The sequence below is a fragment of the Crinia signifera genome, chromosome 2, assembly GCF_055691185.1.
Source record: "Crinia signifera chromosome 2, ASM5569118v1, whole genome shotgun sequence".
Classification (NCBI taxonomy): Eukaryota; Metazoa; Chordata; class Amphibia; order Anura; family Myobatrachidae; genus Crinia; species Crinia signifera.
This window is the reverse complement of record NC_139218.1, coordinates 6,755,028-6,815,975: the sequence shown is the minus strand read 5'-3', so window position 1 is coordinate 6,815,975 and position 60,948 is coordinate 6,755,028. Positions and strand designations below refer to the sequence as shown.

The following is a 60,948-nucleotide window of genomic DNA, read 5'->3' as shown; positions in this document are numbered from 1 at the left end:
CTGTGTACGGAGGGGACGAGTGACCCGGGACCACGGCCGCCTCCTGTCCTGTGTACGGAGGGGACGAGTGACCCGGGACCACGGCCGCCTCCTGTCCTGCGTACGGAGGGGACGAGTGACCCGGGACCACGGCCGCCTCCTGTCCTGTGTACAGAGGGGACGAGTGACCCGGGACCACGGCCGCCTCCTGTCCTGTGTACAGAGGGGACGAGTGACCCGGGACCACGGCCGCCTCCTGTCCTGCGTACGGAGGGGACGAGTGACCCGGGACCACGGCCGCCTCCTGTCCTGTGTACAGAGGGGACGAGTGACCCGGAAACCACGGCCGCCTCCTGTCCTGTGTACAGAGGGGACGAGTGACCCGGGACCACGGCCGCCTCCTGTCCTGTGTACAGAGGGGACGAGTGACCCGGGACTACGGCTGCCTCCTGTCCTGTGTACGGAGGGGACGAGTGACCCAGGACCACAGCCGCCTCCTGTCCTGTGTACAGAGGGGACGAGTGACCCGGGACCACGGCCGCCTCCTGTCCTGCGTACGGAGGGGACGAGTGACCCGGGACCATGGCCGCCTCCTGTCCTGTATACGGAGGGGACGAGTGACCCTGGACCACGGCCACCTCCTGTCCTGCGTACAGAGGGGACGAGTGACCCGGGACCATGGCCGCCTCCTGTCCTGTATACAGAGGGGATGAGTGACCCGGGACCACGGCCGCCTCCTGTCCTGCGTACAGAGGGGACGAGTGACCCGGGACCACGGCCACCTTCTGTCCTGTATACAGAGGGGATGAGTGACCCGGGACCATGGCCGCCTCCTGTCCTGCATACAGAGGGGACAAGTGACCCAGGACCACGGCACCCCTCCTGTCCTGCATACAGAGGGGACGAGTGACCAGGGCCGCCTCCTGTCCTGTGTACGGAGGGGACGAGTGACCCGGGACCACGGCTACCTCCTGTCCTGCATAAAGAGGGGACAAGTGACCCGGGACCACGGCAGCCTCCTCTCCTGCACACAGAGGGGACGAGTGACCCGGACCCACAGCCGCCTCCAGTCCTGCATAAAGAGGGGACGAGTGACCCGGGACCACGGCCGCCTCCTGTCCTGCACACAGAGGGGACGAGTGACCCGGACCCACAGCCGTCTCCTGTCCTGCATAAAGAGGGGACAAGTGACCCGGGAACACAGCCACCTCATGTCCTTCGTACAGAAGGGACAAGTGACCCGGGACCACGGCCGCCTCCTGTCATGTCCCCCCCCCCCCCCCTTCCCAGTGTTGAGTAACAGGCCCGTCCCTCTGTGTTTGATTAAATCCACATTGAGTAACTGGTTACATCTCTGCAATGTGCTGGCGGATCACATAGAAGCAGCTGCAGCTCGTCCTGGACACTCGGCGGAGATGGCAGAACTGAAGGTGAGTGAGGCTGAGCTGCACTATAGAGGGGTATGGAGTATAACCTAGTACATAAGATTTACATGGATTGGATCATGGTGACGGAATATAACAGATCCTCCCATGTACAGAGTTATGTGCGGACCGTTTGTCTATAATTGGGGTATATACTAGTTATCTTGTGCTTGTACTGCTACCTGTATCCCCTGTACTGCTACCTGTATCCCCTGTACTGCTACCTGTATCCCCTGTACTGCTACCTGTGTCCCCTGTACTGCTACCTGTGTCCGCTGTACTGCTACCTGTGTCCGCTGTACTGCTACCTGTATCCCCTGTACTGCTACCTGTATCCCCTGTACTGCTACCTGTATCCCCTGTACTGCTACCTGTATCCCCTGTACTGCTACCTGTATCCCCTGTACTGCTACCTGTATCCCCTGTACTGCTACCTGTATCCTCTGTACTGCTACCTGTATCCCCTGTACTGCTACCTGTATCCCCTGTACTGCTACCTGTATCCCCTGCACTGCTACCCTTTAGCAGCCTAATAGTCAGATGTGTGACCCCAAGTCACAGGTTATTATGTCTGTCTTCAGTGACGCAATGACACACACACTAGATACAGCCGCCAACCTTCTGCGCAGTACTGCTAACGCGCCAATCCGATCTCGCACCCATTCCTGGCCTGGTTATGTCACAGAGGCTACAAGTACAGATGTGACCATGTTGTGTAGGTGTGTCTTCAGTGACGCAATGACACACACTAGATACAGCCGCAAACCTTCTGCGCAGTTCTGCTAACGCTCCAATCCGATCTCTCACCCATTCCTGGCCTGGTTATGTCACAGAGGCTACAAGTACAGATGTGACCATGTTGTGTAGGTCTGTCTCCAGAGTGACGCAATGACACACACTAGATACAGCCGCCAACCTTCTGCGCAGTACTGCTAACGCGCCAGTCCGATCTCGCACCCATTCCTGGCCTGGTTATGTCACAGGGGCTACAAGTACAGATGTGACCATGTTGTGTAGGTCTGTCTCCAGAGTGACGCAATGACACACACTAGATACAGCCGCCAACCTTCTGCGCAGTACTGCTAACGCGCCAGTCCGATCTCGCACCCATTCCTGGCCTGGTTATGTCACAGGGGCTACAAGTACAGATGTGACCATGTTGTGTATGTCTGTCTTCAGTGACGCAATGACACACACTAGATACAGCCGCCAACCTTCTGCGCAGTTCAGCTAACGCGCCAATCCGATCTTGCACCCATTCCTGGCCTGGTTATGTCACAGGGGCTACAAGTACAGATGTGACCATGTTGTGTATGTCTGTCTCCAGTGACGCAATGACACACACTAGATACAGCCGCAAACCTTCTGCGCAGTTCAGCATACGCCCCAGGAGAGCGAATGTTTGGTCAGGAAGTCGCTATGCTGACAGAGAAGCGCGTCCTGTCAGTGATGACTGCGAGGGACACAAGCAGACAGAGACACCCACTGAAGCCATCACTACATCAACATGTGTGTCCTAGCCAGGGAAGTAACAAGATAGTTGTGATGTTGCCCATAGCAACCACCCAGATTCTGTCTAGTAATCTGTTTGCTATGGGCAATGTCTCCATTTTTCTTAGAAATGTGAGTGTGTGCATATACATATATATATATATATATATATATATATATATATATATATATGTATATATATGTATATTCTAATCAGATAAATATGGCAGTGTGCAGTGAGCAACCAATGAGTGATTTTCTGGAACTTTCTGCCATATCGGGGGTATATTCCGATGCAGGGAACCCTGACTCCTGTTCCCTCCATCGGTTACCGGCATCGGTATTCTGACCTCTTGCGTCCCTTCCGCCGGTTATCCCCACGTATCCCATATAATGTATAGTACAGATGTACTAAGCTTGAAAAGTGATAAAATGGAGAGTGATAAACCACCAACCAATCAGCTCATGCCTGACAGTTTTCAAACGCAGCCTGTATCATGGCAGGTAGGAGCTGATTGGCTGGTGGTTTATCACTCTCCATTTTATCACTTTTCAAGCTTAGTGCATCTGGCCCAATAAGTGTTGTGGTATTGCCATGGCGGCCCCTCCCCACCACACTATGGATAACATGGGTGTCTCCGGCTCCGTACATAACCTTTGCCGTTTGCTGCCTCTGCTGCACTTTGGATGAGCGGCTCACAGAGGGCGGTGGGAAGGGGGTGTTCTCGGGCCAGCCAATCACAGCTCTCCGTTCCACATCTGCCCAGCTGTGTGGCCACATGGAGGCTGACACATCCAAACTGCAGATTCCTGCGGATTAACCCCCTCAGGGCCAGATCTCCCCTTCTGCAGGGACCACTGCGGTCTCTCAGCTTACTGTAAGCATTGTGGGGCAGATGTAATGAGCCTGAGGGTGATCAATGTCCAGCCGCTGGCCCCTAACTGTCATGTTACAGACTGTGATTGAAAAAAATGACTGTTATGGGCTGATTGACTGGCCTGTTGTCACTCTATATGTGCGTTAGTTACATGGTGTTGGGCAGCCCCATCATGGGGTACTGTTCCCAGCACACCCTGGCACCTCATCCACCCTGATGATACATAGATCTCTGCCATAGCGCCCCTCTCAGGGCATAAAGGGCTAGTTATTTCCCTATACCCAGGGGCATTACAGCCAGGACAGAGAACCATTGCTGTCAGATAATGGGGCACAAATATACGCCGGGCCCCAATGGCCGACACCAGACTCATCCAGATCACTGGAGCGGATGCAGGATCCGCTGTCCCCGCTGTATGGACCTGTGTCTGGGGTTAATTCTCCAGTCGCTCCCCTGTGCGCACACAAAGTGGATCAGCTGCCATATTAATTAGTGAATTGTCAGCCCCCACCAGAGCGGCCACCGGGGGGCGCCCTGACATTTATAAATAAATGATTGTTTCCCGCTGTCTCCCAGGATTACCAGGGCCGGCTGCAGATCAATGGGGTACGGCCTGGAAATGTCACTTACACCAGATTGCGGGGTGTTGGGGAGGGGCAGCACATCAAATGTCACCGAAGGCTGGGATTATACTGATGTGAGAGGGCAGAGGACATGGCTGCCCCCATTGGTCTGGCTAGTGTCTTCTGGGGATCAGTTTGGGGGTTACAACATTCGCCACATACCCTGCACTCCCACAGACTTATCTCTCTCCACTTTATCTCTCTCCAAGGCTTAGGGTGCCCATACACTTGTCTGATTTGGGCCGATCTGATGTGCTTGACATCCCCATCGACCCTATGTGCGGTCCCGCGCTCATCAGGTTGGACCATAGAGATTGAACCTGCTGCAGGTTCAATCTGTCGGATCAGACCCATCAGCAGCACATTGCAGGTGCTGGTCCGATCCCTAGGTGTGTGACAGCGGGGAAGCACCGCTGTCACACAGCTATGTGCAGCGGCGGCTGGGAAGCCGCGTCCATGCGGCACGGGGACCCTGCTGCCCGCCCCCCGCCGCTTACATGCAATAAATCAGGGTTGCCGACTTTTTCTGTCTCCTCTCCGGGATAAGCCCGGAGAGGAGACTTCCAGCTGCAGTTCGGGGGCAGGGCCTGAGCGTTACATCGTTAAGCCCCGCCCCCAGGATGTAATAAACCCCAATTCCCAGATCTCCGTGGAGGGGGCGGGGCTAAAATGCCGCGATTCTGGTCATTTTAGCTCCGCCCCCTCCTCTGAGAACACCCAAACCGCGGATTGCCGCATTTAAAGCCAAACTGTTATGGGGGAAGACGCCACAATCGGGGGTGGCGTGGGGGTCCCCCGGAATCTGGGAGGGTTGCCCATCTTTCCGGGGGGGGGGGGCGGGAGGAGGACCCGATTTTCGGGATCCTCCCGGCCATTCCGGGAGGGTCGGCAACCCTGCAATAAATCGCATGCAATTTATTGCATGTATCATTTGGCAAATCAAGTGCCAAATCGTAAGCAGCCTCCGGGGGGGCTGCCGGGGGTCTTTCAAGGGCAAACTGGTCCGACAAGTCAGACTAGTGGTGTATGGGGACCTTTAGTACATAAACCCCTGAGGTCAGGGGCCCTTCTAGTGATGAGGGGCCCCCATGCGCAGACTCAGCTTGGGCCCCCTCCTCTCTAGCTGGCTGCGCTGTACAATCTGGGCCTACTGCACCTGCGTGAGACGCTGAGAACATGGCCATTGCACCATTTTCCTGGGGTAAGTAATGAAATAAATGGGTGCAGGGACCCCGGGAGCACTGCACACACACAGCAAGCTCCGCCCTCCTCTGCAATGATTCCCAGATGCAGCGAGGTCCTGACACATTCTGACTCAGCATCTTTGTCTGGGACCTCGGAGTTTACAGCACCCCCCTGTTATCCCTGACCTGCGGAGTGTGACCTGTTAGGACTGATTATCCTGCCGGGACCTTGGTGTATACAGCGCTGTACAGCACCCCCCTATTATCCCCGACCTGCGGAATGTGACCTGTGGGGGCTGATTATCCTGCTGGGACCTCAGTGTATACAGCACTGTACAGCACCCCCTTATTATCCCTGACCTGCGGAGTGTGACCTGTGGGGGCTGATTATCCTGCCGGGACCTCTGTGAATACAGCGCTGTACAGCACCCCCTTATTATCCCTGACCTGCGGAGTGTGACCTGTGGTGGGGGCTGATAATCCTGCCGGGACCTCTGTGAATACAGCACTGTACAGCACCCCCCTATTATCCCTGACCTGCGGAGTGTGACCTGTGGTGGGGGCTGATAATCCTGCCGGGACCTCAGTGTATACAGCACTGTACAGCACCCCCTTATTATCCCTGACCTGCGGAATGTGACCTGTGGGGGCTGATTATCCTGCTGGGACCTCGGTGAATACAGCGCTGTACAGCATCCCCTTATTATCCCTGACCTGCGGAGTGTGACCTGTGGGGGCTGATAATCCTGCTGGGACCTCTGTGAATACAGCGCTGTACAGCACCCCCTTATTATCCCTGACCTGCGGAGTGTGACCTGTGGGGGCTGATAATCCTGCTGGGACCTCGGTGAATACAGCGCTGTACAGCACCCCCTTATTATCCCTGACCTGCGGAGTGTGACCTGTGGGGGCTGATTATCCTGCTGGGACCTCGGTGTATACAGCGCTGTACAGCAGCACCGCCTATTATCCCCGACCCTGGACGTAATGCGACTCTCTTATTATTTATTACAAATTTAAATATTGTGGCCAACAATGTAGACAGACAAGACTAGTGGTGTGTACACACGGTGCGATATGGCTTCCGATGTTGCCGATATAGAGAACATCGGAAGCCATATCGCATGCAGATCGCATACTTTTTTAGGGCTTACGAGCCTAATGCACTGCCGATGCGCGCTCCCGTGTGAGTGCATATCGGCAGCCACATAGAGAGGGCAGGCAACACTATATAGTGCAGATTGTGCCCCTCTGGCATGCCGTGAGATGCGATGTGATGGTGTCAGGACTGGCATAACCCGGCATATCGCCCCCGTGGGTACACACCGTTAGTCTGGTCTGTGTATACTGTTGGCCACAATATTTACATTAATAACACTACTTAGCGCAGCGCTGGTCCTCTCTGTGTTATGTGTTAAAGGGGTTTTGGTAACAGCAGCAGCGTATGATAGTATCCAATCAGCGCTCAGTATCGTATTGTTATTCTCGACACACAATAGGTCGACATGGAAACGGTCGACATCCATTTTTTTACAAAATATTCAGCCGACATGTGCCGACAGGCGGTATTTCAAGCCCTACCACCCACTAGGACTGAGCATAGCGAGCGATGAAAGAGGACGCGGTACACTTAGACATGTCCATGTCGACATAGATACCCTAAAAACATGTCGACTTTTTGGATGTCAACCTTTTACCTGTCGACCTTTACACCCTGTCGACCATATGACTTTCTATCATGAGTCAGTCTATGATTTATACCATACCCGGGTAGGTGCACCTGTAAGTGATTATACAGCATTGGGCTATTAGCTTACAGTCTCCCTCCCCCCCCTCCCCAGTCATTGTACTGCACCCCTAACTCTCTGTCTCCCCCTCAGTACATATCCGGATTCGGCAATGAGTTTTCCTCGGAGGACCCTCGCTGTCCAGGTGCCTTACCTGAAGGCCAGGTACGAGTAATCCCGACATCATACAGCCACATAGGGGCCGCGCAGAGGATGCAGGGCCATATAGATATACGGCAGTATGTCCGCGGCCAGTGACACCTTGTCTCCCCCTTATACAGAACAGCCCCCAGGTCTGCCCCTACGGACTGTACGCCGAGCAGCTGTCTGGCTCCGCCTTCACCTGTCCCAGGAGCTCCAATAAGAGAAGGTATGGCATCTGTCCGCCATGTTCCCCAGCCATTATTCTCCTACTAATGAGACCGCCATGTCCCCACCCATTATACTCCTACTAATGAGACCACCATGTCCCCACCCATTATACTCCTACTAATGAGACCGCCATGTCCCCACCCAGTATTCCCCTACTAATGAGACCGCCATGTCCCCACCCATTATACTCCTACTAATGAGACCACCATGTCCCCACCCATTATTCCCCTACTAATGAGCCCGCCATGTCCCCACCCATTATACTCCTACTAATGAGACCACCATGTCCCCACCCATTATACTCCTACTAATGAGACCACCATGTCCCCACCCATTATTCCCCTACTAATGAGCCCGCCATGTCCCACCCATTATTCCCCTACTAATGAGACCGCCATGTCCCACCCATTATTCCCCTATTAATGAGACCACCATGTCCCCACCCATTATTCCCCTACTAATGAGACTGCCATGTCCCACCCATTATTCCCCTACTAATGAGCCCGCCATGTCCCCCTCCCATTATTCCCTTACTAATGAGACTGCCATGTCCCACCCATTATTCCCCTACTAATGAGCCCGCCATGTCCCCCTCCCATTATTCCCTTACTAATGAGACTGCCATGTCCCACCCATTATTTCCCTACTAATGAGCCCGCCATGTCCCCCTCCCATTATTCCCTTACTAATGAGACTGCCATGTCCGACCCATTATTCCCCTACTAATGAGTCCGCCATGTCCCCCACCCATTATACTCCTACTAATGAGACCACCATGTCCCACCCATTATTCCCCTACTAATGAGACCGCCATGTCCCCAACCCATTATTCCCTTACTAATGAGACCGCCATGGCCCCCACCCATTATTCCCCTACTAATGAGTCCGCCATGTCCCCCACCCATTATTCTCCTACTAATGTGGCTGCCATGTCCCACCCATTATTCCCCTACTAATGAGACCGCCATTTCCCACCCATTATTCCCCTACTAATGAGTCTACCATGTCCCACCCATTATACTCCTACTCATGAGACCGCCATGTCCCACCCATTATTCCCCTACTAATGAGACCGCCATGTCCCCCACCCATTATTCTCCTTCTAATGAGACCATCATGTCCCCAACCCATTATGCTCCTAATAATGAGTCCGCCGCTCTCTGCCCGGTCTGTTTGGGCCAGTATCACCAGTACTGACCAGTACCAGAAGCCCAGCCCCCACCTTTCCTTATCTGACCTTCAGTGACATTCTCACCTTTATGTCCCCAGCTGGCTGTACCGCATCTTACCGTCTGTCCGCCATAAACCGTTCAAGGCGTACGGGCAAAGCGGCCTATCGCACAGCTGGGATGAAGTGGAACCGGATCCCAACCAGGTAACATGTTATTGGGGAGGTGTAGGTGGGCATTGCCAGCGGTGGGTAGAAGTATGGCTGCTGGGGCATGCTGTGGGGCATTTTCAGCCCAACGATTTTTGGTATCATCTGCTCCTACATAAATACATAGATACATACATCGATGATCCCAAACATCGCTGGGCTGATAAACGCTCAGTGCATACACATTGAGCGATTTTCGCTCGTCCAAGTGATTTTGCTGGGGGGGTGTAAACTTTCCATAGCAGGATGCTATGATACGCCATCCACCCTGGCGCTCATCAGCAGATAAGCGCAGCCCACAATGATGCGGGAGTGTGCATCTGCGCTCACTGCGCACGCGGTGCTGCTTGTACACTGTGTATGGGCCTTAAACTGTCATTTGACTTATCCCTATAGATTGTAAGCTTGCAGCAGGGACCTCCTACCTCCAAGTCTGTCTGTTGTTACCCAGTTTGTCTTATCACTGTCTACTATTGTAAAGCGCAACGGAATCTGCTGCGCTATATAAGACACTGCAACGGAATCTGCTGCGCTATATAAGACACTGCAACGGAATCTGCTGCGCTATATAAGACGCTGTAACGGAATCTGCTGCGCTATATAAGACACTGTAACGGAATCTGCTGCGCTATATAAGACACTGCAACGGAATCTGCTGCGCTATATAAGACACTGCAACGGAATCTGCTGCGCTATATAAGACACTGTAACGGAATCTGCTGCGCTATATAAGACACTGTAACGGAATCTGCTGCACTATATAAGACACTGTAACGGAATCTGGTGCGCTCTATAAGACGCTGTAACGGAATCTGCTGCGCTATATAAGACGCTGTAACGGAATCTGCTGCACTATATAAGACACTGTAACGGAATCTGCTGCGCTATATAAGACACTGTAACGGAATCTGCTGCGCTCTATAAGACGCTGTAACGGAATCTGCTGCGCTCTATAAGACACTGTAACGGAATCTGCTGCGCTATATAAGACGCTGTAACGGAATCTGCTGCGCTATATAAGACGCTGTAACGGAATCTGCTGCGCTATATAAGACGCTGTAACGGAATCTGCTGCACTATATAAGACACTGTAACGGGATCTGCTGCGCTATATAAGACGCTGTAACGGAATCTGCTGCGCTATATAAGACGCTGTAACGGAATCTGCTGCGCTATATAAGACGCTGTAACGGAAACTGCTGCGCTATATAAGACACTGTAACGGAATCTGCTACACTATATAAGACGCTGTAACGGAATCTTCTGCGCTATATAAGACACTGTAACGGAAACTGCTGCGCTATATAAGACACTGTAACGGAATCTGCTACACTATATAAGACGCTGTAACGGAATCTGCTGCGCTATATAAGACGCTGTAACGGAAACTGCTGCGCTATATAAGACACTGTAACGGAATCTGCTGCGCTATATAAGACACTGTAACGGAATCTGCTGCGCTATATAAGACACTGTAACGGAATCTGCTGCGCTATATAAGACACTGTAACGGAAACTGCTGCGCTATATAAGACACTGTAACGGAATCTGCTACACTATATAAGATGCTGTAACGGAATCTGCTGCGCTATATAAGACACTGTAACGGAATCTGCTGCGCTATATAAGACACTGTAACGGAATCTGGTGCGCTCTATAAGACGCTGTAACGGAATCTGCTGCGCTATATAAGACGCTGTAACGGAATCTGCTGCGCTATATAAGACGCTGTAACGGAATCTGCTGCACTATATAAGACACTGTAACGGGATCTGCTGCGCTATATAAGACGCTGTAACGGAATCTGCTGCGCTATATAAGACGCTGTAACGGAATCTGCTGCACTATATAAGACACTGTAACGGGATCTGCTGCGCTATATAAGACGCTGTAACGGAATCTGCTGCGCTATATAAGACACTGTAATGGAATCTGCTGCGCTATATAAGACGCTGTAACGGAATCTGCTGCGCTATATAAGACGCTGTTACGGAATCTGCTGCGCTATATAAGACACTGTAACGGAATCTGCTGCGCTATATAAGACACTGTAACGGAAACTGCTGCGCTATATAAGACGCTGTAACGGAATTTGCTGCACTATACAAGACGCTGTAATGGCATCTGCTGCGCTATATAAGACGCTGTAACGGAATCTGCTGCGCTATATAAGACGCTGTAACGGAATCTGCTGCGCTATATAAGACGCTGTAACGGAATCTGCTGCGCTATATAAGACGCTGTAACGGATTCTGCTGCGCTATATAAGATGCTGTAACGGAATCTGCTGCGCTATATAAGACACTGTAACGGAATTTTCTGCACTATATAAGACACTGTAACGGTATCTGCTGCGCTATATAAGACACTGTAACGGGATCTGCTGCGCTATATAAGACACTGTAACGGAATCTGCTGCTCTATATAAGACACTGTAACGGAATCTGCTGCGCTATATAAGACGCTGTAACGGAATCTGCTGCACTATATAAGACACTGTAACGGAATCTGCTGCGCTATATAAGACACTGTAACGGAATCTGCTGCGCTATATAAGACGCTGTAACGGAATCTGCTGCTCTATATAAGACACTGTAACGGAATCTGCTGCGCTATATAAGACGCTGTAACGGAATCTGCTGCACTATATAAGACACTGTAACGGAATCTGCTGCGCTATATAAGACACTGTAACGGAATCTGCTGCGCTATATAAGACACTGTAACGGAATCTGCTGCGCTATATAAGATGCTGTAACGGAATCTGCTGCGCTATATAAGACACTGTAAATAAATAAAATAAATAAATGACTGTCCTGGGGCTTTAACTAGGGCACCGCACCATTTGCCACCACACAGGGCACTGCAAGGCAGGGGGCGCTGTTCTACATCACCTGTCAAAAAGTTTTCTTTTAATCAGTCTTACTTGCAAAGTCCATCTCTCTAATCCCCGGCATCGCCATCACCGGCCGCCCCCCGTCTCCCCCTCATGTCCCTTAGCACCTTAAGTCACAACACCCTTCTATATTTAAGGCACATATTTCAGCATACTACCATACTTCGCATACAGGAGCAAATAGCGTCACGAGTAAGGTGCCTGACTGCAATAGGGAAGGTCATGGGTTTAAATCCCAGCCATGTAAGTATTTGGAAATGTATTTATGAAGGAGGATGTGACTGAATGAAGAGGGTGGGAGTTTCATAGTCAGTGTTTTCACTGGGCACCAGGATTTGGAACTATGAGAAAAACAGATTCGGACAAGACCCAGGACTGCCGGAGTGGACATTAAAATCTGCATTGTGTCCCGTCCAGGGGGTGTTTTGTCCGGGGGGATGCCCCCAGGGACATGGGGAAGGGGAGATTACAGCCTCTCCATGTGGTCCGGACCGTTCCGGTTTTTGCTACATGCCCGGACCATACAGGGAGGCTTTATTCTCCCCCTGCTCCTCTCCCAGGATTTGCCTTTGATATGACAATGGCCCTGGATTGGCTGTTATTACCACAGGGGTCTGGATTGCCCATTGTCACCCCGGGGGTCTGGATTGCCCATTGTCACCCCGTGGGTCTGGATTGCCCTTTGTCACCCGGGGGTCTGAATTACCCATTGTCACCCCGGGGGTGTCTGGATTGCCCATTGTCACCCCGGGGGTCTGGATTGCCCATTGTCACCCGGGGGTGTCTGGATTGCCCATTGTCACCCCGGGGGTCTGGATTGCCCGTTCTTACCCCAGGGGTCTGGATTGCCCATTGTCATACTGGGGGCCTGGATTGCACATTGTCACCCCGGGGGGCCTGGATTGCCCATTGTCACCCCGGGGGTGAATGTCATATAATAACCTGCATCTGTTCCGTTCCCAGCTGCGATGGAAGCCGTTTGTGATAGAAGAGACGCAGCGCGACTTTGTGGATGTAAGTGATCTGTGCTGTCCCAGTAATATGTTCTATAAGTAGTCACTGACGTAGGGTCCTGTGCTGTCCCAGTAATATGTTATATAAGTAGTCACTGACGTAGGGTCCTGTGCTGTCCCGGTAATATGTTCTATAAGTAGTCACTGACGTAGGGTCCTGTGCTGTCCCGGTAATATGTTCTATAAGTAGTCACTGACGTAGGGTCCTGTGCTGTCCCAGTAATATGTTCTATAAGTAGTCACTGACGTAGGGTCCTGTGCTGTCCCGGTAATATGTTATATAAGTAGTCACTGACGTAGGGTCCTGTGCTGTCCCAGTAATATGTTCTATAAGTAGTCACTGACGTAGGGTCCTGTGCTGTCCCAGTAATATGTTATATAAGTAGTCACTGACGTAGGGTCCTGTGCTGTCCCGGTAATATGTTCTATAAGTAGTCACTGACGTAGGGTCCTGTGCTGTCCCGGTAATATGTTCTATAAGTAGTCACTGACGTAGGGTCCTGTGCTGTCCCAGTAATATGTTCTATAAGTAGTCACTGACGTACGGTCCTGTGCTGTCCCAGTAATATGTTATATAAGTAGTCACTGACGTAGGGTCCTGTGCTGTCACGGTAATATGTTACATAAGTAGTCACTGACGTAGGGTCCTGTGCTGTCCCGGTAATATGTTATATAAGTAGTCACTGACGTAGGGTCCTGTGCTGTCCCAGTAATATGTTATATAAGTAGTCACTGACGTAGGGTCCTGTGCTGTCCCGGTAATATGTTATATAAGTAGTCACTGACGTAGGGTCCTGTGCTGTCCCGGTAATATGTTATATAAGTAGTCACTGACGTAGGGTCCTGTGCTGTCCCAGTAATATGTTATATAAGTAGTCACTGACGTAGGGTCCTGTGCTGTCCCGGTAATATGTTATATAAGTAGTCACTGACCTAGGGTCCTGTGCTGTCCCAGTAATATGTTATATAAGTAGTCACTGACGTAGGGTCCTGTGCTGTCCCGGTAATATGTTATATAAGTAGTCACTGACGTAGGGTCCTGTACTGTCCCGGTAATATGTTATATAAGTAGTCACTGACGTAGGGTCCTGTGCTGTCCCGGTAATATGTTATATAAGTAGTCACTGACGTAGGGTCCTGTGCTGTCCCAGTAATATGTTATATAAGTAGTCACTGACGTAGGGTCCTGTGCTGTCCCAGTAATATGTTATATAAGAAGTCACTGACGTAGGGTCCTGTGCTGTCCCAGTAATATGTTATATAAGTAGTCACTGACGTAGGGTCCTGTGCTGTCCCGGTAATATGTTATATAAGTAGTCACTGACGTAGGGTCCTGTGCTGTCCCGGTAATATGTTATATAAGTAGTCACTGACGTAGGGTCCTGTGCTGTCCCGGTAATATGTTATATAAGTAGTCACTGACGTAGGGTCCTGTGCTGTCCCGGTAATATGTTATATAAGTAGTCACTGACGTAGGGTCCTGTGCTGTCCCGGTAATATGTTATATAACTAGTCACTGACGTAGGGTCCTGTGCTGTCCCAGTAATATGTTATATAAGTAGTCACTGACGTAGGGTCCTGTGCTGTCCCAGTAATATGTTATATAAGTAGTCACTGACGTAGGGTCCTGTGCTGTCCCGGTAATATGTTATATAAGTAGTCACTGACGTAGGGTCCTGTGCTGTCCCGGTAATATGTTATATAAGTAGTCACTGACGTAGGGTCCTGTGCTGTCCCGGTAATATGTTATATAAGTAGTCACTGACGTAGGGTCCTGTGCTGTCCCGGTAATATGTTATATAAGTAGTCACTGACGTAGGGTCCTGTGCTGTCCCGGTAATATGTTATATAAGTAGTCACTGACGTAGGGTCCTGTGCTGTCCCGGTAATATGTTATATAAGTAGTCACTGACGTAGGGTCCTGTGCTGTCCCGGTAATATGTTATATAAGTGGTCACTGACGTAGGGTCCTGTGCTGTCCCGGTAATATGTTATATAAGTAGTCACTGACGTAGGGTCCTGTGCTGTCCCGGTAATATGTTATATAAGTAGTCACTGACGTAGGGTCCTGTGCTGTCCCGGTAATATGTTATATAAGTAGTCACTGACGTAGGGTCCTGTGCTGTCCCGGTAATATGTTATATACGTAGTCACTGACGTAGGGTCCTGTGCTGTCCCGGTAATATGTTATATAAGTAGTCACTGACGTAGGGTCCTGTGCTGTCCCGGTAATATGTTATATAAGAAGTCACTGACGTAGGGTCCTGTGCTGTCCCGGTAATATGTTATATAAGTAGTCACTGACGTAGGGTCCTGTGCTGTCCCGGTAATATGTTATATAAGTAGTCACTGACGTAGGGTCCTGTGCTGTCCCGGTAATATGTTATATAAGTAGTCACTGACGTAGGGTCCTGTGCTGTCCCAGTAATATGTTATATAAGTAGTCACTGACGTAGGGTCCTGTGCTGTCCCAGTAATATGTTATATAAGTAGTCACTGACGTAGGGTCCTGTGCTGTCCCAGTAATATGTTATATAAGTAGTCACTGACCTAGGGTCCTGTGCTGTCCCGGTAATATGTTATATAAGTAGTCACTGACGTAGGGTCCTGTGCTGTCCCGGTAATATGTTATATAAGTAGTCACTGACGTAGGGTCCTGTGCTGTCCCGGTAATATGTTATATAAGTAGTCACTGACGTAGGGTCCTGTGCTGTCCCGGTAATATGTTATATAAGTAGTCACTGACGTAGGGTCCTGTGCTGTCCCGGTAATATGTTATATAAGTAGTCACTGACGTAGGGTCCTGTGCTGTCCCGGTAATATGTTATATAAGTAGTCACTGACGTAGGGTCCTGTGCTGTCCCGGTAATATGTTATATAAGTAGTCACTGACGTAGGGTCCTGTGCTGTCCCAGTAATATGTTATATAAGTAGTCACTGACGTAGGGTCCTGTGCTGTCCCAGTAATATGTTATATAAGAAGTCACTGACGTAGGGTCCTGTGCTGTCCCGGTAATATGTTATATAAGTAGTCACTGACGTAGGGTCCTGTGCTGTCCCGGTAATATGTTATATAAGTAGTCACTGACGTAGGGTCCTGTGCTGTCCCGGTAATATGTTATATAAGTAGTCACTGACGTAGGGTCCTGTTCTGTCCCGGTAATATGTTATATAACTAGTCACTGACCTAGGGTCCTGTGCTGTCCCGGTAATATGTTATATAAGTAGTCACTGACGTAGGGTCCTGTGCTGTCCCGGTAATATGTTATATAAGTAGTCACTGACGTAGGGTCCTGTGCTGTCCCGGTAATATGTTATATAAGTAGTCACTGACGTAGGGTCCTGTGCTGTCCCGGTAATATGTTATATAAGTAGTCACTGACGTAGGGTCCTGTGCTGTCCCGGTAATATGTTATATAAGTAGTCACTGACGTAGGGTCCTGTGCTGTCCCGGTAATATGTTATATAAGTAGTCACTGACGTAGGGTCCTGTGCTGTCCCGGTAATATGTTATATAAGTAGTCACTGACGTAGGGTCCTGTGCTGTCCCGGTAATATGTTATATAAGTAGTCACTGACGTAGGGTCCTGTGCTGTCCCGGTAATATGTTATATAAGTAGTCACTGACGTAGGGTCCTGTGCTGTCCCGGTAATATGTTATATAAGTAGTCACTGACGTAGGGTCCTGTGCTGTCCCGGTAATATGTTATATAAGTAGTCACTGACGTAGGGTCCTGTGCTGTCCCGGTAATATGTTATATAAGTAGTCACTGACGTAGGGTCCTGTGCTGTCCCGGTAATATGTTATATAAGTAGTCACTGACGTAGGGTCCTGTGCTGTCCCGGTAATATGTTATATAAGTAGTCACTGACGTAGGGTCCTGTGCTGTCCCGGTAATATGTTATATAAGTAGTCACTGACGTAGGGTCCTGTGCTGTCCCGGTAATATGTTATATAAGTAGTCACTGACGTAGGGTCCTGTGCTTTCCCGGTAATATGTTATATAAGTAGTCACTGACGTAGGGTCCTGTGCTTTCCCGGTAATATGTTATATAAGTAGTCACTGACGTAGGGTCCTGTGCTGTCCCGGCAATATGTTATATAAGTAGTCACTGACGTAGGGTCCTGTGCTGTCCCGGCAATATGTTATATAAGTAGTCACTGACCTAGGGTCCTGTGCTGTCCCGGCAATATGTTATATAAGAAGTCACTGACGTAGGGTCCTGTGCTGTCCCGGTAATATGTTATATAAGTAGTCACTGACGTAGGGTCCTGTGCTGTCCCGGTAATATGTTATATAAGTAGTCACTGACGTAGGGTCCTGTGCTGTCCCGGTAATATGTTATATAAGTAGTCACTGACGTAGGGTCCTGTGCTGTCCCGGTAATATGTTATATAAGTAGTCACTGACGTAGGGTCCTGTGCTGTCCCGGTAATATGTTATATAAGTAGTCACTGACGTAGGGTCCTGTGCTGTCCCGGTAATATGTTATATAAGTAGTCACTGACGTAGGGTCCTGTGCTGTCCCGGTAATATGTTATATAAGTAGTCACTGACGTAGGGTCCTGTGCTGTCCCGGTAATATGTTATATAAGTAGTCACTGACGTAGGGTCCTGTGCTGTCCCGGTAATATGTTATATAAGTAGTCACTGACGTAGGGTCCTGTGCTGTCCCGGTAATATGTTATATAAGTAGTCACTGACGTAGGGTCCTGTGCTGTCCCGGTAATATGTTATATAAGTAGTCACTGACGTAGGGTCCTGTGCTGTCCCGGTAATATGTTATATAAGTAGTCACTGACGTAGGGTCCTGTGCTGTCCCGGTAATATGTTATATAAGTAGTCACTGACGTAGGGTCCTGTGCTGTCCCGGTAATATGTTATATAAGTAGTCACTGACGTAGGGTCCTGTGCTGTCCCGGTAATATGTTATATAAGTAGTCACTGACGTAGGGTCCTGTGCTGTCCCGGTAATATGTTATATAAGTAGTCACTGACGTAGGGTCCTGTGCTGTCCCGGTAATATGTTATATAAGTAGTCACTGACGTAGGGTCCTGTGCTGTCCCGGTAATATGTTATATAAGTAGTCACTGACGTAGGGTCCTGTGCTGTCCCGGTAATATGTTATATAAGTAGTCACTGACGTAGGGTCCTGTGCTGTCCCAGTAATATGTTATATAAGTAGTCACTGACGTAGGGTCCTGTGCTGTCCCAGTAATATGTTATATAAGTAGTCACTGACGTAGGGTCCTGTGCTGTCCCGGTAATATGTTATATAAGTAGTCACTGACCTAGGGTCCTGTGCTGTCCCGGTAATATGTTATATAAGTAGTCACTGACGTAGGGTCCTGTGCTGTCCCGGTAATATGTTATATAAGTAGTCACTGACGTAGGGTCCTGTGCTGTCCCGGTAATATGTTATATAAGTAGTCACTGACGTAGGGTCCTGTGCTGTCCCGGTAATATGTTATATAAGTAGTCACTGACGTAGGGTCCTGTGCTGTCCCGGTAATATGTTATATAAGTAGTCACTGACGTAGGGTCCTGTGCTGTCCCGGTAATATGTTATATAAGTAGTCACTGACGTAGGGTCCTGTGCTGTCCCGGTAATATGTTATATAAGTAGTCACTGACGTAGGGTCCTGTGCTGTCCCAGTAATATGTTATATAAGTAGTCACTGACGTAGGGTCCTGTGCTGTCCCGGTAATATGTTATATAAGAAGTCACTGACGTAGGGTCCTGTGCTGTCCCGGTAATATGTTATATAAGTAGTCACTGACGTAGGGTCCTGTGCTGTCCCGGTAATATGTTATATAAGTAGTCACTGACGTAGGGTCCTGTGCTGTCCCGGTAATATGTTATATAAGTAGTCACTGACGTAGGGTCCTGTTCTGTCCCGGTAATATGTTATATAACTAGTCACTGACCTAGGGTCCTGTGCTGTCCCGGTAATATGTTATATAAGTAGTCACTGACGTAGGGTCCTGTGCTGTCCCGGTAATATGTTATATAAGTAGTCACTGACGTAGGGTCCTGTGCTGTCCCGGTAATATGTTATATAAGTAGTCACTGACGTAGGGTCCTGTGCTGTCCCGGTAATATGTTATATAAGTAGTCACTGACGTAGGGTCCTGTGCTGTCCCGGTAATATGTTATATAAGTAGTCACTGACGTAGGGTCCTGTGCTGTCCCGGTAATATGTTATATAAGTAGTCACTGACGTAGGGTCCTGTGCTGTCCCGGTAATATGTTATATAAGTAGTCACTGACGTAGGGTCCTGTGCTGTCCCGGTAATATGTTATATAAGTAGTCACTGACGTAGGGTCCTGTGCTGTCCCGGTAATATGTTATATAAGTAGTCACTGACGTAGGGTCCTGTGCTGTCCCGGTAATATGTTATATAAGTAGTCACTGACGTAGGGTCCTGTGCTGTCCCGGTAATATGTTATATAAGTAGTCACTGACGTAGGGTCCTGTGCTGTCCCGGTAATATGTTATATAAGTAGTCACTGACGTAGGGTCCTGTGCTGTCCCGGTAATATGTTATATAAGTAGTCACTGACGTAGGGTCCTGTGCTGTCCCGGTAATATGTTATATAAGTAGTCACTGACGTAGGGTCCTGTGCTGTCCCGGTAATATGTTATATAAGTAGTCACTGACGTAGGGTCCTGTGCTTTCCCGGTAATATGTTATATAAGTAGTCACTGACGTAGGGTCCTGTGCTTTCCCGGTAATATGTTATATAAGTAGTCACTGACGTAGGGTCCTGTGCTGTCCCGGCAATATGTTATATAAGTAGTCACTGACGTAGGGTCCTGTGCTGTCCCGGCAATATGTTATATAAGTAGTCACTGACCTAGGGTCCTGTGCTGTCCCGGCAATATGTTATATAAGAAGTCACTGACGTAGGGTCCTGTGCTGTCCCGGTAATATGTTATATAAGTAGTCACTGACGTAGGGTCCTGTGCTGTCCCGGTAATATGTTATATAAGTAGTCACTGACGTAGGGTCCTGTGCTGTCCCGGTAATATGTTATATAAGTAGTCACTGACGTAGGGTCCTGTGCTGTCCCGGTAATATGTTATATAAGTAGTCACTGACGTAGGGTCCTGTGCTGTCCCGGTAATATGTTATATAAGTAGTCACTGACGTAGGGTCCTGTGCTGTCCCGGTAATATGTTATATAAGTAGTCACTGACGTAGGGTCCTGTGCTGTCCCGGTAATATGTTATATAAGTAGTCACTGACGTAGGGTCCTGTGCTGTCCCGGTAATATGTTATATAAGTAGTCACTGACGTAGGGTCCTGTGCTGTCCCGGTAATATGTTATATAAGTAGTCACTGACGTAGGGTCCTGTGCTGTCCCGGTAATATGTTATATAAGTAGTCACTGACGTAGGGTCCTGTGCTGTCCCGGTAATATGTTATATAAGTAGTCACTGACGTAGGGTCCTGTGCTGTCCCGGTAATATGTTATATAAGTAGTCACTGACGTAGGGTCCTGTGCTGTCCCGGTAATATGTTATATAAGTAGTCACTGACGTAGGGTCCTGTGCTGTCCCGGTAATATGTTATATAAGTAGTCACTGACGTAGGGTCCTGTGCTGTCCCGGTAATATGTTATATAAGTAGTCACTGACGTAGGGTCCTGTGCTGTCCCGGTAATATGTTATATAAGTAGTCACTGACGTAGGGTCCTGTGCTGTCCCGGTAATATGTTATATAAGTAGTCACTGACGTAGGGTCCTGTGCTGTCCCGGTAATATGTTATATAAGTAGTCACTGACGTAGGGTCCTGTGCTGTCCCGGTAATATGTTATATAAGTAGTCACTGACGTAGGGTCCTGTGCTGTCCCGGTAATATGTTATATAAGTAGTCACTGACCTAGGGTCCTGTGCTGTCCCGGTAATATGTTATATAAGAAGTCACTGACGTAGGGTCCTGTGCTGTCCCGGTAATATGTTATATAAGTAGTCACTGACGTAGGGTCCTGTGCTGTCCCGGTAATATGTTATATAAGTAGTCACTGACGTAGGGTCCTGTGCTGTCCCGGTAATATGTTATATAAGTAGTCACTGACGTAGGGTCCTGTGCTGTCCCGGTAATATGTTATATAAGTAGTCACTGACGTAGGGTCCTGTGCTGTCCCGGTAATATGTTATATAAGTAGTCACTGACGTAGGGTCCTGTGCTGTCCCGGTAATATGTTATATAAGTAGTCACTGACGTAGGGTCCTGTGCTGTCCCGGTAATATGTTATATAAGAAGTCACTGACGTAGGGTCCTGTGCTGTCCCGGTAATATGTTATATAAGTAGTCACTGACGTAGGGTCCTGTGCTGTCCCGGTAATATGTTATATAAGTAGTCACTGACGTAGGGTCCTGTGCTGTCCCGGTAATATGTTATATAAGTAGTCACTGACGTAGGGTCCTGTTCTGTCCCGGTAATATGTTATATAACTAGTCACTGACCTAGGGTCCTGTGCTGTCCCGGTAATATGTTATATAAGTAGTCACTGACGTAGGGTCCTGTGCTGTCCCGGTAATATGTTATATAAGTAGTCACTGACGTAGGGTCCTGTGCTGTCCCGGTAATATGTTATATAAGTAGTCACTGACGTAGGGTCCTGTGCTGTCCCGGTAATATGTTATATAAGTAGTCACTGACGTAGGGTCCTGTGCTGTCCCGGTAATATGTTATATAAGTAGTCACTGACGTAGGGTCCTGTGCTGTCCCGGTAATATGTTATATAAGTAGTCACTGACGTAGGGTCCTGTGCTGTCCCGGTAATATGTTATATAAGTAGTCACTGACGTAGGGTCCTGTGCTGTCCCGGTAATATGTTATATAAGTAGTCACTGACGTAGGGTCCTGTGCTGTCCCGGTAATATGTTATATAAGTAGTCACTGACGTAGGGTCCTGTGCTGTCCCGGTAATATGTTATATAAGTAGTCACTGACGTAGGGTCCTGTGCTGTCCCGGTAATATGTTATATAAGTAGTCACTGACGTAGGGTCCTGTGCTGTCCCGGTAATATGTTATATAAGTAGTCACTGACGTAGGGTCCTGTGCTTTCCCGGTAATATGTTATATAAGTAGTCACTGACGTAGGGTCCTGTGCTGTCCCGGCAATATGTTATATAAGTAGTCACTGACGTAGGGTCCTGTGCTGTCCCGGCAATATGTTATATAAGTAGTCACTGACCTAGGGTCCTGTGCTGTCCCGGCAATATGTTATATAAGAAGTCACTGACGTAGGGTCCTGTGCTGTCCCGGCAATATGTTATATAAGTAGTCACTGACGTAGGGTCCTGTGCTGTCCCGGTAATATGTTATATAAGTAGTCACTGACGTAGGGTCCTGTGCTGTCCCGGTAATATGTTATATAAGTAGTCACTGACGTAGGGTCCTGTGCTGTCCCGGTAATATGTTATATAAGTAGTCACTGACGTAGGGTCCTGTGCTGTCCCGGTAATATGTTATATAAGTAGTCACTGACGTAGGGTCCTGTGCTGTCCCGGTAATATGTTATATAAGTAGTCACTGACGTAGGGTCCTGTGCTGTCCCGGTAATATGTTATATAAGTAGTCACTGACGTAGGGTCCTGTGCTGTCCCGGTAATATGTTATATAAGTAGTCACTGACGTAGGGTCCTGTGCTGTACCGGTAATATGTTATATAAGTAGTCACTGACGTAGGGTCCTGTGCTGTCCCGGTAATATGTTATATAAGTAGTCACTGACGTAGGGTCCTGTGCTGTCCCGGTAATATGTTATATAAGTAGTCACTGACGTAGGGTCCTGTGCTGTCCCGGTAATATGTTATATAAGTAGTCACTGACGTAGGGTCCTGTGCTGTCCCGGTAATATGTTATATAAGTAGTCACTGACGTAGGGTCCTGTGCTGTCCCGGTAATATGTTATATAAGTAGTCACTGACGTAGGGTCCTGTGCTGTCCCGGTAATATGTTATATAAGTAGTCACTGACGTAGGGTCCTGTGCTGTCCCGGTAATATGTTATATAAGTAGTCACTGACGTAGGGTCCTGTGCTGTCCCGGTAATATGTTATATAAGTAGTCACTGACGTAGGGTCCTGTGCTGTCCCGGTAATATGTTATATAAGTAGTCACTGACGTAGGGTCCTGTGCTGTCCCGGTAATATGTTATATAAGTAGTCACTGACGTAGGGTCCTGTGCTGTCCCGGTAATATGTTATATAAGTAGTCACTGACGTAGGGTCCTGTGCTGTCCCGGTAATATGTTATATAAGTAGTCACTGACGTAGGGTCCTGTGCTGTCCCGGTAATATGTTATATAAGTAGTCACTGACGTAGGGTCCTGTGCTGTCCCGGTAATATGTTATATAAGTAGTCACTGACCTAGGGTCCTGTGCTGTCCCGGTAATATGTTATATAAGAAGTCACTGACGTAGGGTCCTGTGCTGTCCCGGTAATATGTTATATAAGTAGTCACTGACGTAGGGTCCTGTGCTGTCCCGGTAATATGTTATATAAGTAGTCACTGACGTAGGGTCCTGTGCTGTCCCGGTAATATGTTATATAAGTAGTCACTGACGTAGGGTCCTGTGCTGTCCCGGTAATATGTTATATAAGTAGTCACTGACGTAGGGTCCTGTGCTGTCCCGGTAATATGTTATATAAGTAGTCACTGACGTAGGGTCCTGTGCTGTCCCGGTAATATGTTATATAAGTAGTCACTGACGTAGGGTCCTGTGCTGTCCCGGTAATATGTTATATAAGTAGTCACTGACGTAGGGTCCTGTACTGTCCCGGTAATATGTTATATAAGTAGTCACTGACGTAGGGTCCTGTGCTGTCCCGGTAATATGTTATATAAGTAGTCACTGACGTAGGGTCCTGTGCTGTCCCGGTAAAATGTTATATAAGTAGTCACTGACGTAGGGTCCTGTGCTGTCCCGGTAATATGTTATATAAGTAGTCACTGACGTAGGGTCCTGTGCTGTCCCGGTAATATGTTATATAAGTAGTCACTGACGTAGGGTCCTGTGCTGTCCCAGTAATATGTTATATAAGTAGTCACTGACGTAGGGTCCTGTGCTGTCCCAGTAATATGTTATATAAGTAGTCACTGACGTAGGGTCCTGTGCTGTCCCGGTAATATGTTATATAAGTAGTCACTGACGTAGGGTCCTGTGCTGTCCCAGTGTTATATAAGTAGTCACTAGGGTGACCAACTCATCCCTTTAATCCGGGACACATATTAATTACACAGGTTCTGTGGCAGTTTAAAACCAGGTGAAAGCCAGCCATAGAACCTGTGTAATTAATATGTGTCCCGGATTAAAGGGATAAATTGGTCACCCTAGTAGTCATTGACGTAGGATCCTGTGCTGTCATTCCCAAATCTTTGTTAATTAGTAATTATACGGCCTATACAGTGTGGGGTTTTATTTTTCCCCAAATATACAGTTCCACAGTATATGTTTGTGCTATACAAATGCCTGCTATTAATGCTAATAATATTAGTGTTCTCTATAGACTGTAATATTACTGTATAACGGCGACAATCCGTATAGACTCGGAGTTATACTTATTGTAGAATAAGCCCCACTGTCTCCCTAGGGGTTGCACACTCTCTGCGGAGCCGGTGACACCAAGTCACGCAATGGAATCGCCATCCACATTTACACCTGTAATACCTCCATGACTGACAGGTAATAAAGTGATATCACTGCTGCTGGGGTCAGAGGTCATCACATCAATGTACTTCGTTCAGCACTGTTATCTGTAATCTGCTCCTAATCTGCCATTGTGTCTGCAGTCTGCTCTCTAATCTGAACATGCATCTGTACTCTGCTCACTAATCTGCCCCTGGGTCTGTAATCTGCTCTCTAATCTGCCCCTGGGTCTGTAATCTGCTCTCTAATCTGAACCTGCATCTGTACTCTGCTCACTAATTTGCCCCTGGGTCTGTACTCTGCTCTCTAATCTGCCCTTGTGTCAACAGTCTGTTCTCTAATCTGCCCCTGGGTCTGTAGTCTGCTCTCTAATCTGCCCCTGGGTCTGTACTCTGCTCTCTAATCTGCCCCTGTGTCTGTACTTAGTCTGCTCTCTAATCTGCCCCTGGGTCTGTACTCTGCTCTCTAATCTGCTCCTGGGTCTGTACTCTGCTCTCTAATCTGCCCCTGTATCTGTACTATGCTCTCTAATCTGCCCCTGTGTCTACAGTCTGCTCTCTAATCTGCCCGTGTTAGGATGTTATTATGTAGGACTGTATCTGACTGTAAGTATCTCTCTGCCCCCGGGTAATCCTCTGTGTGTCCTGTATAGGTGAGGAGCAGTATTATATAGGACTGTATCTGACTGTATCTCTCTCTGCCCCTGGGTAATCCTCTGTGCGTTCTGTATAGGTGAGGAGCAGTGTTATTATATAGGACTGAATCTGACTGTATCTCTTTCTGCCCCTGGGTAATCCTCTATGTCCTGTAGAGGTGAGGAGCAGTGTCACTATATGGACTGTATCTGACTGTTTCTCTCCCTGCCCTGAGTAATCCTCTGTGTGTCTTGTAGAGGTGAAGAACAGTGTTATTATATAGGACTGTATCTCTCCCTGCCCCTGGGTAATCCTCTGTGTGTCCTGTAGAGGTGAGGAGCAGTGTTATTGTATAGGACTGTATCTCTCCCTGCCCCTGGGTAATCTTCTGTGTGTCCTGTAGAGGTGAGGAGCAGTGTTATTGTATAGGACTGTATCTCTCCCTGCCCCTGGGTAATCCTCCGTGTGTCCTGTAGAGGTGAGAGCAGTGTTATTATATAGGACTATATCTCTCCCTGCCCCTGGGTAATCCTCTGCATGTCCTGTAGAGGTGAGGAGCAGTGTTATTATATAGGACTGTATCTGACTGTATCTCTCCCTGCCCCTGGGTAATCCTCTGCGTGTCCTGTAGAGGTGAGGAGCAGTGTTATTATATAGGACTGTATCTCTCCCTGCCCCTGGGTAATCCTCTGCGTGTCCTGTAGAGGTGAGGAGCAGTGTTATTATATAGGACTGTATCTCTCTCTGCCCCTGGGTAATCCTCTGCGTGTCCTGTAGAGGTGAGGAGCAGTGTTATTATATAGGACTGTATCTCTCCCTGCCCCTGGGTAATCCTCTGTGTGTCCTGTAGAGGTGAGGAGCAGTGTTATTATATAGGACTGTATCTCTCCCTGCCCCTGGGTAATCCTCTGTGTGTCCTGTAGAGGTGAGGAGCAGTGTTATTATACAGGACTGTATCTCTCCCTGCCTCTGGGTAATCCTCTGTGTGTCCTGTAGAGGTGAGGAGCAGTGTTATTATATAGGACTGTATCTGACTGTATCTCTCCCTGCCCCTGGGTAATCCTCCGCGTGTCCTGTAGAGGTGAGGAGCAGTGTTATTATATAGGACTGTATCTCTCCCTGCCCCTGGGTAATCCTCTGCGTGTCCTGTAGAGGTGAGGAGCAGAGTTATTATATAGGACTGTATCTGACTGTATCTCTCCCTGCCCCTGGGTAATCCTCCGCGTGTCCTGTAGAGGTGAGGAGCAGTGTTATTATATAGGACTGTATCTCTCCCTGCCCCTGGGTAATCCTCTGCGTGTCCTGTAGAGGTGAGGAGCAGTGTTATTATATAGGACTGTATCTCTCCCTGCCCCTGGGTAATCCTCTGCGTGTCCTGTAGAGGTGAGGAGCAGTGTTATTATATAGGACTGTATTTCTCCCTGCCCCTGGGTAATCCTCTGTGTGTCCTGTAGAGGTGAGGAGCAGTGTTATTATACAGGACTGTATCTCTCCCTGCCTCTGGGTAATCCTCTGCGTGTCCTGTAGAGGTGAGGAGCAGTGTTATTATACAGGACTGTATCTCTCCCTGCCTCTGGGTAATCCTCTGCGTGTCCTGTAGAGGTAAGGAGCAGTGTTATTATACAGGACTGTATCTCTCCCTGCCTCTGGGTAATCCTCTGCGTGTCCTGTAGAGGTGAGGAGCAGTGTTATTATACAGGACTGTATCTCTCCCTGCCCCTGGGTAATCCTCTGTGTGTCCTGTAGAGGTGAGGAGCAGTGTTATTATATAGGACTGTATCTCTCCCTACCCCTGGGTAATCCTCTGTGTGTCCTCTAGATGTGAGGAGCAGTGTTATTATACAGGACTGTATCTCTCCCTGCCTCTGGGTAATCCTCTGTGTGTCCTGTAGAGGTGAGGAGCAGTGTTATTATATAGGACTGTATCTCTCCCTGCCCCTGGGTAATCCTCTGCGTGTCCTGTAGAGGTGAGGAGCAGTGTTATTATATAGGACTGTATCTCTCTCTGCCCCTGGGTAATCCTCTGCGTGTCCTGTAGAGGTGAGGAGCAGTGTTATTATATAGGACTGTATCTCTCCCTGCCCCTGGGTAATCCTCTGTGTGTCCTGTAGAGGTGAGGAGCAGTGTTATTATATAGGACTGTATCTCTCCCTGCCCCTGGGTAATCCTCTGTGTGTCCTGTAGAGGTGAGGAGCAGTGTTATTATACAGGACTGTATCTCTCCCTGCCTCTGGGTAATCCTCTGTGTGTCCTGTAGAGGTGAGGAGCAGTGTTATTATATAGGACTGTATCTGACTGTATCTCTCCCTGCCCCTGGGTAATCCTCCGCGTGTCCTGTAGAGGTGAGGAGCAGTGTTATTATATAGGACTGTATCTCTCCCTGCCCCTGGGTAATCCTCTGCGTGTCCTGTAGAGGTGAGGAGCAGTGTTATTATATAGGACTGTATCTGACTGTATCTCTCCCTGCCCCTGGGTAATCCTCTGCGTGTCCTGTAGAGGTGAGGAGCAGTGTTATTATATAGGACTGTATCTCTCCCTGCCCCTGGGTAATCCTCTGCGTGTCCTGTAGAGGTGAGGAGCAGTGTTATTATATAGGACTGTATCTCTCCCTGCCCCTGGGTAATCCTCTGTGTGTCCTGTAGAGGTGAGGAGCAGTGTTATTATATAGGACTGTATCTCTCCCTGCCTCTGGGTAATCCTCTGCGTGTCCTGTAGAGGTGAGGAGCAGTGTTATTATACAGGACCGTATCTCTCCCTGCCTCTGGGTAATCCTCTGCGTGTCCTGTAGAGGTGAGGAGCAGTGTTATTATACAGGACTGTATCTCTCCCTGCCCCTGGGTAATCCTCCTCGTGTCCTGTAGAGGTGAGGAGCAGTGTTATTATATAGGACTGTATCTCTCCCTACCCCTGGGTAATCCTCTGTGTGTCCTGTAGATGTGAGGAGCAGTGTTATTATACAGGACTGTATCTCTCCCTGCCTCTGGGTAATCCTCTGTGTGTCCTGTAGAGGTGAGGAGCAGTGTTATTATATAGGACTGTATCTCTCCCTGCCCCTGGGTAATCCTCCGCGTGACCTGTAGAGGTGAGGAGCAGTGTTATTATATAGGACTGTATCTCTCCCTGCCCCTGGGTAATCCTCTGCGTGTCTTGTAGAGGTGAGGAGCAGTGTTATTATATAGGACTATATCTCTCCCTGCCTCTGGGTAATCCTCTGCGTGTCCTGTAGAGGTGAGGAGCAGTGTTATTATATAGGACTGTATCTCTCCCTGCCCCTGGGTAATCCTCCTCGTGTCCTGTAGAGGTGAGGAGCAGTGTTATTATATAGGACTGTATCTCTCCCTGCCCCTGGGTAATCCTCCTTGTGTCCTGTAGAGGTGAGGAGCAGTGTTATTATATAGGACTGTATCTCTCCCTGCCTCTGGGTAATCCTCTGCGTGTCCTGTAGAGGTAAGGAGCAGTGTTATTATATAGGACTGTATCTCTCCCTGCCCCTGGGTAATCCTCTGTGTGTCCTGTAGAGGTGAGGAGCAGTGTTATTATATAGGACTGTATCTCTCCCTGCCCCTGGGTAATCCTCCTTGTGCCCTGTAGAGGTGAGGAGCAGTGTTATTATATAGGACTGTATCTCTCCCTGCCCCTGGGTAATCCTCTGCGTGTCCTGTAGAGGTGAGGAGCAGTGTTATTATATAGGACTGTATCTCTCCCTGCCTCTGGGTAATCCTCTGCGTGTCCTGTAGAGGTAAGGAGCAGTGTTATTATATAGGACTGTATCTCTCCCTGCCTCTGGGTAATCCTCTGCGTGTCCTGTAGAGGTGAGGAGCAGTGTTATTATATAGGACTGTATCTCTCCCTGCCCCTGGGTAATCCTCCGCGTGTCCTGTTAAATACTGTAGACACTTTTAACCCTTCAATATCCGGACTCTTGCATTACTCATGTTATTCCTCTTCCCGCCCTGTAGATGCTTCTACAACTCTGACGGGGACTTTCTAATTGGTGAGTAGCTATGTACAGACAGAGGCGCGTATGTAACAGCGGGCAGCAGCGAGATCATGGCGATGTGCATTATCCATACGCAGGGTGGTTACATGTAGCGGTCACAGAACCGTAATCTCGCCGCTGCCCGCGTCTCGCTGGGTATCACATTCGGAGAATTATAAAATTAACTTTATCTTGTGGTTTTCTATCATTAAGTCTAATACTGATAACAGATAATAATATTAATGTCATATATTGTGCAGCGCACACGACATTATACACGCGGTTATGTGCGATAAGAATAACGCTTCCCGTCCCTATAAATGTTATATCTCCTTATCTCCGCCTACAGCAGCGCTGATAGTAACATTAGACTAAAATCAGCAGATTTCGCGTGCTCTTCAGGGGTGCAGACCTGTAATCAGGTGGCTCTAGCTCCTTCTAGTGTTCGGAGCCGGGAACTGCAGATACCTGTGTGACACTGCAGGGCTGCTCTCACCTAATGTGCCCTGGTTATTGGATGGCAGACACCGCGGGATAATATCCTGGGTTCCTTCCTGTAGATTATAAGACGTCACTGAGAAGTATTATTATATTTTCTAGTCCCTAAAATACAATGAATTAGAGATCACCTTTTTCTACTCATTGACCGTATATAGACAGGTGTCATGTATTGGGGTCCTGGTAGGACAGGTAATACGTGTTCTCCTCCCATTCTACAAGTCCATAGATGTCCCATCTCCTTCTCTCCCCAGTTCCTCAGCAGGGGAAGCTCCTCATCATCACGGAGTTTGGGAAGATATCAGTGGACCCCAATGAGATCTGTGTGATCCAGGTGATAGGATGATACTGAAGTAATGATAGATAAGGTGTCTCTGTCTCATCCCCCTAATCCCTGGGTCTCGCTCTCCTAGCAAGGGATGCGCTTCAGCGTGGAGGTTTTCGGAGAGTCCAGAGGCTATGTCCTGGAGGTGTTTGGAGTCCACTTTGAGCTTCCAGACCTGGGGCCGATTGGTGAGTGACGACACGTGTCATTACACAGACCTAGCTAGGCCATGGGGGGAGATAGCACCAGGTGGGGTACATATGGGGCCGATTGGTGAGTGCCAACATGTGTCATTACACAGACCTAGCTAGGCCATGGGGGGAGATAACACCAGGTGGTTACATATGGGGCCGATCGGTGAGTGGGGTACATATGGGGCCGATCGGTGAGTGGGGTACATATGGGGCCTATCAGTGAGTGGGGTACATATGGGGCAGATCGGTGAGTGGGGTACATATAAGGCCAATCGGTGAGTGGGGTACATATGGGGCCGATCTGTAAGTAGGGTACATATGGGGCTGATCGGTGAGTGGGGTACATATGGGGCCTATCGGTGAGTGGGGTACATATGGGGCCGATCGGTGAGTGGGGTACATATGGGGCCTATCGGTGAGTGGGGTACATATGGGGCCGATCGGTGAGTGGGGTACATATGGGGCCTATCAGTGAGTGGGGTACATATGGGGCCGATCGGTGAGTGGGGTACATATAAGGCCGATCGGTGAGTGGGGTACATATGGGGCCTATCATTGAGTGGGGTACATATGGGGCCGATTGGTGAGTGGGGTACATATGGGGCCTATCGTGAGTGGGGTACATATGGGGCTGATCGGTAAGTGGGGTACATAAGGGGCCGATTGGTGAGTGGGGTACATATGGGGCCTATCGGTGAGTGGGGTACATATGGGGCCAATCGGTGAGTGGGGTACATATGGGGCCCCTTAGTGTTAGCATTCTCACCCTACGTTCTAGAGCAGAAACATTTCACCCACCAATGATGCAACTTTATCATAGGAGCCAATGGCCTGGCCAACCCCAGAGATTTCCTGACCCCTGTGGCATGGTATGAGGACAGGGCAGTGCCCGGCGGATACACCGTTATCAGCAAGTACCAGGGCAAGCTGTTCTCGGCATGGCAGGTAAGACATCGGATCTTATGTATGGAAACGTGGCTTCAGTATCACCGATATTGTCGGTCTCTCTCTCTCTGTAGGATTTTCCCCCGTATAACGTGGTTGCGTGGCACGGTAATTAGTAATATACAGACAGTACATATTGTCCATCTCTCTCTCTCTCTCTGTAGGATTTTTCCCCGTATAACGTGGTTGTGTGGCACGGTGATTAGTAATATACAGACAGTACATATTGTCCATCTCTCTCTCTCTCTGTAGGATTTTTCCCCGTATAACGTGGTTGCGTGGCACGGTAATTAGTAATATACAGACAGTACATATTGTCCATCTCTCTCTGTAGGATTTTCCCCCGTATAACGTGGTTGCGTGGCACAGTGATTAGTGATATACAGACAGTACATATTGTCCATCTCTCTCTGTGTAGGATTTCCCCCGTATAACGTGGTTGTGTGGCACGGTGATTTGTAATATACAGACAGTACATATTGTCCATCTCTCCCTCTGTAGGATTTTCCCCCGTATAACGTGGTTGCGTGGCACGGTAATTACTAATATACAGACAGTACATAATGTCCATCTCTCTCTCTCTCTGAAGGATTTTCCCCCTTATAACGTGGTTGCGTGGCACAGTAATTAGTAATATACAGCCAGTGCAGATTGTCCATCTCTCTCTCTTTAGGATTTTTCCCCGTATAACGTGGTTGCGTGGTACAGTTATTAGTAATATACAGACAGTACATATTGTCCATCTCTCTCTCTCTGTAGGATTTTCCCCCGTATAACGTGGTTGCGTGGCACGGTAATTAGTAATATACAGACAGTACATATTGTCCATCTCTCTCTCTCTCTCTCTGTAGGATTTCCCCCCGTATAACGTGGTTGCGTGGCACGGTGATTACTAATATACAGACAGTACATATTGTCCATCTCTCTCTCTCTAGGATTTTCCCCCATATAACGTGGTTGTGTGGCACGGTTATTAGTATACAGACAGTACATATTGTCCATCTCTCTCTCTCTCTGTAGGATTTTCCCCCGTATAACGTGGTTGCGTGGCATGGTAATTAGTAATATACAGACAGTACATATTGTCCATCTCTCTCTCTCTCTGTAGGATTTTCCCCTGTATAACGTGGTTGCGTGGCATGGTAATTAGTAATATACAGACAGTACATATTGTCCATCTCTCTCTCTCTCTGTAGGATTTTCCCCGTATAACGTGGTTGCGTGGCACGGTAATTAGTAATATACAGACAGTACATATTGTCCATCTCTATCTCTCTCTGTAGGATTTTCCCCTGTATAACGTGGTTGCGTGGCACGGTGATTAGTAATATACAGACAGTACATATTGTCCATCTCTCTCTCTAGGATTTTCCCCGTATAACGTGGTTGCGTGGCATGGTAATTAGTAATATACAGACAGTACATATTGTCCATCTCTCTCTCTCTGTAGGATTTCCCCCGTATAACGTGGTTGCGTGGCACGGTTATTAGTAATATACAGAAAGTACATATTGTCCATCTCTCCCTCTGTAGGTTTTTTTCCTGTATAACGTGGTTGCGTGGCACGGTGATTAGTAATATACAGCCAGTACATATTGTCCATCTCTCTCTCTCTGTAGGAGTTTTCCCCGTATAACGTGGTTGTGTGGCACGGTTATTAGTAATATACAGACAGTACATATTGTCCATCTCTCTCTCTCTGTAGGATTTTCCCCGTATAACGTGGTTGCGTGGCACGGTTATTAGTAATATACAGACAGTACATATTGTCCTTCTCTCTCTCTCTGTAGAATTTTTCCCCGTATAACGTGGTTGCGTGGCACGGTGATTAGTAATATACAGACAGTACAAATTGTCCATCTCTCTCTCTCTGTAGGATTTTCCCCCGTATAACGTGGTTGTGTGGCATGGTGATTAATAACATACAGACAGTACATATTGTCTATCTCTCTCTGTGTAGGATTTCCCCCCGTATAACGTGGTTGCGTGGCACGGTGATTAGTAATATACAGCCAGTACATATTGTCCATCTCTCTCTCTGTAGGATTTTTCCCCGTATAACGTGGTTGTGTGGCACGGTAATTACGCCCCCTACAAGTACAACCTTGAAAACTTCATGGTGATTAATTGCGTGGCGTTCGATCATGCGGTAAGTTTATCGTCCATTTGGCAAAGCTCCGCCTCCTACCGACTCCTCTCACCTACTTCTGCATTTCCCTTGTGTTCATAGGACCCCTCCATCTTCACAGTACTGACCGCCAAGTCGCTGCGGCCTGGGGTCGCCATTGCAGATTTCGTCATCTTCCCCCCACGTTGGGGGGTGGCCGACCACACATTCCGCCCTCCTTATTACCACAGTAAGTTACCGGGGGGCATGAGACACTTATGGATCTGACACAGGGTTAAAGTACAAGAGCTGGTGCTGTCCGGTATTATAGCGCTGACACGTCTATAGCACTTCCCACGTGACTGGAAGGGGGTGTCTATAGCACTTCCCACGTGACTGGAAGGGGGTGTCTATAGCACTTCCCATGTGACTGGGAAAAGGGTTTCTATAGCACTTCCCACGTGACTGGAAGGGGGTGTCTATAGCACTTCCCATGTGACTGGAAGGGGGTGTCTATAGCACTTCCCATGTGACTGGGAAGGGGGTGTCTATAGCACTTCCCATGTGACTGGAAGGGGGTGTCTATAGCACTTCCCATGCGACTGGGAAGGGGGTGTCTATAGCACTTCCCATGTGACTGGGAAGGGGGTGTCTATAGCACTTCCCAAGGGGGTGTCTATAGCACTTCCCATGTGACTGGAAGGGGGTGTCTATAGCACTTCCCACGTGACTGGAAGGGGGTGTCTATAGCACTTCCCATGTGACTGGAAGGGGGTGTCTATAGCACTTCCCATGCGACTGGGAAGGGGGTGTCTATAGCACTTCCCACGTGACTGGAAGGGGGTGTCTATAGCACTTCCCATGTGACTGGAAGGGGGTGTCTATAGCACTTCCCATGTGACTGGAAGGGGGTGTCTATAGCACTTCCCATGTGACTGGAAGGGGATGTCTATAGCACTTCCCATGTGACTGGAAGGGTGTGTCTATAGCACGTCCCATGTGACTGGGAAGGGGGTGTCTATAGCACGTCCCATGTGACTGGGAAGGGGGTGTCTATAGCACTTCCCATGTGACTGGGAAGGGGGTGTTTATAGCACTTCCCATGTGACTGGGAAGGGGGTGTCTATAGCACTTCCCATGTGACTGGGAAGGGGGTGTCTATAGCACTTCCCACGTGACTGGAAAGGGGGTGTCTATAGCACTTCCCATGTGCTGGAAGGGGGTGTCTATAGCACTTCCCATGTGACTGGAAGGGGGTGTCTATAGCACTTCCCATGTGACTGGAAGGGGGTGTCTATAGCACTTCCCATGTGACTGGAAGGGGATGTCTATAGCACTTCCCATGCGACTGGGAAGGGGGTGTCTATAGCACTTCCCATGTGACTGGAAGGGGGTGTCTATAGCACTTCCCACGTGACTGGGAAGGGGGTGTCTATAGCACTTCCCATGTGACTGGAAGGGGGTGTCTACAGCACTTCCCATGTGACTGGAAGGGGATGTCTATAGCACTTCCCATGCGACTGGGAAGGGGGTGTCTATAGCACTTCCCATGTGACTGGAAGGGGGTGTCTATAGCACTTCCCACGTGACTGGAAGGGGGTGTCTATAGCACTTCCCATGTGACTGGAAGGGGATGTCTATAGCACTTCCCATGCGACTGGGAAGGGGGTGTCTATAGCACTTCCCATGTGACTGGAAGGGGGTGTCTATAGCACTTCCCACGTGACTGGGAAGGGGGTGTCTATAGCACTTCCCATGTGACTGGAAGGGGGTGTCTATAGCACTTCCTATGTGACTGGAAGGGGGTGTCTATAGCGCTTCCCACGTGATTGGAAGGGGGTGTCTATAGCACTTCCCATGTGACTGGAAGGGGGTGTCTATAGCACTTCCCATGTGACTGGAAGGGGGTGTCTATAGCACTTCCCACGTGATTGGAAGGGGGTGTCTATAGCACTTCCCATGTGACTGGAAGGGGGTGTCTATAGCACTTCCCACGTGACTGGGAAGGGGGTGTCTATAGCACTTCCCACGTGACTGGGAAGGGGGTGTCTATAGCACTTCCCATGTGACTGGAAGGGGGATGTCTATAGCACTTCCCATGTGACTGGAAGGGGGTGTCTATAGCACTTCCCATGTGACTGGAAGGGGGATGTCTATAGCACTTCCCACGTGACTGGAAGGGGATGTCTATAGCACTTCCCATGTGACTGGGAAGGGGGTGTCTATAGCACTTCCCATGTGACTGGGAAGGGGGTGTCTATAGCACTTCCCATGTGACAGGAAGGGGGTGTCTATAGCACTTCCCATGTGACTGGAAGGGGGTGTCTATAGTATAGCACTTCCCATGTGACTGGAAGGGGGTGTCTATAGCACTTCCCATGTGACTGGAAGGGGGTGTCTATAGCACTTCCCACGTGACTGGGAAGGGGGTGTCTATAGCACTTCCCACGTGACTGGGAAGGGGGTGTCTATAGCACTTCCCACGTGACTGGAAGGGGGTGTCTATAGCACTTCCCATGTGACTGGAAGGGGGTGTCTATAGCACTTCCCACGTTACTGGAAGGGGGTGTCTATAGCACTTCCCATGTGACTGTGAAGGGGGTGTCTATAGCACTTCCCACGTGACTGGGAAGGGGGTGTCTGTAGCACTTCCCATGTGACTGGGAAGGGGGTGTCTATAGCACTTCCCACGTGACTGGAAGGGGGTGTCTATAGCACTTCCCATGTGACTGTGAAGGGGGTGTCTATAGCACTTCCCACGTGACTGGGAAGGGGGTGTCTATAGCACTTCCCATGTGACTGGGAAGGGGGTGTCTATAGCACTTCCCATGTGACTGGGAAGGGGGTGTCTATAGCACTTCCCACGTGACTGGAAGGGGGTGTCTATAGCACTTCCCACGTGACTGGAAGGGGGTCTCTATAGCACTTCCCACGTGACTGGAAGGGGGTGTCTATAGCACTTCCCACGTGACTGGGAAGGGGGTGTCTATAGCACTTCCCACGTGACTGGAAGGGGGTGTCTATAGCACTTCCCATGTGACTGGAAGGGGGTGTCTATAGCACTTCCCATGTGACTGGGAAGGGGGTGTCTATAGCACTTCCCATGTGACTGGGAAGGGGGTGTCTATAGCACTTCCCACGTGACTGGAAGGGGGTGTCTATAGCACTTCCCATGAGACTGGGAAGGGGGTGTCTATACTACTTCCCATGTGACTGGAAGGGGGTGTCTATAGCACTTCCCATGTGACTGGAAGGGGGTGTCTATAGCACTTCCCATGTGACTGGAAGGGGGTGTCTATAGCACTTCCCATGTGACTGGAAGGGGGTGTCTATAGCACTTCCCATGTGACTGGAAGGGGGTGTCTATAGCACTTCCCATGTGACTGGAAGGGGGTGTCTATAGCACTTCCCATGTGATTGTGAAGGGGGTGTCTATAGCACTTCCCATGTGACTGGAAGGGGGTGTCTATAGCACTTCCCACGTGACTGGAAGGGGGTGTCTATAGCACTTCCCACGTGACTGGAAGGGGGTGTCTATAGCACTTCCCACGTGACTGGAAGGGGGTGTCTATAGCACTTCCCACGTGACTGGAAGGGGGTGTCTATAGCACTTCCCATGTGACTGGAAGGGGGTGTCTATAGCACTTCCCACGTGACTGGGAAGGGGGTGTCTATAGCACTTCCCACGTGACTGGGAAGGGGGTGTCTATAGCACTTCCCACGTGACTGGGAAGGGGGTGTCTATAGCACTTCCCACGTGACTGGGAAGGGGGTGTCTATAGCACTTCCCACGTGACTGGGAAGGGGGTGTCTATAGCACTTCCCACGTGACTGGGAAGGGGGGGTCTATAGCACTTCCCACGTGACTGGGAAGGGGGTGTCTATAGCACTTCCCACGTGACTGGAAGGGGGTGTCTATAGCACTTCCCACGTGACTGGAAGGGGGTGTCTATAGCACGTCCCACGTGACTGGGAAGGGGGTGTCTATAGCACGTCCCACGTGACTGGGAAGGGGGTGTCTATAGCACTTCCCACGTGACTGGAAGGGGGTGTCTATAGCACTTCCCACGTGACTGGAAGGGGGTGTCTATAGCACTTCCCATGTGACTGGAAGGGGGTGTCTATAGCACTTCCCATGTGACTGGAAGGGGGTGTCTATAGCACTTCCCATGTGACTGGAAGGGGGTGTCTATAGCACTTCCCATGTGACTGGAAGGGGGTGTCTATAGCACTTCCCATGTGACTGGAAGGGGGTGTCTATAGCACTTCCCATGTGACTGGAAGGGGGTGTCTATAGCACTTCCCATGTGACTGGAAGGGGGTGTCTATAGCACTTCCCATGTGACTGGAAGGGGGTGTCTATAGCACTTCCCATGTGATTGTGAAGGGGGTGTCTATAGCACTTCCCACGTGACTGGAAGGGGGTGTCTATAGCACTTCCCACGTGACTGGAAGGGGGTGTCTATAGCACTTCCCACGTGACTGGAAGGGGGTGTCTATAGCACTTCCCATGTGACTGGAAGGGGGTGTCTATAGCACTTCCCACGTGACTGGGAAGGGGGTGTCTATAGCACTTCCCACGTGACTGGGAAGGGGGTGTCTATAGCACTTCCCACGTGACTGGGAAGGGGGTGTCTATAGCACTTCCCACGTGACTGGGAAGGGGGTGTCTATAGCACTTCCCACGTGACTGGGAAGGGGGGGTCTATAGCACTTCCCACGTGACTGGGAAGGGGGGGTCTATAGCACTTCCCACGTGACTGGAAGGGGGGGTCTATAGCACTTCCCACGTGACTGGAAGGGGGTGTCTATAGCACTTCCCACGTGACTGGAAGGGGGTGTCTATAGCACTTCCCACGTGACTGGGAAGGGGGTGTCTATAGCACTTCCCACGTGACTGGGAAGGGGGTGTCTATAGCACTTCCCACGTGACTGGGAAGGGGGTGTCTATAGCACTTCCCACGTGACTGGGAAGGGGGTGTCTATAGCACTTCCCACGTGACTGGAAGGGGGTGTCTATAGCACTTCCCACGTGACTGGAAGGGGGTGTCTATAGCACGTCCCACGTGACTGGGAAGGGGGTGTCTATAGCACGTCCCACGTGACTGGGAAGGGGGTGTCTATAGCACTTCCCACGTGACTGGAAGGGGGTGTCTATAGCACTTCCCACGTGACTGGAAGGGGGTGTCTATAGCACTTCCCATGTGACTGGAAGGGGGTGTCTATAGCACTTCCCACGTGACTGGAAGGGGGTGTCTATAGCACTTCCCACGTGACTGGGAAGGGGGTGTCTATAGCACTTCCCACGTGACTGGAAGGGGGTGTCTATAGCACTTCCCACGTGACTGGAAGGGGGTGTCTATAGCACTTCCCACGTGACTGGAAGGGGATGTCTATAGCACTTCCCACGTGACTGGGAAGGGGGTGTCTATAGCACTTCCCACGTGACTGGAAGGGGGTGTCTATAGCACTTCCCATGTGACTGGAAGGGGGTGTCTATAGCACTTCCCATGTGACTGGAAGGGGGTGTCTATAGCACTTCCCACGTGACTGGAAGGGGGTGTCTATAGCACTTCCCACGTGACTGGAAGGGGGTGTCTATAGCACTTCCCACGTGACTGGAAGGGGATGTCTATAGCACTTCCCACGTGACTGGGAAGGGGGTGTCTATAGCACTTCCCACGTGACTGGAAGGGGGTGTCTATAGCACTTCCCATGTGACTGGAAGGGGGTGTCTATAGCACTTCCCACGTGACTGGAAGGGGGTGTCTATAGCACTTCCCACGTGACTGGAAGGGGGTGTCTATAGCACTTCCCATGTGACTGGAAGGGGGTGTCTATAGCACTTCCCATGTGACTGGAAGGGGGTGTCTATAGCACTTCCCATGTGACTGGAAGGAGATGTCTATAGCACTTCCCATGTGACTAGAAGGGGGTGTCTATAGCACTTCCCATGTGACTGGAAGGGGGTGTGTATAGCACTTCCCATGTGACTGGAAGGGGGTGTCTATAGCACTTCCCATGTGACTGGAAGGGGGTGTCTATAGCACTTCCCATGTGACTGGAAGGGGGTGTCTATAGCACTTCCCACGTGACTGGAATGGGGTGTCTATAGCACTTCCCACGTGACTGGAAGGGGGTGTCTATAGCACTTCCCACGTGACTGGGAAGGGGATGTCTATAGCACTTCCCACGTGACTGGAAGGGGGTGTCTATAGCACTTCCCATGTGACTGGGAAGGGGGTGTCTATAGCACTTCCCATGTGACTGGAAGGGGGTAATGACGCCATAAGAACATCTCTTCTCCCTCAGGGAACTGTATGAGTGAATTTATGGGGCTGATCAAGGGCAGCTATGAGGCTAAAGAAGAGGGGTTCCAGCCCGGCGGGGGCAGCCTGCACAGCGCAATGACCCCACACGGACCGGACGGAGAATGCTTTGAAAAGGCAAGCCAGGCCACGCTGGTGCCCGAGAGGGTGGCGGATGGGACCATGGTGAGTGTGACTATGGTGTAATACACAGATCACAGGGAGAACGCCTACATCCATCGCCTGCAGCCAATACGAGCTGTTCTAACAGTTACCTGCCCTGCGTGACTGTAATCCCCATCCTGTACATGAGGCATGTCCAAACTGTGGCCTTCCAGCTGTTGTGAAACTACACTTCCCAGCATGCCTTGCCATAGTTTTAGCATTCACCAATAGCAAAACTGTGGCAAGGCATGATGGGACTTGTAGTTTCACAACAGCTGTTTGGCCATGCCTGATATAGAGTAATTCATGGATTAGCAGCAGGGACTTACCTGTTCCTCACACTCAGTGGAGGAAGCCATTTTGTAGGAGCCTGTGAGAGTAATGGCTGCCTCCGCTCACACATATATTTGTCCTTTCTCCCCCCCAGGCGTTCATGTTTGAGTCTTCCCTGAGCATGGCGGTGACCCGCTGGGGACTGGAGACCTGTAACCGCCTGGACAAGGATTACTACCGCTGCTGGGAGACCCTGCGCAGCCACTTCACACCCACCGTGCGCAGCAAGGAATGAGGGGTCTCAAACGCTAGCTGACTGATATTACGGTTCTGCTCCCAATTGTAACGCACAGCGGGGTATACTGCTGCTATATAAATACATGTTCATAATGAAATGATAAAATATGGCTACCAGCGTCACTTATGTCCAGTGGTGGTAATTATATATAAACCCCCTGCAATGCCAGGTCTGTACCGGTGCTGGTCATGGTCTATACATGTCCCCAGACAGATTGCTGCTTCCACGTGTCCAGAATCACCGCCCATGTACCATGAGTCACCAGTCCCATATATACAGTCCGCTGACAGTAAGCATGTATCATGTAGTCGGAATCAACGCAGATGGTAAAGCATCCAAAATAATAAAAATTGAGAAAAGCTCAGGTCACCCTAATGGCATGTCGACCGAGACGATATCAATTGGAACCACAGACGATATCAATTGCCAGACTGCAATGGCAGAAGCCACACCCCCTGGCGATAAGCCAGCCACTCCCCCTTCTTTTGTCAGACTCCTTTTAGGAACCCTGATAAGTGTGTAACCAGGCCTGGTCCAGACTACGTGACTGTATACTGGTGTGTGCATACAGGAGTGCTGCGGGTGACCGTCCGGACAAACATAGGCAGCCACAACCAGCGACATACGCCCCTGCTCGCACCTGACATTCCTCCTGGCTGCACAGAACCCAATGTCCACCAGTCACTTAGGGCTCCTACGCTGCCACCTAGTGGTGGAGTTTCAGAATTAGACATCAACTACCACACAAACATCTACATAACTATAATTGTGTGTGTGTGTGTGTGTGTTTGTTCCACGATAACTCAACTGCTTTAACAAATCATCTTCAATCTCTGCACACTACCATATCATTTTACGGAACAATCTAAGATCCCCCCTTTTCTTGACAGTGGCATGGCCGGAAAGTTCTCAGGAGACCCTGCTCCTGCAGCACAGATCATCCCGAGACATAACCCGCCATACCACCGAAAGGGCCTATAAGGGTCCATTAAATGAAAAACATTTTCACTTTACAAAACCTCTGAGAATTGCATAAGCAGGAACAGTCACCGTCCGTCAGACGGCCTTAAGTCTAGTCCATACATAACATATTCTATAAGCATCTGTGCAACAGTTCCAGGGATGACACCTTCAGGTGTAATACGCCCATTGCTGTGGCTTATAAACCAGCGATAGTCTGATTGTAGCAGAAGTACATTTGTGTAGCTTTATAATACCAACGCCATCAGCATATTCCAAGACTACAACTCCCAGTGGAATCATCCTGCACTGCAGCCAAGTTACAGGGGAAAAACAAAACCAAGTCTAAAACCCCATACACATGAAAGTGCACAGATATTACCTCTGCGTCCCAATATACATGCGCCCACCTTCCTGGGCTCTAGCTGTAGAGGTGCAATGGTCTGCCCCCTGCTGGTGACTAACAGGGGAGCGGCAGAGGTTACACCTACAGCAAGGGCAGCCATGTTTCTGAAGAACAGCCCCGCCCACATTACTAATGATATCACAGGGCAAGGGCCAGACAGGAAGTCACGTTACAGCACTTTATTACACACACACAGGGGGAAATATATTACAGGTTTATTTCAATAATATGGACAATGAACAAAGTGAGGACAACCAGGACAGTACGAAAGCAGTCCTGAGAGGTCGGACATCATGCGGACAGGCCAAACGGGCGCTTGTATTTACCCTCCTTAATCAGCTTCTCGCGGTTCTCCTGTAAGGAAAAGGAAAAACTAGGATTAGGTCGTCAGCTGCAATAGACTACGGCAGGTGAGCTTACACTCTACTGGGAGAGAGAACACAAGCGGCAATAAAAGTTGTGTCACATAACCGGCTGTACATAACCCTCGTTACGGGGTGTGCATGGATAATACCGGGGTGAATTCCTAGGTAGAGGCCAGGGCTCTTCCGCTATTGCGAGCACTGATAGATAAAGTGTGACCCGACCTGTCAGAGAACCAGGCCATACAGGGGCCCCACTTCTATGGACCATTACAGTTGTGTCACCTAAAGGAGGCCATATAGGGTGCAACTCTTGTGACCAGTGTACAGTGTGGCAGATGCAAAATAATTCCTATACACTGTCACCATCCAATGATTTCTACTAAAATTACAGGCAAACTGGGGGGGGGGTTCCATGGTAACCACAGTTACATGACATGGTGCAAAGAAACAAATAGCAAAGAGACATTGGAAGGGTCATAGCATAAAACCCACTGACCTTCTTCCCACATTGCCATCCATCTTACGAGGTTCCTATGTGACTGGCTCAGGGGAGTAAAATGTATTGTAGCAGCAGCCATTATACTCTGCCCCACATACAACACAGAGCTGTGGTCAGCATCATGTTAAAAAGTTACACCCCCCCTCCCCCCGCCCTATACTATAAAGTATATTAGTCTCCACCAGCAGCTGTCCAAGGGCTCCATTACTAAGGCAGAGGGGGACAGATAGGACGTATGCGGTAGCACAGACAGAACAGTATGGGACAGTGGGGGTTATTCTAATCCACTCTCTGACAAAATCCTTCTTAGACGGACAAAACCATGTGCACTGCAGGGGGGCAGATGTAACATGTGCAGAGAGAATTAGATTTGGGTGAGTTATATTGTTTCTGTGCAGGGTAAATACTGACTGTTTTATTTTTACGGTGCAATATAGATCTCACTTTGAAGTAAAACCCCACCCAAATCTAATTATCTCTGCACAAGTAACATCTGCCCCACCTGCAGTGCACATGGTTTTGCCCATCTAAGAAGGATTTTGTTTCTGGTCTCTGAGAATGCTCTTACAAAAATTAGGCATGTAGATTATAGGGCACGGGGGATTTCAGATCATTCTCCGGTCACTATGGAGATTGACCTAGAGATCCAGACAGGGTTCAGATACTGGAAACTGCAGGCATACTGGTTGCAACAAATGGGGGAACAGGGGGTGATGGAGAAAATGATAGATGAATTCTTTGAAGGAAATGATGGGTCCTCTGCAAATCTTGTTGTGTGGGACGCCTTTAAGGTGTATTTAAGGGGGGCGTTTATTAAAAAGATAGCCTTCCTGAAGCTTTCTAGTAGAAAGAGGGCAGGTGAATTGGAAGAGAAAATGATTAGTCTTGAAAACACCTTCCTGTCCAATAAGACAGATTCAGCAAGGTTGCTGTGGCAGGCTGCCCAAAAAGAGTGGGTGGAGTTTCTCCAGGAGGTAACCTGCCGACGGCTTACCTCAGGGTCAAACAGGTGGTATGCTGAATCGGATCGGACTGGGAAATTTCTGGCACATATTATGAAACAAGAGAGTCCATCTAATATTATACCCATGATCAGGTTAGAATCGGGCCAAGAGGTGACCAATACCCCTAAAATATCAGAACTATTTTCCACACACTTTGAAGAGGTATATAGGTCCAAATTAAGTCGCAGTAATGAAGAAATTTGTCAGTACCTGGCAGGGCTGGAACTTCCAAATCTGTTGTCCTCCTCAAGAGATATATTGGAGGCCCCCCTGACAGTGGAGGAAGTGATCGTTGCGATTAACTCCTTTCCAGGGGGTAAAGCCCCTGGTCTTGATGGCCTCCCCGGGGAGGTGTACCAGAAATATATTGGGAAACTGGGTCCCCAGCTGTTGAGGGTTTTTCAATGCATGGAAAAAGAGGAGTGTATACCTCAGTCTTTGACAGAGGCTGCAATTATTATGATCCCCAAAAGTGGCAAAGATCCGACACGAGTTGACTCGTATAGGCCTATATCATTAATAACGTCAGATGCAAAGATATATGCTAAAATATTGGCAACTAGACTTCAGAGAGTAGTAGATCAGGTGGTCCATCCCGATCAAACGGGCTTCATGGAAGGGAAGTCGACCATGATTAATCTCCGAAGAGCATATACTTACCTTCAGAATGAGGAGTTGAGGGGGTCGGATGCAGTGCTCGCGTCATTTGACGCGAACAAGGCATTCGACTCAGTCGAATGGCCTTTCTTGTGGGGGGCTCTGCAGGCCTTTGGGTTTGGGGAGATATTTATAAAACGGGTCTCACTGTTATATCAAAATCCAAGGGCTCGAGTGTCCATCAATGGGTTCACATCCCCCTCTTTCTCTCTCTCCAGAGGGACTCGCCAGGGATGCCCTCTATCCCCTCTGCTGTTTGCAGTGGTGGTGGAGCCTCTGGCGTGTGCATTGAGATCAGCCCTGGGGGGAGAGAACGGGGGTAGGGGTCCTAGTAGGAACTTAGTTTCGTTATATGCAGATGATCTGCTGGTTGGTCTATCGATGCCTGGGGACCTATCTGTGGTAATGCAACTTATACAAGAGTTCGGGGGATATTCTGGCCTTACAATGAACTGGGATAAATCCAACTATATCCAGCTGGGAATGGAGGGTGGGCTGAGCCTAGTACCCGAAGGACAACTAAAGAGGGTGGAAAAATTCAGGTATCTCTTTTACCAGAAACTCAGGAGATTTTATTTCCCAAAATATAATTCCTTATATTAGTTTATTAAAATATAAATGCCGTAGTTGGTCCAGACTCCAGATATCTCAGATTGGGCGGGTTAATCTGGTTAAAATGGCTTTATTGCCTAAATTTTTGTATATAGTGCAACATTCCCCAGTTTTTATTGGGGATGAGCACTTTAGGAAGATCAAGAGCATAGTCTCCTCATTTATCTGGCGGGATAAAATGCCTAGAGTAAAAATGGATGTTATGAGCCGGGATAGAGATAAAGGGGGAATGGCCCTTCCGGATTTCAAAATATATTACATGGCCGCTCAGATGGTTCAAATATGTGCCTGGGTAAGGCCAGGAGAAGACTCAGCTGAATTGCGAGGTCTTGTGGAGTGTGTGGATCCAGACTATACACCTCTCCAGAGACTGTTTGTGAGGGGGCTTCCTCCTATAATCAGCCAAGCGGTTAAAATCTGGAGGTGGTCCTGTAAATTAACAAAAGCTGTTGGTCTCGATCCGGACACTCCAATCCTTTCGCTAACAGGTATGGCGGACCTCAAGGAACAACAAGGAGGGTTAGTGTGGAATACCTATGGGGTTAATACATTAGGCCAATGGTGTCTGGAAGGGGTGCTGAAATCATTTTCCCAGCTGCAGGCAGAATTTAGTATTCCTAAGGCAGTTTTCTTTAGATATCTTCAAGTAAGGAGTGCCATGACTGTAGGGGGCAAGTCCACCAGGTGGGAGGTGGTGGAGGCTCCGTGCAAAACCTTCATTAAACAACTTGCGAAGGGTAAGCGCTTGTCTAAAATGTATCACTTTCTACATTCATTTGTTCAATCTGAAGAATTGGGGGTTCTACGGGAAAAATGGACCAAGGACATCCCCCAGTTAGATGAAATAGGCTGGAGGGTGGCCTTGGATGGCCCACGACAAGCAACAAACTTGATGCGGACTCAACAGGTCCAATTTAACATTCTACACAGGACTTATGTAACGCCTGTCAGATTGAAAAAATTTGCTGGGGGTGGGTCTGATAGATGTCCGAAATGTGGAGAAGGGGATGCCACTCTGGACCATTTGTTGTGGAGCTGCAAGATGGTTAGTAGGTTTTGGGATGAAATAATTAAAACTCTGGTCCTGATTGGTGTCCCACGAAATGCCTTAAATAAACTGAATCTGGTCCTTGGGATATGGGCAGAAGGGACAATCCCCCGGGAAATGAAACAGATGGCAAAGAACCTAGCGGCCCTAGCGAAGGTAATAATCGCACGTAGGTGGATGTCCCCTTTGGGACCGCTCCACGGAGAATGGGTTAATTTAGTTAACCAGACTAGTGAACATGAGAAGTTTGTGTATGCATCCCGGGGCTCGAGTACTAAGTACCTGGGCATCTGGGGATATTGGAATAGGTCAGCAGACTATAGAGTCAATAACAGTGAGAGGTTGAATGTAGAAGCACTGGTTTTGTGATTAAATTAAAATAATTAGATAATATAGGTGTAGATGCACATATGAGGAGATTTCCTCTCTTACACAGAACGAGGTTTAATAAATTTACAAATAATAGATAAATTTTTTTTTTTTTTTTTTCTTTTTTCTTTTTTTTTTTTTTTTTTTTTTCCCACTGGTATCCCATTAGATATTCTTACAGTAGGCACGTGATGTGAAATGGGTGCACATATTAGTGCTAGAGGAGACTCTAGTGAAAATTGATGTCGGTAGTATATGTACACGGAAATGTTCTCGACACATGATGATACACTCAGTAATTTTGGAGTACAAATCAATAGTTAGTTTAACAATTTGGATGGGTTTTTTTTTTTTTTTTTTTATGCTGTATACAATGTGTTATTTAGGTTTTCTACTCTCCGGATTGAGGGACTTTATGGGTCTAATATGGTATATTACCCAAGGCATAGGGTCGGGCTTATAGTTAGTAGGTTTTAAAGTTAACTGTGGAGTATGGTTTATAACAAGTGAAGGAGCCCAATAAGTAGGACTGGTGGGCTTGGTAGGGGCTATTTGAGAGGAGAATGGATCGGGGGGTGGAGAAGGGGCTGTGAGCAACTGGCCAGGGGAAACTGTCATGGATAAAGCTGAGTGGTCCTTCTGGTGGGAGTTTTTGGGAGTTGTGTTGTGAACTTGTCTATGTTTGTTTTGTGTTTGGTTACATGAGGTATTGTTTTTTAATTAATGAACTGTGAAACTTTTGTACAATGTAGATACCGAAATGTAACTATGTGTATTGTCCTGTTTTATATTGAAAATTATAAAAAAAAAAAAAGAAGGATTTTGTCAGAAAGAGTGGATTAGAATAAGGCCCAGTGTCTGACAGTATAGTAAGAGCACAGTAGGAAATAATCAGTGCTTCCGATTCCCGGTTCTGCTTGCTGGCCGATTAGTGGAACAGACAGGCTCAGCGAGTGTAACGATGTGACGTCAGACAGAGACACACCAGGCTCAGCGAGTGTAACGATGTGACGTCAGACAGAGAAGCACCAGGCTCAGCGAGTGTAACGATGTGACGTCAGACAGAGACGCACCAGGCTCAGCGAGTGTAACGATGCGACGTCAGACAGAGAAGCGCCAGGCTCAGCGAGTGTAACGATGCGACGTCAGACAGAGACGCACCAGGCTCAGCGAGTGTAACGATGCGACGTCAGACAGAGAAGCGCCAGGCTCAGCGAGTGTAACGATGCGACGTCAGACAGAGAAGCGCCAGGCTCAGCGAGTGTAACGATGCGACGTCAGACAGAGACGCACCAGGCTCAGCGAGTGTAACGATGCGACGTCAGACAGAGACGCGCCAGGCTCAGCGAGTGTAACGATGGGACGTCAGACAGAGACGCGCCAGGCTCAGCGAGTGTAACGATGGGACGTCAGACAGAGAAGCGCCAGGCTCAGCGAGTGTAACGATGTGACGTCAGACAGAGAAGCACCAGGCTCAGCGAGTGTAACGATGGGACGTCAGACAGAGAAGCACCAGGCTCAGCGAGTGTAACGATGCGACGTCAGACAGAGAAGCACCAGGCTCAGCGAGTGTAACGATGGGACGTCAGACAGAGACGCGCCAGGCTCAGCGAGTGTAACGATGGGACGTCAGACAGAGACGCGCCAGGCTCAGCGAGTGTAACGATGTGACGTCAGACAGAGAAGCGCCAGGCTCAGCGAGTGTAACGATGGGACGTCAGACAGAGACGCGCCAGGCTCAGCGAGTGTAACGATGGGACGTCAGACAGAGACGCGCCAGGCTCAGCGAGTGTAACGATGTGACGTCAGACAGAGAAGCACCAGGCTCAGCGAGTGTAACGATGCGACGTCAGACAGAGACGCGCCAGGCTCAGCGAGTGTAACGATGCGACGTCAGACAGAGAAGCGCCAGGCTCAGCGAGTGTAACGATGCGACGTCAGACAGAGAAGCGCCAGGCTCAGCGAGTGTAACGATGCGACGTCAGACAGAGACGCACCAGGCTCAGCGAGTGTAACGATGTGACGTCAGACAGAGAAGCACCAGGCTCAGCGAGTGTAACGATGTGACGTCAGACAGAGACACACCAGGCTCAGCGAGTGTAACGATGTGACGTCAGACAGAGAAGCACCAGGCTCAGCGAGTGTAACGATGGGACGTCAGATAGAGAAGCGCCAGGCTCAGCGAGTGTAACGATGCGACGTCAGACAGAGAAGCGCCAGGCTCAGCGAGTGTAACGATGCGACGTCAGACAGAGACGCACCAGGCTCAGCGAGTGTAACGATGTGACGTCAGATAGAGGCGCACCAGGTTCAGCGAGTGTAACGATGTGACGTCAGACAGAGAAGCACCAGGCTCAGCGAGTGTAACGATGTGACGTCAGACAGAGACACACCAGGCTCAGCGAGTGTAACGATGTGACGTCAGACAGAGAAGCACCAGGCTCAGCGAGTGTAACGATGGGACGTCAGATAGAGAAGCGCCAGGCTCAGCGAGTGTAACGATGTGACGTCAGACAGAGAAGCGCCAGGCTCAGCGAGTGTAACGATGCGACGTCAGACAGAGACGCACCAGGCTCAGCGAGTGTAACGATGTGACGTCAGATAGAGGCGCACCAGGTTCAGCGAGTGTAACGATGTGACGTCAGACAGAGGCGCACCAGGCTCAGCGAGTGTAACGATGTGACGTCAGACAGAGAAGCGCCAGGCTCAGCGAGTGTAACGATGTGACGTCAGATAGAGGCGCACCAGGTTCAGCGAGTGTAACGATGTGACGTCAGACAGAGGCGCACCAGGCTCAGCGAGTGTAACGATGCGACGTCAGACAGAGACGCACCAGGCTCAGCGAGTGTAACGTTGTGACGTCAGACAGAGAAGCGCCAGGCTCAGCGAGTGTAACGATGTGACGTCAGACAGAGACGCACCAGGCTCAGCGAGTGTAACGATGTGATGTCAGACAGAGACGCACCAGGCTCAGCGAGTGTAACGATGTGATGTCAGACAGAGAAGCGCCAGGCTCAGCGAGTGTAACGTTGTGACGTCAGACAGAGAAGCGCCAGGCTCAGCGAGTGTAACGTTGTGACGTCAGACAGAGAAGCGCCAGGCTCAGCGAGTGTAACGATGCGACGTCAGACAGAGACGCACCAGGCTCAGCGAGTGTAACGATGTGATGTCAGACAGAGAAGCACCAGGCTCAGCGAGTGTAATGATGTGATGTCAGACAGAGACGCACCAGGCTCAGCGAGTGTAACGATGTGACGTCAGACAGAGACGCACCAGGCTCAGCGAGTGTAACGATGTGATGTCAGACAGAGAAGCGCCAGGCTCAGCGAGTGTAACGATGTGACGTCAGACAGAGAAGCGCCAGGCTCAGCGAGTGTAATGATGTGATGTCAGATAGAGAAGCACCAGGCTTGGCACAATGTGCCCGAGGGAGCTGCAGTTACATACATACATGGGGAATGTCCCCGTCACACTGGGCATCTTACCCGGTCTTTGGAGATTACGGTGTAGAAGAAGAAGAATGGGACCACGGCCCAGAACAGGCCCTTCAAGGACACCTTGGGCGTTGGTCTGAAGTTGGGGTAAATGTTATGACTCCGAGCGAACATCCAACGGGTCACAGCTGGATCTTCCTAAAGGGCACAGGGCAAGAGCCGTCAGTACAGTGGCAGAGAGCTGGGCCGTCATCTTCATCACAGTCTACCGGGCTGTTACTGTATGCACTAGTCTTCATCAGACACCGCACCCCAATCACCCTGCCCTTCCCTTCGACCCGCCATGTACCCACAGGTAACCTTGCTCCAGGACCACTGCGCCTTGCCCCACTCTATGCCCAGCCATGGCAGCCCCGTTTGTTGCCCCTCTCCCCTCACAGTGGCCTCCCACAGTGAAGCACCCTCCTCAACCAACCCCTGACCCTCAGCATGGCTACCCTCTCTTTAACAGAGTGGCCACCTCCTCAGTCTGGCTCCTTTATGCCCCCTTCCTCATTATATCCCCCCCCCCCCCCTCAGTCTGGCTCCTCTCTGCCCCTCAGTGTGCCCCTTCCTCAGTGTAACCCTCGCCTCATTGCTGCCCCCCCATCAGTGTGGCCCCCCTCCTCTCCCCCCAATCACTGTGACCCCCCCCTCCTCCTCCTCACCATCACTGTGACCCCCCCTCCTCCTCCTCACCATCACTGTGACCCCCCCCTCCTCCTCCTCACCATCAGTGTGACCCCCCCCTCCTCCTCACCATCAGTGTGACCCCCCCCTCCTCCTCACCATCAGTGTGACCCCCCCCTCCTCCTCACCATCAGTGTGACCCCCCCCCTCCTCCTCACCATCAGTGTGACCCCCCCCCTCCTCCTCACCATCAGTGTGACCCCCCCCCTCCTCCTCACCATCAGTGTGACCCCCCCCCCTCCTCCTCACCATCAGTGTGACCCCCCCCTCCTCCTCACCATCAGTGTGACCCCCCCCCTCCTCCTCACCATCAGTGTGACCCCCCCCCTCCTCCTCACCATCAGTGTGACCCCCCCCTCCTCCTCACCATCAGTGTGACCCCCCCCTCCTCCTCACCATCAGTGTGACCCCCCCTCCTCCTCACCATCAGTGTGACCCCCCCTCCTCCTCACCATCAGTGTGACCCCCCCCTCCTCCTCACCATCAGTGTGACCCCCCCCTCCTCCTCACCATCAGTGTGTCCCCCCCCCTCCTCCTCACCATCAGTGTGTCCCCCCCTCCTCCTCACCATCAGTGTGTCCCCCCCTCCTCCTCACCATCAGTGTGTCCCCCCCTCCTCCTCACCATCAGTGTGTCCCCCCCTCCTCCTCCTCACCATCAGTGTGTTGACCCCCTCCTCACCATCAGTGTGACCCCCCCCTCCTCACCATCAGTGTGACCCCCTCCTCCTCACCATCAGTGTGACCCCCTCCTCCTCACCATCAGTGTGACCCCCTCCTCCTCACCATCAGTGTGACCCCCTCCTCCTCACCATCAGTGTGACCCCCTCCTCCTCACCATCAGTGTGACCCCCCCTCCTCCTCACCATCAGTGTGACCCCCCCTCCTCCTCACCATCAGTGTGACCCCCCCCTCCTCCTCACCATCAGTGTGACCCCCCCTCCTCCTCACCATCAGTGTGACCCCCCTCCTGCTCACCATCAGTGTGACCCCCCCCTCCTCCTCACCATCAGTGTGACCCCCCCCTCCTCCTCACCATCAGTGTGACCCCCCCCTCCTCCTCACCATCAGTGTGACCCCCCCCCTCCTCCTCACCATCAGTGTGACCCCCCCCCCCCTCCTCACCATCAGTGTGACCCCCCCCCTCCCCCTCACCATCAGTGTGACCCCCCCCTCCTCACCATCAGTGTGACCCCCCCCCCCTCCTCACCATCAGTGTGACCCCCCCCTCCTCACCATCAGTGTGACCCCCCCCCTCCTCACCATCAGTGTGACCCCCCCCCTCCTCACCATCAGTGTGACCCCCCCTCCTCCTCACCATCAGTGTGACCCCCCCTCCTCCTCACCATCAGTGTGACCCCCCCCTCCTCCTCACCATCAGTGTGACCCCCCCTCCTCCTCACCATCAGTGTGACCCCCCCTCCTCCTCACCATCAGTGTGACCCCCCCCCCCCCTCCTCACCATCAGTGTGACCCCCCCCTCCTCCTCACCATCAGTGTGACCCCCCCCTCCTCCTCACCATCAGGGTGGCCCCCTCCTCCTCACCATCAGGGTGGCCCCCTCCTCTCCCCCCAATCAGTGTGGCCCCCTCCTCCTCCTCACCAGTAGGATGGGCCCGTGCGGGTCGTTGAGCTTCAGCTGGAAGTCCCACTTGGTGCGGGCCCTGAGCGCCAGTCTCTGCTCCTCCAGCCGCCGCTGCTCCGGGGTCTGCTCATAGTACCGAGCCGGGTTCAGCCCCTCCGGCCGGCTGGCTAGGTGACTCTCCTGGTACTCCACCATGACACAAGGACACCGGAAGTGGCAACAAGCGAAACTTTATCAGCGCACAGCCTTAACACAGAGCGTAGCGCCAGCGGCCACCGCTAGGGGGAGCGCCGCCGTCATCTGCCGTCTGCGCTGCGGCCACTGGAGGGCGCGCCTAGCTCACGGGACGGTCCCTGTGACGTCACTGATCCGTGTTCTGCTGCTGCTGCTGCTGCTGCTGCTGCTGCTGCTGCTGCTGCTACAATGTAACAGTGTGAGGGGGAGATGTATCAATCCTGGGAGGCGCTGGTGACGTCACTGCTCCGTGTACTACTACTGCTGCACCCCATTACCGCCACCACTCTGAGTATAGTGATAAGTGTGTGAGCACCAGAGAGTGGAATGTAGGTCAGTGACACGAGAGCTGCGGGATATGGTCGCTAGGTCGACCACTAAAGGCTGACGGGGTTTAGGTGAAAACATGAAATAGGACGACATGGCTGAGCTTGTGGCGACAGGTGGTATTGCATGCCCTGCCAGCTACTAGGGTGAGGGAGAATATAACTGTGGGGCAGAGATATTAAACTCGGTGCAGTGATAAAGGGGGAAATTTACTAATATGAAAAACCTAGTTTTTCGTATTAGTATTTTCCCTACGGCTGCATACGACTGTTTCAGTCATATGCAAAGTCGTGTTCCGGAGGGGGATTTACAAAGCAGTCATATACGACTGCTTTGTAACCCTCCGATGTCGTAGGAATTCGTATTAGCAGCCGTATATACGGCTGCTAATACGAATTATTTGTAGGCAGTCTGCACGGATCAGTCAGATCCGTGCAGGCTGCAAGGTGTAAAAAATAAATAAAATAATAATAATAAAAAAAAAAAAAACGGCGTGGGGTCCCCCCCACAGCCGAAACCAGCACCAGGCTGACAGAGCCTGGAGCCGGTAATTAAAAATCAGGGAACCCGACAAATAGGGGTTCCCTGATTTTTAACCCCTTCCTGACAGAGCCAGTTTTTGCGTTCCTGACAGAGCCCTTTTTTTCAAATCTGACATGTCTCACTTAAGTGGGGATAACTTTTTTTTGCTTTTACTTATCCCAGTGATTTTGAGATTGTTTTTTCGTGACACATTGTACTTCAAATTAGTGGTAAATTTGGGTCGATACAGTCTGTGTTTTTTTGTGAAAAATACCAAAATATCGTGAAAAAATGGAAAATTTAGCGATTTGCAAAATGTTAAATTTTCTGCTTGTGAGACAAATAATCTTACCACTCAAAATAGTGAATAACTAACATAGACCATATGTCTACTTTATGTTTCCATCATTATTTCAAACTCCCTTTTAATTTTTTTGGACACTAGGAGACTTAAAATATGAATAGCAAATTCTCAAATTTTCAAGAAAATATCAAACACTGATTTTTTTAGGGACCAGTTCAGTTCTGATGTGACTTTGAGGGACTTGTATGTGAGACACCCCCATAAATGATGCCATTTCAAAAACTGCACCCCTCACAGTATTCAAAACAGCATTTTGGAAGTTTGTTAACCCTTTAGGTGTTTCACAGGAATTAAAACAAAGTGTAGGTGAAATTTCAAAATTTCTTTTTTTTTGCAGATTTGCAATTTTAATACATTTTTCTAAGGAACACAGTACATTTTACTAGAGAAATGTGACTAAAAAGTGATTCCCTCAATTCTTTTGTTTTCATAAATATCCTATATGTGGCCCTAGTGTGCACGGTGACCAAACCACAGGCTTCATAATAGAAGGAGCACCTACTTGATTTTGGAGCCTCCTTTTTATGAGATTATTTTTTAGGCACCATGTAGGTTTCTAGGCACCATAAGATGCTAAAAGTTAGGAACCCCCCCACAAGTGACCCCATTTTGCAAACTACACCCCTCAGGGAATTCATCTAGGGGTATAGTGTACATTTCAAACCCCCAGGGGTTTCACCAATTGTGGTACAACTGGGCAGTGAAAATGAAAAATTATTTTTTTTACACAAAAATGCAGTTCTGGCTCAAAATTTGTCATTTTCAGAAGGTATGAAGGAGACAAAGCACCCCAAAATCTGTGCCCCAATTTCTCCCGAGTACGGCAATGCCTCACATGTGACCAAAAAATACCAGTTGGGTGCATGGCAGGACTCAGAAGGGAAGGAGTGATTTTTGGATTTTGCAGCTCAGATTCTGGTGGAATTTTGGTGGGTGCTATGTTGCATTAGCAAGACCCCCAAAGCACCAATACAGTGGAACCCCCCCACAAGTGACGCCATTTTGCAAACTACACCCCTCAGGGAATTCATCTAGGGGTATAGTGTACATTTCAAACCCCCAGGGGTTTCACCAATTTTGATACAAGTGGGCAGTGAAAATGAAATATTACATTTTTTTACACAAAAATGCAGTTCTGGCTCAAAATTTTTCATTTTCAGAAGGTATGAAGGAGAAAAAGCACCCCAAAATCTGTGCCCCAATTTCTCCCGAGTACGGCAATGCCTCACATGTGACCAAAAAATACCAGTTGGGTGCATGGCAGGACTCAGAAGGGAAGGAGTGATTTTTGGATTTTGCAGCACAGATTCTGGTGGAATGAATGGTGGGTGCTATGTTGCACCAATACAGTGGAACCCCCCCACAAGTCACCCCATTTTGCAAACTACACCCCTCAGGGAATTCATCTAGGGGTATAGTGTACATTTCAAACCCCCAGGGGTTTCACCAATTTTGATACAAGTGGGCAGTGAAAATGAAAAATTACATTTTTTTACACAAAAATGCAGTTCTGGCTCAAAATTTTTCATTTTCAGAAGGTATGAAGGAGAAAAAGCACCCCAAAATATGTGCCCCAATTTCTCCCGAGTACGGAAATGCCTCACATGTGACCAAAAAATACCAGTTGGGTGCATGGCAGGACTCAGAACGGAAGGAGTGATTTTTGGATTTTGCGGCTCAGATTCTGGTGGAATTTTGGTGGGTGCTATGTCGCATTAGCAAGACCCCCCCAAGCACCAATACAGCGGAACCCCCCCACAAGTCACCCCATTTTGAAAACTACACCCCTCAGGGAATTCATCTAGGGGTATAGTGTACATTTCAAACCCCCAGGGGTTTCACCAATTTTGATACAAGTGGGCAGTGAAAATGAAAAATTACATTTTTTACACAAAAATGCAGTTATGGCTCGAAATTTTTCATTTTCAGAAGGTATGAAGGAGAAAAAGCACCCCAAAATCTGTGCCCCAATTTCTCCCGAGTACGGCAATGCCTCACATGTGACCAAAAAATACCAGTTGGGTGCATGGCAGGACTCAGAACGGAAGGAGTGATTTTTGGATTTTGCAGCTCAGATTCTGGTGGAATTTTGGTGGGTGCTATGTCGCATTAGCAAGACCCCCCAAGCACCAATACAGTGGAACCCCCCCACAAGTCACCCCATTTTGAAAACTACACCCCTCAGGGAATTCATCTAGGGGTATAGTGTACATTTCAAACCCCCAGGGGTTTCACCAATTTTGATACAAGTGGGCAGTGAAAATGAAAAATTACATTTTTTTACACAAAAATGCAGTTCTGGCTCAAAATTTTTCATTTTCAGAAGGTATGAAGGAGACAAAGCACCCCAAAATCTGTGCCCCAATTTCTCCCGAGTACGGCAATGCCTCACATGTGACCAAAAAATACCATTTGGGTGCATGGCAGGACTCAGAAGGGAAGGAGTGATTTTTGGATTTTGCAGCTCAGATTCTGGTGGAATTTTGGTGGGTGCTATGTTGCATTAGCAAGACCCCCCAAGCACCAATACAGTGGAACCCCCCCACAAGTGACCCCATTTTGCAAACTACACCCCTCAGGGAATTCATCTAGGGGTATAGTGTACATTTCAAACCCCCAGGGGTTTCACCAATTTTGATACAAGTGGGCAGTGAACATGAAAAATTAAATTTTTTACACAAAAATGCAGTTCTGGCTCAAAATTTTTCATTTTCAGAAGGTATGAAGGAGAAAAAGCACCCCAAAATCTGTGCCCCAATTTCTCCCGAGTACGGCAATGCCTCACATGTGACCAAAAAATATCAGTTGGGTGCATGGCAGGACTCAAAAGGGAAGGAGTGATTTTTGGATTTTGCAGCTCAGATTCTGGTGGAATTTTGGTGGGTGCTATGTCGCATTAGCAAGACCCCCCAAGCACCAATACAGTGGAACCCCCCCACAAGTGACCCCATTTTGCAAACTACACCCCTCAGGGAATTCATCTAGGGGTATAGTGTACATTTAAAACCCCCAGGGGTTTCACCAATTTTGATACAAGTGGGCAGTGAAAATGAAAAATTACATTTTTTACACAAAAATGCAGTTCTGGCTCAAAATTTTTCATTTTCAGAAGGTATGAAGGAGAAAAAGCACCCCAAAATCTGTGCCCCAATTTCTCCCGAGTACGGCAATGCCTCACATGTGACCAAAAAATACCAGTTGGGTGCATGGCAGGACTCAGAAGGGAAGGAGTGATTTTTGGATTTTGCGGCTCAGATTCTGGTGGAATGAATGGTGGGTGCTATGTTGCACCAATACAGTGGAACCCCCCCACAAGTCACCCCATTTTGCAAACTACACCCCTCAGGGAATTCATCTAGGGGTATAGTGTACATTTCAAACCCCCAGGGGTTTCACCAATTTTGATACAAGTGGGCAGTGAAAATGAAAAATTACATTTTTTTACACAAAAATGCAGTTCTGGCTCAAAATTTTTCATTTTCAGAAGGAATGAAGGAGACAAAGCACCCCAAAATCTGTGCCCCAATTTCTCCCGAGTACGGCAATGCCTCATGTGTGACCAAAAAGTGGCAGGACTCAGAAGGGAAGGAGTGATATTTGGATTTTGCAGCACAAATTCTGGTGGAATGATGGTGGGTGCTATGTCGCATTAGCAAGACCCCCAAAGCACCAATACAGTGGAACCCCCCCACAAGTGACCCCATTTTGCAAACTACACCCCTCAGGGAATTCATCTAGGGGTATAGTGTACATTTCAAACCCCCAGGGGTTTCACCAATTTTGATAAAACTGGGCAGTGAACATGAAAAATTACATTTTTTTACACAAAAATGCAGTTCTGGCTCAAAATTTTTCATTTTCACAAGGAATGAAGGAGACAAAGCACCCCAAAATCTGTGCCCCAATTTCTCCCGAGTACGGCAATGCCTCACATGTGACCAAAAAATACCAGTTGGGTGCATGGCAGGACTCAGAAGGGAAGGAGTGATTTTTGGATTTTGCGGCTCAGATTCTGGTGGAATGAATGGTGGGTGCTATGTGGCATTAGCAAGACCCCCGAAGCACGGTGAAATTATGAACCTAATATTCCATAGATGTGTGGTATATTTTAAAACACTCCTTTATACATAGGCCGGGTTTGTCGGGGCAAGTGTCACACTGGAAAATAGTTTGCTTTCTTATTCCCTTTTTATAGCAAACTTTGCACCTTTTTTGTGTCCTGCCCTTTTTTCCAGTGGAGGGGATTTCATCAGGAAAATGCTGCCCTGGTACAATACGGGGGCCAGTACTAGAAGTACTGGGGCCCTCTGCCTGCTGGTTCCCAAATATTAGGCCCTTTATGACTTCCTCTTGAAAGTGCATAAATGTCCCCCTCTGGCCGGTAGAACGGAATAGCACGTAAGCGTTATACAGTGCCATCTGGATGATATACACGGCCACCTTCTTGTACCAGATTTTTGTTTTCCGCAGGGCACTGTACGGCTTCAGTACCTGATCTGAAAGATCCACTCCGCCCATGTACCTATTGTAATCCAGGATACAATTAGGTTTTGAGGTGTGGGTACTGGTACCTCGTACAGGGACGGAGGTGGTACTGTCTCCGTGAATTGTTGTCAGTATAAGGACATCCCTCTTGTCCTTATATTTGACCAACAACATATTTTCGTTGCATATTCCCCTGCTTTCACCCCTTCTCATTACTTGGGCAATGTGCGTTTTTGGGAGGCCTCTTTGGTTCTTGCGCACAGTACCGCAAGCTGCTGTACCTCTTGAACCAAGGGCCTTAAACAGGGGGATGCTGGTGTAAAAGTTATCCACATAGAGGTGATAACCTTTATCCAGGAAGGGGTGCACTAAATCCCAGACAATTTTCCCACTAACACCTACGAGGGAGGGGGGGCATTCTGGCGGTTCAATTCTAGAATCCTTCCCTTCATAAACCCTAAACCTGTGGGTGTACCCTGAGGTGCTTTCACACAGTTTATACATTTTTATGCCATACCTTGCCCTCTTACTGGGAAGGTACTGGCGGAATTTAACCCTTCCTTTAAAATGTATAAGGGACTCGTCGATACAAATAAATTTTTCAGGGATGTACACCTCTTCAAATTTGGCACTGAAATGATCAATGACCGGCCTGACTTTGAATAGCCGGTCAAAGGTGGGATCATCTCTGGGTGGGCACTGTGCATTATCGGTGTAATGTATAAATTTAAGAATTGTCTCAAATCGAGTCCGGGTCATGGCCATACGGTAAAATGGAGTACTGTACAGAACATCTGTACTCCAATATTGCCTAATTTCTGGCTTTTTTACTATGCCCATATGAAACACCAGACCCCAAAACGTCATCATCTCTACTGCATCTACAGGGGTCCACCTAGCAAATGATGACGTGGGGTTTTGAGCAATAAACTGCTGGGCATATAAATTAGTTTGGTCCACCATTAAATTTACAAAATCATCAGAGAAAAATAATTTGAAAAAGTCAATTTCTCTGAGACCTGTGGAATCAAATTGGATTCCTGGCATGGCCAAAAACTCAGGAACCTGGGGCTCAAAATTGTCTGGTGGTGGGGTCCATACGAGATCAATTGTTGGGGGGGGGGTCTCAGCTGCTCTACGGGGGCGTCTTTGAGGGGGTCCCTCATCATCAGAGGAGGAAGAGGAGCTTAAGGCGAATCCTTCAAATTCCCCGCTTGCATCACTGGCTGTGTCAGAGTCAGAAGCAAGCAGGGCATATGCCTCCTCCGCTGAATACATTCTTCTGGATGACTGGGATGACATTTGGGAGGACATTTGGGAGGACATTTGGGATGCCATTTTTATTTTTGTGTTACTGGTAGTGAAATGTTTCAACACGTGTATAGTGTAGGGGGGGGGTACAAACTTTATTTCAACCCGGGGGATATGTAGTGTGTATGTAGTGCAGAAAAAAAAAATACTTTATACCAATAAAAAAAAAAAATAAATGAAGGGGTTAAAAATAAAAAATTGAAGGGGTTAAAAAAAAAAAAAAAAAAAAAAGGTCCTGCGTCAAAAATTGAGCACAGATGTTGGTCAGTAACGTCTGTCACTGAACAGCGCTCAAAGGCAACAGGAATTTGATCAAAAAAAAAAATAAAATAGATCAACCCTGTGCCGAAAAAGCTGATCAGTGATGTACGTCACTGATCAGCGCACAGTGGCCACAGGACACCCACAAAATCACAGTGTGTGTGTAAAAAAAAAATTAAAAAAAGACCCCACAGCACTCACAAAAAAAAAAAAAAGGTGATCAGTGATGCGACACTGATTACCAGTGAGGTGCAGCAGGTGCACAACCTTTGGTGCAACTGACAGGTATATATATAAAAAAAAAAAAACCTCTGCACCCCCAAAAAAGTTGCTGATCACCTCAGATATAGTGATCAGCACAAAAGGCGGGGGCAGCAGACACAAAATTTAGCACTCTCTGTCACTCTCTATCACTCTCTGTCACTATCTCTCACTATCTCTCACTATCTCTCACTATCTCTCACTATCTCTCACTATCTATCACTCTAGGACACTAAAAAACCTGCACCCCCAAAAAGGGGGGGTAGCAGACACAAAATATACACTCTCTATCACTCTCTGTCACTATCTCTCTCTATCTCTCTCTATCTCTCACTATCTATCACTATCTATCACTATCTATCACTCTATGACACTACAGCAGCAGCACTGACAGGTATATCTATATATAAAAAAAAACCTGCGCCCCCAAAAAGTTGCTGATCAGTTAATTTATACTGATCAGCACAAAAGGAGGGGGCAGCAGTCAGTTATATCAAAAATATATAGCACAATCTGTCACTATCTCTCTCTATCTCTCTCTCTCTATCTCTCTCTATCTCTCTATAACTATCACACTGCAGCAGCACAAAATATAGCACTCTGTCACTAGGCCTCTCTATCTATCTCTCTCTCTCTATCTCTCTCTATCTCTCTATCTCTCTCTCTCTATCTATAACTATATCACACTGCAGCAGCACAAAATATAGCACTCTCTGACACTATCTCTCTCTCTATCTCTCTCTATCTCTCTCTATCTCTCTCTATCTCTCTCTCTCTATCTCTCTATCTAGCTATTACACTGCAGCAGCACAATTTCACAGCACAGGAAGGCACAAGTAGCAACAGGATCCAGGAAGCATCCAGCACACTACTAGGCAGATCAAGCAGTGATCAAGCAGCGATGAAGCAGTGATCAGGTAAGTATGGAGCAAGGTTCTGGTCAGTATATGACGGCAGGTGGCACGGTGACCGCACTGCACGCTATTCCAGACCGGAATGGCGTCTGCAGTGCAGTCACCGTTAGTTTAAACCCCCCTCCATGGCTGTGATTGGTCCGTCGGTCCGACGAACCAATCACGGCCTTTGGGGGCGGG

The 60,948-nt window shown here is 49.1% G+C and overlaps 2 protein-coding genes across 3 annotated transcripts; one reads left to right on the top strand and one right to left on the bottom strand.

The window, feature by feature from the left end:
* Window positions 1-1,255: 1,255 nt before the first annotated feature.
* HGD (homogentisate 1,2-dioxygenase) lies at window positions 1,256-40,544 on the top strand. 2 transcript variants are annotated; one of them, XM_083171503.1, is made up of 15 exons: window positions 1,256-1,409; window positions 7,460-7,531; window positions 7,648-7,736; window positions 9,008-9,113; window positions 12,976-13,026; window positions 24,640-24,731; window positions 29,290-29,324; window positions 30,062-30,141; window positions 30,221-30,320; window positions 31,147-31,271; window positions 32,468-32,500; window positions 33,316-33,420; window positions 33,502-33,628; window positions 39,691-39,872; window positions 40,279-40,544. In XM_083171503.1, the coding sequence occupies exons 1-15, from the start codon at window positions 1,395-1,397 to the stop codon at window positions 40,417-40,419; spliced, it is 1,353 nt and encodes a 450-aa protein (XP_083027629.1). In that variant the 5' UTR covers window positions 1,256-1,394; the 3' UTR covers window positions 40,420-40,544. The 2 variants fall into 2 exon arrangements, with proteins under 2 accessions (XP_083027629.1, XP_083027631.1); XM_083171505.1 differs by lacking the exon at window positions 32,468-32,500 and having other exon boundaries at window positions 1,257-1,409.
* A 1,443-nt stretch (window positions 40,545-41,987) lies between these two features.
* Window positions 41,988-52,360, bottom strand: NDUFB4 (NADH:ubiquinone oxidoreductase subunit B4). The gene is made up of 3 exons (XM_083171506.1): window positions 52,108-52,360; window positions 49,828-49,974; window positions 41,988-42,142 (listed from the first exon to the last, which is right to left on the bottom strand). The coding sequence occupies exons 1-3, from the start codon at window positions 52,282-52,284 to the stop codon at window positions 42,080-42,082; spliced, it is 387 nt and encodes a 128-aa protein (XP_083027632.1). The 5' UTR covers window positions 52,285-52,360; the 3' UTR covers window positions 41,988-42,079.
* Window positions 52,361-60,948: the final 8,588 nt, after the last annotated feature.

Coding starts and splice junctions, on each gene's coding strand:
- HGD (XM_083171503.1), top strand. Junction 7,532..7,647: donor GTGCCTTACCTGAAGGCCAG/GTACGAGTAATC, acceptor CCCCTTATACAG/AACAGCCCCCAGGTCTGCCC. Junction 9,114..12,975: donor TGGAACCGGATCCCAACCAG/GTAACATGTTAT, acceptor TTCCGTTCCCAG/CTGCGATGGAAGCCGTTTGT.
- NDUFB4 (XM_083171506.1), bottom strand. CDS start 52,284: ATGGTGGAGTACCAGGAGAGTCACCTAGCCAGCCGGCCGGAGGGGCTG. Junction 49,975..52,107: donor CGCACGGGCCCATCCTACTG/GTGAGGAGGAGG, acceptor TGTGCCCTTTAG/GAAGATCCAGCTGTGACCCG. Junction 42,143..49,827: donor CCGTAATCTCCAAAGACCGG/GTAAGATGCCCA, acceptor TTTTCCTTACAG/GAGAACCGCGAGAAGCTGAT.